Source organism: Nicotiana attenuata, unplaced genomic scaffold, assembly GCF_001879085.1.
Source record: "Nicotiana attenuata strain UT unplaced genomic scaffold, NIATTr2, whole genome shotgun sequence".
NCBI lineage: Eukaryota > Viridiplantae > Streptophyta > Magnoliopsida > Solanales > Solanaceae > Nicotiana > Nicotiana attenuata.
This window is the reverse complement of record NW_017673609.1, coordinates 37,449-108,961: the sequence shown is the minus strand read 5'-3', so window position 1 is coordinate 108,961 and position 71,513 is coordinate 37,449. Positions and strand designations below refer to the sequence as shown.

Below are 71,513 nucleotides of genomic sequence, written 5' to 3'. Positions count from 1 at the left end.
GTCCCATTGAATTTGCTCCATTCTCATTCCCTTAATAGAATGTGATAGCAGTATGTGATAAGTCTGAAAGAAGACAATATTTTCACTATGAATGTATCAATGGATGTGGACGTGGCAATAGACGAAAGTATAATCGTCATCATTGTGATAATGAGAATAATAAGAATTCTCAAAATAATCCCCCACTTTGTGAAAATATTTGTCATCGATTTGACATGAGATTTTATAAAGTACATATAGATGATTATGGTCCATTCATGATGTGAATGTGATAACATCTGATTTAAGAATACATATTCATTTTTGGAAGAATATGAGCGTGCTAGTGGTATATACCACACTCACCTCTAGAAGGAGGTTTGAGATGATATAAGAAAATATTATCATTATTATGGCATGCATGGTCATTGGTCACGCACCTATTGTACGCCAAAATATTTTGGCATTGTGATTATTAAAAGTCAAAAATAATGCAAGAAACAGATCTTGCATATAATTTTGACCATAACGATAATGGTATAACTTTCTCTTTAAAAGAGATATTCACCATATGGATGTTGATAAATATGTGGTAGTACCAAATTAATTGAGAACTCTGGAAGAGCCAATTATTACTATTTTGGAGAAACACAATTGATTACCAATAAGGTATTGTGTTGTAGTGAGTCTCAAAGAAACTTATTCAGTTTCCAAAGTATACGCGAAAGCGGTTGATTATATTGAGACTATAAATAAAGGAAAGATTTAATATCTCCTATTACTACATCTTGTAGCGGGGTAATATGTATGTGAAAAACTACCCGCTTTATTCTCCAATTTGTACTACATAAACAAAGTAATACCACAATGAAGTGGATATTTATTGATATAAAAACCCTTATCATAATAAACTTGGAGTTTATTCATAATTGCACACATCATGGTGTAAACCTGAAGTTTATCAATATTGATAATTTATCCAGTTGGCATACTTGGTTTAGCCATGTTAATTCATGTATGATGTGCAAAAATAATAGAGAATTCACATGGGTAAATATTAAAGAACTAGAAAGTTCTTTACGAATTCTCTTATATTGCTTGTTCTCATTAATTAATAGACCAATTAAAATTGGGATTGAATCCCATGAATGCTGGAAATATCAAAGGTGAATATGGGCCCATTCACTTGCCATGTATACCACATAAGATGCATCTATGAGATGGTTACATGTGCAATTATTATTAACCCGCAACATGGTGTTTTGCGAGGTAACTTGCTCAATAATTTAATTTCGAGCATAATTTCCAGATTTTTTATTCAAGAAGTTCATCTTGATAAATTGGTTTACATCACAGTTCGTTTAGCAAAATAATTTATTAAGTGCCTCTACTTAATAGCTAAACTATTGCTTATGAGAACAAAGTTTTATATATCAGTTTGATATACGTTATATACGAAAGTATATTAATTTCTTCCCTCACAAGTGGTTCATGGTCAGGAACCAAATAATTCCATCTTATTATTATTGATGTGCGGTGTATATTTTGATTAACACCATAACGCACAAAGATGGTTTCTCAAAGTTGAGGAAACAAGTTAGTTTTTCTAACATGAGGGGGAGACAAGATACAACAGTTGAGAAAAAGTTACATGGAATGAATTATCATTTATACATCTAGATCCCCGAATAAAATAATATGAACTTGAAGTTCATAAAAGGATAATTCATTTGCAATATATTGCAAAGCATGCCAGACGCATTTGCTGACCCAAAGAAAGTAACTATATTCTCATTGCAAATGCTCATATTAAGTCCTAGAAGGATAAAGTCTATAGTACGCTTAAAGCATATAGGCAAATCGGTTTCAAATAAACTTCTTGATAAAGAAGATGAGCAAATGATCAAAATGATCATAATAAGGAGGCAAATGATCTAGAAGATCACATGACATAACACTTCATAAAATCTCATGAGAGATTCAGGTACCTGAAAATATGAATGAAGAGATCTCTATGTTATGTCTTTATGAAAAAATATTGAAACTGATATAAAATGTTTGTCGACGACATTGATTATAGCACTAAATATATATGAGGCTCTTAAGTCTGGCGAAACAATTCAAGTGGAATTTGGTTTCATATGAATGACAAGTAGTTTTGGACCTGTAGTTCAAACACTTAAAAGTATAAAGACAATGGTGTGTGCTATCACCTTTATGTATCTTATATGTCTGGCATGACATGAAAATTTGATACAAATCTAAAGTTTATTTATATGGCTTATATGACTTAACTTATATGACAATCCATGAAGGATTTAAGTTGCTTGAAGCATATACAATTCTTGATCTTGAAGTACCACTTCATCAGTGCAATTTGTGCACAAATGTATCTAGCTATAACTATATGCATGATAATATGATAGCAAGAGTGTTCACCTCTATGTGAAGATATTGAACGGACGATTCCAACAAGATCATATGAAGACAATACATCTATAGGAATGATGATTTCAAGGTGAAACAAATTCGTTCAAGAGATCTTTTGAAGATGGTGCACAAGATTGGAATGCAAATGCTTAAGGATGTGAATTGATGCTCTCATCAGGGGGAGTTAATACGCGTTGTACTCTTTTTCCCTTACAAGGTTTTGTCCCACTGGGTTTTCCTTGCAAGGTTTTTAACGAGGCAACCAAAAGGCGTATTGCAGATATGTGTACTCTTTTTCCTTCTCTAGAATTTTTTTCCCACTGGGTTTTATTTTAGTCAAGGTTTTAATGAGGCACATTATCTGTTGAATAGACATTCAAGGGGGAGTGTTATAAATAGAATTCTATTTAAGGTGAATGTCTATATTTAGAGAGATTCTAGGGTTTATTACTTGGTGGCTAAGTCACCCTCTCCCTATAATCAATAAGAATTCTCTCCCTCTATTTTTCTCTGCAATACTCTTCTTCTTCTTTTATTGTTTTATAACAAAGAGAATATAAAAAAGAGAATAAAGGCTAAAAACTTAAAATAGCACAAGAAAAGAAAAAAGAAAAAGGAAATGAAAGACAAAACAACAAATACAAAAGTCTAAGGGCTAAAATACAATAGGAACCAAATTGCAACCACCATAACGCAAAAAAACCCAAAAACATTCTTGTTCGTAAATCAAGAAATCATGCTTTTACTATATTTTTGGTTTTGCTTTTTCTCATTTGCTTCTTAAATACGTCTCGATTTGCAACCCAAAATTTAGTGTCAACAGCAAAGGCAAAGGGGCCTTCATGTCCATAAGGCTCTAGGGTTCAATATATGTTCCCTTTCTTCTTTTTCCTCTTTCTGCTTCAACATGTCCAGCTAGCTCTTCATAGGTATTATATTCTTTTTCTCCTCTCTTACGTTTCATTTCTTTTTAAAAAAAATTCATTCCATTTGTTCATACGGTCTTTTTGGAGAATTTTGGAGTTTGTTGCCTAGGATCTAATTCTGGGTATTGAATTTGATCTGGGTTTGCTGTTTTTATGCATGAAATTCGATGTTCTTGAGGTTTCTGTTATTTCCCTGTCTGAATTTGAGGTGGGTTTTGGTTTTGTTTCGGAATTGTAACCGTTCAAACGGTTAAAAAGGTCCTTATTAATAGTACTTAGCTTTTTTGCTGAATTATGGTGTGTAATCTTGTTTCTGTTTTTGTGTTCTTTTTGAAATTTTGGGATTGCAATATGGGGACCTGGAAATGCTGTTTTTTATCCATTTTTTTTTGTTTTGTCAACTGATTGGTCTTTTTCCTGTTTGGTATTATGTAAATTGCAGTGGTTGAAGGTATTTTAATTCTCAGTTGAGCTGATTTTAAGATTCTGAGGAGGTTTTATTTAGCGTATAGAAATAGATTCTGAGGAGGTTTTGTATATTGGATTACAATGCCTTCTTCAGACAGTCATGGTTCTTCGATGCCGTTTGCCTCATTCCGTCGTTCAATTTTGAGTATTAGAAGTGAACAACAGGTTCATTCCCTGGAGTTGAACCATGATTCTAATGTCCAGGAGATTGAGCAGGAAGCATTTCAGAAACTAGTGTCCACTCGATTTCAGGAACTGTCGGTTGCTTCTGCTGATGAATTCCTTTCCATTGCATGGATTCGCAAGTTGCTAGATGCGTTTACCAGTTGTCAGGAAGAGTTCAGAATCCTCTTGTGCAACAATAAGGAACTCCTCTTGAAATCGCCTCAAGATAAGCTTCTGTCTGACTACTTTGATAGAACTATAAAAGCACTTGATATTTGCAATGCAGCCCGTGATGGGATTGGTAAGATTCGTCTCTGGCATAAGCATTTGGAAATTGTGGTTTCCGCATTGGATTCTCGACAAAAGATGATTGGCGAAGGTCAGCTCCGCCGGACTAGAAAGAGTCTGATGGATTTGGCTCTTGTGATGCTAGAAGAGAAAGAAGCTGGATCTGTTTTTTCTCAGAGGAACCGTTCTTTTGGACGCCATAATAAGACCAAGGATCACCAGCGTCGTCCTTCTGGGCACTCAAGATCTCTATCTTGGAGCGTGTCTCAATCTTGGTCAGCATCTAAACAGCTCCAGACAATTGCAAGCCACTTGGTTGCTCCCCGTGGAAATGAAATAGCTGCAACAAATGGGATAGCGAGCCTTATATTTACAATGAACTTTATTCTGCTGTTTGTACTGTGGGTCCTTGTTGCTGCAGTCCCTTGTCAGGATCGAAGCCTACAAATTCATTTTACTATCCCAAGGCAATTTTCATGGAGCAATCCCCTTTGGTTGCTTCATGGTAGGATAATGGATGAAGCTAAGAAGCCAGAACGCCGCAATTCAAATGGATTGTTGAAGGAAATTTATCAGCTTGAGAAATGTGTCCATCAATTGACTGACTTGATAGACTCTGCTCAGTTACCGTTGACAGACGATCAGATGGAAGAAGTTAAAGTGGGCGGTCAAGATTTATCAGCAGTCTGTGAAGTTCTAAAGACTGGTCTTGATCCACTAGAACGCCATTTAAAGGAAGTATTTAGAAAAATTATGAGTTGCCGGGCCGAGGGTCTTGAACTCCTGGGAAGTGCAAGTCAGCCTTAGCGTTTATGTTGTCCTACAACTTCTAACAAAATGGAATTTCATATACATCCCTATTTTGGTTATGCTGGTATTAAGGAAGTAAAAAAGGAAAAAAATATCTAGCAACTATGGTTTAAGCAGGTAACAGTTTGTATGTACTATACCATATGTAAAACCAGTTTCCATTTTTCATTTTTCTGCATTGTGATGGTTTATTTTTTCATTTTTTTCCTTTCTCTGGGAGGGGGTGGAGATGGTGTTTTGTCATGATTATACTTTTATTATATGAAGCTATTTATTTGTTGTATCTCCTTGGTGACATGCATATTAACTGATGAATAAGGCAGCAATCCTTGTATCTGTCAATGACATAGAAATTTGAGCTTGAGATAAGAATTAACAGTTTCAAGTTCATAATGTCTTTTCAATTGGCCTTATTCTCTTTTCATGTGATATTTATTTTAGAGCAAGGCGTATCTTTCAGGTAGTATGTTCTACCAAATCCTCATTTGTTTTGTGCCATGTACAGAAATTCATCTAACAGTCATTTTGGCCCGGCAGAGATTTCCATCTTTACATGGTGCACTCTCAACTAGAATCCATTAACGGAAAGACTGGAAGTTATGTATATAGAATTTTAGCAGTAAGAAATGCAAGATTTTAGCCTATTTTACCACCTTCTTGTTTGTGTGATTGTATCTGTGAGTTGTCTTAGCTATTTCTTTCCAGCAGTAATCAAGTGATATATACCCTTGCACTTCAGCATATCTTAAGCATGCAGCATTCAGTGTGATAGTGGAGTCTTTCTTTGTCAATTTGATTATAGTGAATCCACAGTAGTCACTCGATACGAAGGGGAGCCTTGGCGTAACTGGTAAAGTTGCTGCCATGTGGGCAGGAGGTCACAGGTTCGAGCCATGGAAACAACCTCTTATGTAGGGTAAGGTTGCATATAATAGACTCTAGTGGTCCGGCTCTTCTCCGGACCTCGCCTAGTGGGAGCTTAGTACACCGGGCTGCCCATAGTAGTCACTTGGTAAAAGGTTCTGAATTGAATTTACTCCTTTGTTACCTTTGCAGCAGTCAGTCATACTTATATTTGTTTTAGCCTCACTTGATACAGTTACTTGGTTTACTATATTTATGCATTGCAATTCCCATTCTATATTTTGGCTGAAGAAATAAGGCAACTGGTCTCTGCAATTTGGAATTCTTGTCATGTTACAATATCTGCAGGTTAAGTTACATCTTATCTGGGACATTTACTGTCAATGGATGTTGGATTGTTGCCTCTGCACTGGGCAACATAATACTCAAGAAAGCAACTCCTGAATATTTCATGTTACATCAATAATTTATATACCTTACCTCAATTTATGCTGAAGTTGACACCCTTGTTTTATTGTCTTCATTTATTTTCTTTGCTTTTTCGTTCAAACTGACGCTCATTAAATAATTAATTATCTTCTGCCAGATTCACATGTTTGCAGCATGAAGTCATCCCACATGTCAATAAGATGGGTTGCACATTAAATTTGAGCAGTAATTGTTGGTCCCTCCTAAAGTCCTAACCTTGCTACCTAGAGGGGGTTAGAATTCCATGTGACAACAGCCTGGAGCAAGGCACATAAAAATTGGCAAATTGGAGCATGACTATAATGAATTTTAATTTATGGTTTATAGAGTTAACTAATATCTTAGACAATTAATGAGTAGTTAATAAAACTTGGCGTTCTCCGTCTTTTTTTATATTTGTGAAGTACGCTGAACTAATGACTACCAAAATGAGTTTAGGTATGCATGTTTTACATTCAAAATTATTGGTGGAAAGTTAAGGATCAGAGCAGAAGGATAAGAGAGAAATTAAAATCTTCATTATGTTAACAGTCAACTCGTTCGCTTTTAAATCTTTGAATTGTTGAAATTCTCCGATTGACTTTGTCAGAAATGATGCAATTTGTTTCGGCTTACAAGTGTTGTTGAAGGTTGGTAATTCTGGATCCCGCCATATTTTTGGAAGTGTGTGACACTGATAATATTGCTGACTTAAAGCAATAATAATTTTCCCTCTATGACAAAGTAAGTTTCCAGAAACTACACTTTAACATGATATGAGAGCAAATCTTGGCTTTGAGATATTTCCACATTACTCTCCAACAAATATTTTGACATGTTTGGCATAAGAAAAAAGAACTACTACACACTGGCGATAAAACTTCTATATCTAAGACGAGTTAAGTGTATCATACCGTATTTCTAGCAATTTGAATCTTTGGAAAGTGGTTATATAATTGAACACATTAAGAACAAAAAGTATTAACTGAAATAAGTGTTACAAACCAAAGAGAGGTGGTTATATGCATGGATCAATGTGAACTTTATTATTCAAGACTCAAGAGAGAAGGGAGAGTGAATCAAATTATAACGTATGGCACTACTGTGGTCAGTGTAAACTTGCTTTGAGAAAAAAGCAGACGGTTTTTCCTTTTCGATAGAAAATGATACATAGCTAGCATTTGGCCATAGATCCCAAATTTATTTTGAAAAATCTTATTTGGGTGAAATTTGGTTTGAAGATGAAAATGTGTTTGGACATACGTTTTCAAAACATATTTTCCAACTTTATTTTGGAAAAACATGTATATAATTCCCAAGTTTTGGGATTTTGGCCCAAAATTTGGGATTTGGGATTTGGCCAAAATATGGGCAAAATTTATGGCCAAACATGAATTTTGAAAATAAATTCTAAATTTATTTTGGCAAAACTCATGGCCAAACGGGGTCATAAGCAGTCTTACTCTTCTATCCAAAATAGGCAGTAGAAAGAAGGGTAATAAATAGGAAAGAAGTCGTGCAACAGTTAAGTAGAGAGCGCAATTGAATCAGCCGTCATGCCCTAACTGCTCAAACTTTTAAATAAAATGACCACACAATTCAATAATAGGAGTTGAGTTTGATAGTTTGACACTTCCAAATCCACTACAAATATGACAATCCACGAAAAGAACCCTAAACTGCTAAAAATGCACTACTTCCAAGCTGTTCTATCACAAGTCAATTTTATTAATATTTGGAGTCAATTTGGGGAAGGGAGTGGGTATTGAGCTTTTTTCACTATATATACTCGGTAGTCGAACAAGTATATAAAATTTGTATAATTTTAGCATATAGCATACAAAATGTATCTTTTTCGACTATTATTTTGAAAGCGGTTATAATTCCGCCGGTACTAAGCCAAGAAGCCTATCACTCTAGCACTGCCTTTTCTCCAGAAGTCTACCAACAAGGTGGGTTTTGTTGGGACTAAAAAGGGCAGGTTGGAGGAGTGATCATTTCCCTCATTTGTGATTACTGATTACCCCTCTGTTAATTTTCAACCCCTCTCAGTTGGGGTAAGAAAAGAGGGCATAATGCACTTCTTTCCACCAACAAATTCTCAATCTACTTAAATCAACTGCAAGACACAGAGAAAAAGGGCTTTTGATTCAATGACTAAATCCATCGTCGCTAATCCAGTTAAAGTACAACAGAACTTAAAAACTTGGAACATAATACTCACAAGACAAATTCTTATTCCAAAAAACACATCAGTTAGTATAAACAAAGTCCACGTTCATCAACCTTCCCTGCAACCAGCATGATATGCCTGCGGAAGCTAAAGTACAGTATATTCTTTTACTACGTCAGCAAACTATAAAAAGCTAGCCAAGCATAAGCCTAATGCTTACATAAATCTCATTCATGCACATGATATTCATGAAAGAACTTTGCAGCCTTCGTCATCTTCAGTTTGGAGATGGGCTCTTAGCAGTTCCGTCACCTAAAAAGTTGACTGCAGACTATGTACGGCCTAAACTCTTCTGGTAATCAGAAAAACCTCTTCCTCCAACTTTCCTGCAGCTCCAGTAGCAGTACAACCATTGATTCTGACATCAATTGGTTCAGGATCATTTAAGACAGACCTACCAGCTCATAGATCGAACTCTCCGCAGAACTCTTGGTGGTCTTCGTTTCTCTACGACTGGTATGAGGTTCTCCATAATCTGCACGGAAATAACATGAAAAGTGATCAAAGGTGGACCCACGTTCACTTGTTCAGAAAGTATATGTTACCAAGAGATTACAAGGATACAATCCATCAACTGAAAGCACCTCCTACCACATCTTTTTCAGACTACAAACATAAAGTTAAATGTACAAAAATTCATTTTCAAAACTAGGGCTTAAAAAGGAATTTATGAATCTCTAGAATTTGATATAGACGTCCATACAAGATAATGGACAGCAGGGCACAATTTGGTGTAATTCTTTAAGACCCTGCGCTTTCTTTTCCCCATAAAACCCCGTAACTGCCTCCACAAAAATAAACGAAAAGATTAAGATAGTCGAACCTAAATTGAAATGATTTATCCTCAGTTGGGTCAACCCTCCAGCTCTTCCACTTTTCACCCTAATCCTATTTCGTTTCTTCTTAATATCTCTCCTTTTCTCTTACATATCTTTTCTGATTAAAAAGATATCTAACTTCAAAGTTTAACATCTTAAGATGTCTCCAGTAACAAGTTCTGCTGAAATAACAAAAGAACAATGCAACGCCAGTGATGAACACTAGGACTATCTTTTCTTATCTTCTCTTTTAAAAGGTAAGCAACACTAGCAATCAACATGAGGACTATCAGAATCAGATTCAGGATTTCACGCAGGAAGAATTAGATAAAAACAGATTCAGATTGCATGTGGGATCACCAGAGCACCCGATAGATTGTTAAAGTACATCAGCTTCTCTATTATTAGTCCTATAGACCATATTCCATCTCCCCATTCAGAACACAAGGATTCTTTTAAAAGAGAAGAAGATGAAGAAAAAGAAAGAAAAGAGCCTCAATCTTAGTTTAACAAGAAAAGAGCCACGATCTTACTTTAAGACATTACAAAGGACTGCTTCAAAAAGGAGAAGAAAAAGCAAAGAGCCTTGATCTTAGTTTAAGGAATCACAACGACTGCTTTAAAAAGGAGAAGAGAGAAAAAAAAACAAGAGCCTTGATCTTGTCCAAGTGCCAAGATCTGAAGAAAATAACCTTCTGACTGAAAAATTATCGAACAGTGAGGTTATATCTTTCATCTGATGGGCAAGTTGCATAGCAACCCCTAAATGGCAAAGCTGTAGTGAATCTCTTTTTTCAACCTCCCTGACCCTTACATTTGACATTAACATAGCACATGGTGGTTTAAAGAGGCAGAACTTCTCTTTCATACAAGCAAAGTGTCAGCAAGATATCTGCAAAACTTCCAAGCTTTAACTCAATGTGTGCGGAAACCTTATATCGAGGATGCCTAAGCATGTATCAAGAAGAATACATTTATTTACATATATAGATATGACTGCGTAACCTTATAAAAAAGGAAGAAAGAATAAAAAAAAGGTCAGGAAAAATCAAATTTGGAGGAGTTCCATACGTGGTGGAAAAAAGTTCTAAAGACAATTATTGACGAATTGATTACATGTATCTGGTCGTCAATTTGGGTACTCTCATACTGGAATGGTTTTACTCTAAGTCTCAAATCAATCATTACAAAAGAACTTCTTTGAATTGCTACTAGTTATTGCATTTGGCTCCAGAAGCAACTCAAATTCAAAAGTTTCCTAGGAAAAAGGATGCAGAAAGGTTATGAAATTGAGTACACGCAAAACAAAGTGTCAGGACCTTATAGATGAAGTTGATCACGACTAAAACGCAGATCATTGCAGAAATATATACCAACATACGTATCTAATCACGATGTGCTTGATTTTCTGTTTCATAAATCTATATCCCTGATGGATAATCTACAGTCGAAGAACTGAAGCTCTACAAGGAAACATGCGAATCATTTCTCAATGTTGCATAAAGGACTCCCACATGAAGAGCTAGTCCTTCATGACTGCTTGACTGTTACCTGAATCCTCAACCTTAAATATTACGGTACAGATAACTTTTGTGTTCAATTTGCTCAGGTAATTAAAACTCCTCAATGCGAGCACAAGAGAATGACTAGCAACAAGCAATAATGCCACAAGAAATAGTCCGCACAAGAAATGAACAGATTCAATGTTACAAAAGAGGCGGAGAAATACAGAGCTCAGCTCATCCAGAGAAAATAGAAAGTAGTACCAAGGGTGCTGCAAGCAACAAGACACAGTAAGACTAGAAGCATGCCTGAATTTATTGGATAAAAGAACACATAAATGAATTCGGAATTGACCGAGACACACCAAGAATTTCACTCCTAATGCATGCTAAAGTTTCATTACCAAAGTGGTATATTAAAGAGCAAAAGAGTGAAAGTCATACCTGCTTAAGTCTCTCCTTATTCTTCTCCGCCTGCATTCCAAAGAATGGGCTCGGTTAGAAATTTCAATCATCCTAAACAACCTTAATTTTTACATGCTCCAAGTACACAGAGATCGAACAGCATTTATTGGGCATGCTGAAAGTAAGTGAGGCTACAGAGCACTGAACCTGGAACTCATAAAGCTAAACGCTTTAACGAAAAAATGAGGTGAACAGAGTGCTGGCTTAACGAGTCATTACAAAACGTTAATTTTTGGTACTGGTGAGTGGTGACTGACGATAAGCAAAGTTCAAAAGAACTAATTTTCGGGTAAATCCTAAAAAAGCTAATTCAATTTTTGGAAATCTAAATTATACGACTAGCCAACATCAGTTCTAAGAACAGATTCAAATGAAAAAGAATAAAACTTTCGGTTATGTAGTATGTGAAAAAACAAGATAATTATCCCATTCTAGAAGATCTTAATAAACTAACCTCTTCTTTCAAAAGCCTTGCATTTTCCTCCTCCAATTGAGTAACCAAAGACTCCAATTCCACAGTATAAGCCTGTAATTTCAGTAAAAACATACATGCATGTCTCAATTCTTGCCCCAAAGTGGCCAAAAACAAATATAATAGGGAATTAAATGCAAAAAAGGGACCTGCTTTCGCTCTCTAGACCTAGCAGCAGACTCTCTGTTCTTGATCATGCGTCTCTGCTTCTGCTGTGTAGCTTTATCCAGCGGCAACTCCTCAACGGTTGACCTCCTCTTCCCTCTCCCACTACCACTACCACTCCCACTCCCAGCAATAGCTACAACCCCATTTCCAAATCCCATGTGGGGTCCATTCTGCATGGCCATCGGAAACTGACAATTCCCCATGTTATCCACCACAAACCCTCCTGCAGCTGGCGCCGCCGTGGCTGGTGGCGGAGCGATCACCGGGACTCTAACGTCCTCCTCCGTAACCGCTCCAGCTTTGGTCAGAAAATCCTCTAAAGTCATCTCTGGCTCCCTACCACTCCCTCCTCCACCTCCACCCCCACCCCCTGATACAATTTCCCTCCACACCTCATCCACAGTCTTACTGGGTCCCACATCACGGCCATCACCGGCGGCAGCGGGGGTAGGCGCGGTGGTTTCAGAGGCAGAGCAAAAAGGGTCGGGGGAATCGGAGTAAATGTTGTTGAGAAGTTCGTCCATGTTCATAGAGCCGAAGTTTCTAGAAGGATCAGAGTGAAGTAGAGAAGAAGAGGAAGAAGAAGGAGTTGGGTTTTGGGGTAGGCAAGAACGAGAACGAGAACGAGAACGATCCGAATTGGGCGTTGTTGACGCTGAAGGCATCACCTTTGACGCCATACTTGCCGGCTTTCTAGGGATCTCGTTTCTTTTCCCCCTTTTTTTTTTTTCTTCTTCTTCTTCTTCCTGAACTCTTGTTTTATACAAGAAAATAAATACCCAATAACTGATTTTTGAGGATTATAATTTCAGAAACGACGCTTGTAGGAAATTTTGGATTTTTTTTTCTGTATAAACTTTTCTTCTTCTTCTTCTTCTTTGTGTGTTATAGAGAGAGAAAGAGAGACTGATAGTTTGAAACTAAGCCCAAGAGAAGAGAAGAGTAAACTGGTTTTGTGAACTTTTGGACTATAGCGGGGAGACCGTCCAACCAACAACAATTGTTTTATCTACATTTTCCTCCAATTTTATTAAATCGCAGTTTCCCATTTATAGAAAAAAAAAAACTTAATTCGAGAATCCGACAACGTACTTCTTTTACCTCTAACTCGAGTATTTACCTTTTGTTCTTACTGTGCCGTCCTCCTAGGGATCAAACTGCGGTATCTCGTTTACTGGCTTAACTTATGTCGCAACTACCGAATAGAGATCAAGGTAACTTAAATAAGCAAATCTTTCTTTATATGTATATTCATTGTTTAAGAAAACAATATCTTGTGTGCGAGTGTCAAATATTTCATTTTTGGGATAAATTTACAAGTTAAACTTTTTGAAATAATAAGTTTAATATTTAAAGTTCGGATAAGGGTCAAATATACCCCTCTACTATGAGAAAAGGATCAAGTTTACCTCCGTTATACTTTCTGTCTAAAAATACCCTTGCTGTTATACAACTAGGCCAAATATACCCCTCATCCGTTAAAGTTGTCCAAGGTGGCTGCCCAATCCCACGTGGCATGCCACCTCACTGCCCTAAACCCATCTTACTCATCTTTTTACTTCTTCTTCCAGAACTAGCAACTCCTACTCCTCCACAAGACCACAACTAGTGTCACCATCAACATCACCATGCTCACCATAATTTTTATCATCTTCACCTTCACTTAGCCGTAGTAAAAAAATCTAATGACCATAAAAGAATGCTGAAAAAATTAAAAGAATATTAAAAAAATAACGGATTGAAAAGGAATAAGATTGAGTTGATGATAAGTAAAGAACTCTTTTTCTTAACGCTATTCAGATAATGACCCATTTGTACTATATGAAATTGATCCACCATATGCCTAGACTTGAAAGCCACTATTTGATAATGGACATGTATCTTCTTGTTTTTCATACAAATGGAAATTGAATTGAAACCGATACTGTTTTCCAGTGATGTCTTTTCCTCTAACCAAAATTCAGTTTCCAATCGTGTGGCCACATGCTATATGATTAGTCATGAATATAGGGGATAATGCATAAAATCCTCCTCGACCTATGAGTATCAAAGTAAAATTTGGATTTTTTATTTCACTTGATCGTTGGCTATGCAGCTATCTGTTCTTATCAATTTTGTTTTTCTTTTTTACGTTATTTTTCTTTGATGATGAGTAAAATCACTGCTAGGAGTGGTCATGGTGGTGTTAATGGTAGCAGTGGTGATCGAGGGGTAGGATGGTATTATTGGCGGAAGAAGAAGTAAAAGAGAGGGGTAAGATGGGTTTACGGCAGTGAGGTGGCATGCCACGTGGCTAAAATATCAGTGCCACGTGAGATTGGGCAGCCACCTTGAACAACTTTAACGGATGAGGGGTATATTTGACCTAATTGTATAACATCAAGGATATTTTTAGACGGAAAGTATAACGGAGGATAAACTTGATCCTTTTCTCATAGTAGAGGGCTATATTTGACCCTTATCCATTTAAAGTTTCATATGTTTCCTAAACATAGAGATATCATAGGTAGATGCAATCTTGTAACATTTGAATCCAGTACTTTCGATAAGCTGATAAAATTCATATACAAAAAATTGTTAAATTATAATAAATAATGTCTGAACTGTTTGACCCAAAAATACAACTCTTGGTCCAAATAATTAAATTTATGTGATTATGGGTTAAATATAGTTAACAATAATATTTTTAGATGTAGCTTCCGAGAAAGTGATAAACGTCAGATAGATCTGGTCGAATAGTGATATTGATATACAATAACTATTCCAAAAAGCATGAGTAATAATGTAGCATTTAATAGCAATGAATAACAATAAATAACACTTAAGTAAATAGGAGGAACGATTTCCCCAATAAAGGATGAACTAGATGATTGTCCCTTCTGACAATGATGAGTGACAGACAAATCCTTCAATGTTCGAATTATTCTCGGATCTGGTAGAAAAGTATGGAATAATATCGACAAGAATCTTAGTGAAAATGTGATGTTTGTATCCTAGTAAGAGAAAGAGAATCTTTTTGTCAAAGTGTGTTCTTACAAATGAATATCACATACCCCACATCATTGTCTGTATTTCTATTTATATGAGATATATTCCTAATAAACCCTAATAGTACAAGTGTAGAGAATATCCACTAGAATATTCTCTTTAATATCCTATTTCAAAAGCTAGCCATTACAGCTTCATCAACAGTGCTCGACCTCGACCATTATTGACATCTCAACCACGACTCACATCGACTCTTCGGCTACGAGTCTTGCTGCTTCCTGGTCCACCTTGACTAACGACGACTCAAAAATTCTTTCTTTAGTGTTATCTTATTTTAAATATTCTAGGGCAGATTATGACCTATACATTTAGTCCCTCCGCTTATTGAGGCCGGCCTCAAGCGGGATTGATGAGCGGATTCTGTTCATTGCGGTAGAAATGATTGGATGAGCTAATCGGGTCGTGATGATTGAGGCGAGCTAGCAACGTGGCCCTTCATGAGCCGCAAATTTTGGAGTTGTGCTGTCCATGAATCAAAATGTCATCACGACCTCATGCGTCATCATGACGTGTATTCCCGATGCATCGCTTCGTTTTTCGTGGGACTCCTGATTGGTCATGCGTCTTCTATTCCAATGCCAGGTAATGATGAGGCAATTTCTCGTTTCTGACGTTTGAATTCCTATAAATAGGGATGTGAGGGTGCAATCCCAAACTTTACAGACTTCCTACATCGAAACCCTATATCTTCTTCTTCTTTTTCCATTGTTGTGTATCTCTTCCCGTTGTTCCAGCGATCTTTATCGTTTCCAATCCTCTGTTGTTTGATACCTTCCTCTCTTTCGTTGAAAACATGTCTAATGTACCTTTTGAGTTTAGCGAGGGAAGCGACACGGTCCCACTAGCGATGGTGTTTCCCCCTCACGCGGAGAATGTTTCTGCGGCTGCCGAGGACGGAAGCTTCCTAACGGTGGAGGAGATAGTTCGCCGTAACCCTGATATCAGGTTCGATTTCTCAAAATTTCCTGAAGCCGACCCCGAAAACTTTAAATCAGCGACGACGGAGGCCGATTTGATGGAGCTTAAGGCAAAATATGGCCTCCCCAACCATATTGAGTTGATCCCTGCTGGGTGGGATGCGGTGCAGGTTCACCGCCCTGGGTATTGCGCCTTCTACGCCTACCCCTTCCACTTCAGCAACACTCTTCCTCTTCTTCCACTGGCAAAGGAGTTTGTCATTATTACGACGTTTTCCCGGCTCAGCTCGCGCCGTACGTTTACAAACTCATGAGTATGCTCACCAAATTTGTAGAGCTCGCCGTGGTCGAACTCACACTTCCACATTTGACGCACATGTTTGCCCCCAACTTTTATAGGGGGACGCTGTTGAATCTCCGCCACCGAGGAGGTAAGTGTTTGGTGGTGAAGATGGATGATAAGGCCAACCGCAAATTCTGGCTCAACTTTTTCTTTGTCAGAACTGAGGACGTGGTGGCCAACGCCGATGGTTTTCGTGAGGCTTGGAATTGTACTCGTAAGTACACGACTTCCTCATTTGTAAGTATCTAATTTCTTGTCGTGCTTGGTTGTGATTCTAACCTTCTACCTTTTTTGTGCAGCTACACGTTCACCTCCTCCCTTGGTTGACGATATTTCCGACTGGGTGGGATGGCTTCTTCCTTACATTGTGGGGATACTCGAGTGGCCGGGCTTCTTCAAAAGATTTGGCCCCCATCTTCCCTTGACCGGTAAGTCATTTTTATCGTTGGCTTCTTAGTTGCTTTCCTTTTTGTGTTCGTTTTGGCTGACTTTCTTTTTTCTTTGTATTCTGCTTAATTTCAGCCAGGGGGTCCTAGAAGAAGTCGAAAGATCCTGCCCCCGCGTTGCGAAAGAGGAAGAATACAAAGGCCTCGGCTTTCGCCCCCTCCTCGACTATGTCCTCTTTGCTCGTGCCCCGGTTCCTCCTTCGACCGTTGTTGCCATCGCTCGTGCCTCAGTCCCTCCTGTTGGTGCGTCTTATCCCGTTCCTTTAGCGTCTTCACTATATCGTCTTATAGACGAAGCCGAGGAGGAGCCAATGGCGAGGAAGATTTGATGCCTCGCAAGAGCAGGTTTGTAGATACAAGTAACGGGGTCGGTTGGGCTGTCAACGTAACGGAAGGTGATTTTACGTTAAGAGAGACGATGACCATTATCATCGGAGACAAGGCCGAACCGTTGTCTGAAATTCTGAGGTTGGCGGAGGCCGATGTAGGTACGCCTCTTCCTTCTGTGATATAGGAGGCTGAAGGGCCAGCTACTGGAGTCTTTGATGCTTCGCGGCAAGAGGAGCCGTCGACTTTGCGTCCAGATGATGCTACTTCCTTACCGGTCGATAAGGGAGAAAAAGGCGTTGCTGAAGAAGGCTATGAGACGGGTTCAGAAATTGACGTTGGCGACCTGAAGATGATGGAGGAAGGGTTTACCCAACTTGAGGTAATGTTGGAGGGGTCAACAAGGACCATTGCGATCCCTATGGATCGTGATTTGCTGAAAAATACGAAGAACGTAGTCCCTAGACACGGCCTCCGTTGTTCCGAGATAGAGGGTAAAACCCTTAAAGAGTTGGATGACGATACTCTGTCGAGGAGCATCGCTAGTCTTTCCCTTAGATTAAGTGTTCAAGGTTTTACTCTTTTCTTCTTTTTACCTTTATTTTTCGGGGCGTCTTCGCTTCTAACTCACTCCTTTTATTTTTCTTATCGCAGACGGTGATCTTGGAGATCGAGAGTGCCCGAAGGGAGGAGAGTCGTAGGGAATTTTTCATAAGGCTGAAAAGTAAGTACCTTCAGTATCGCCGCAAGTACCGGGTATTTCGTCGACGGCTCGAGGAGGGTAGATACATGCAGACCTTTCGGGACGAGTTGAAGGAGATAGATGATGAGCTGGTGAAGTCCATTGAGAAATGCGGCGTCCTCGAGGGGACGTTGAGGAGCAAGGAAGAGGATCTTGAAGTCAGCAAGGGCGTGGAGGCCTAGTGTAGTGATCTTTAAGTGCAAGTGGTCGAGCTGTATAGGCAGTTGGAAGAATGTCGGCTTCAGCTGGTAGGCCTTAGTGGTGAAGTTGGTGAGAAGAAGAGCGAGCTTGAGAAGGAGGAGTCTTTTCGCTTGAACGTTCAGAGAAAATTGGAGATGCTTGAGCCAGCGAACAGTGCCCTTCAGCTCGAGCGGGAGAACGACCAGTCCATGGCGAAAGCTAAGGAGGACCGACTAGAGGGGAGAGGAGGAGAGCTGGAGAAGGATAATGCCCTCCTTCATGGTCGGGTGGTCGCACTGGAAGCTGAGAAGGCTCAACTGCTTGCACAACCCTCTTCTTCTTGTACTTCGATATTTCCCAACGTTCCTCGGGCATTGTATGAGGAATGGATTTACGCTAAATATCAATTGGACGTATATCAAGATTTACATATGGTGGGATCCGTTTCCGAGGTCTCCCTCGAGGATGTTTATATTAAAGCCCGTGAAGCTCGAGTCATTTGTGGGTACGATCCTGCCACAACTAAGGGTGATGAGGGCGATAATGAAGATGTGAATCGGCTTGAAGAGGATGCTTGGTATGACATTGCTTATCCTGAGGATGAAGGCGGCGAAGGTAGGGGTGGTCAAGGTGACGATAATATTGGTGGTCAAGGCGGCGAAGGTGCAGAAGATCACGATGGTGGTGATCAATAGTATTTCTTCTCTTTTTGTAAAATTTTGTGTATTTTTTGGCGGCATCACCATGAGCTTTTGTAAAAAATGTTTTAAGTATGAAACGCCAAAGTTGTTCTCTACGTTTGTTTCTTTTCCTGTGGTTTATTTTCTGTACTTGTATGTTTTTTGTTTTTGTTGTTTGGCTGCCTTGGCTCTTTCTTTGTGCGTTGAAACATGGCCGAGGCCGTCGACCTATTTGGTTGTGCTCTTTCGTTAAATTACGGTCAAGGATTGTTAGGTATTTGTTCGATAAGGTTGAATATAGCCTGAGTTTAATTATGGCCGAGGGCCGGTGAGTGTTCGTTTGAACAAGGTCGAACATGTCCTGAGTTTAATTATAGTCGAGGACCGGTGGGTATTCATTCGAACAAGGTCGAATGCAATTTAGATTTATGGCCAAGGGCCAGTAGGTGCTAGTTCGAACAAGGTCGAGCGTAACCTAAATTTAATTATGGCCGAGGACCAGTAGGTGTTAGTTCGAACAAGGTTGAATGTAAACTAAAATTATGGTCGAGGGCCAATAGGTGTTAATTCGAACAAGGTCGAGCGTAACCTAAATTTAATTATGGCCGAGGGCCAGTAGGTGTTAGTTCGAACAAGGTCGAACGTAACCTAAAATTATGGCCGAGGACCAGTAGGTGTTAGTTCGAACAAGGTCGAACGTAACCTAAATTTTATTATGGCCGAGGGCCAATAGGTGTTAATTCGAACAAGGTCGAACGTGACCTAAACGTAAGAAAGATATGCTGATAACTATAAAGTTTATTGTCTTGGCATTGCTGTTTTGGTTACATGCTTGGAGAAATTTTATAGATTTTTCGGGCATTGGCTAGCGTTCCAGTCCCAGTCCCAGTCTATCTAGTCCCTTCATTAGTTGACCTGGAGAGTGTTTAAGAGGTCGAGCAATGAATTAACAGTCATGGCCCCGTCTTCGCGTACTACGACTTAAAGTGTTCCCTTGGCCGCCTCGTTGAAAACCTCCCTGAGAAAACCCAACTGGGACAAAACTCAAGTGAGGGAAAAAAGAGTACGACTTGGGTGACGCTTTATCTCTTAAAAGTTGAAGTATTTGAGGTGGCTAATATTCCAGTCGTTTGGTAGTAGTTTTCCTTTCATTGTTTCTAATTTGAATGACCCTTTATTTGCTTTTGCTGTGATTTTCTATGGATCGTCCCAATTTGTTCCCAGCTTGCCTTCTCTGGGGTCCTTGCTCGCTTGTGTTTTAGCTTTAAGTACGTAGTCCTCAACTTTGAGTGGCCTGACCTTTTCTTTCTTGTTATAATAGCGTTCTGCTTGTTGTTTTTGGGCGATTATTCTTATATGGGCCATATCTCTTCGTTCATCGACTGCGTCAAGCTCTTTCCTTCTGCTCTCGTTGTTGCTTGTATCGCTCTCATGGGAGTATCTTAGGTTGGGTTCTGTAACCTTGATTGGTATTACTGCCTCGACCCCGTAGACCAAAGAGTAGGGCGTCTCTCCTGTGCTCGTCTTCGGAGTTGTTCGGTAAGCTCATAGTACTTTTGGTAGTATTTTCGGCCATAGTCCCTTGCCGTCTTCAAGCTTTTTCTTCATGATATTTAGTATTGACTTGTTGGAGGACTCTGGTTGCCTGTTCCCTGCGGGGTGGTATGGTGTCGAGAGTATCCTTTTAATATGCTATTTCTCCAAGAATTCAACGGTTTTCTTTCCTGTGAACTAGGGTCCGTTATCGCAGCTGATCTATTTGGGAAGGCCAAACCGGCATATGACGTTTCTCCATATAAAGGTGATTACTTAATGTTCCCGTATTTGGGCGAATTCTCCTACTTCCACACATTTAGAGAGATAGTCAGTTAAAACCAAAAGGAATCGCACGTTACCTCGCCCTGCCGGGAGGGGGACCGCGATGTCCATTCCCCATTTAATGAACGGCCAAGGTGAGGTGACCAAATGGAGGTGTTCGCGCGCTTGGTAAATCATTGAGGCATAGTTTTGGCATTGCTCGCATCTCTTCACGAAGTATGCGACCTCTTTTTTCATGGTGGGCCAGTAATATCCCGCCCGTATGAGGCATCTGACTAGTGCCCGATTGCCGGAGTGAGCCCCGCAATGGCCTTCGTGGACTTCTTCAAGGACGCGTCGAGTTTGATTTGGGCCCAGGCATTTTGCTAAAGGGCTGCCGTAAGTTCTCTTATACAGGTCATTGTGGAGGATACTGTATCTTGCCGCTTGCATTCTCAGTTTCTTGGCCTCCTTTTTATCATCTGCGAGTGTGCCGTCCTGCAAGTATGTAATAATACGATTGCGCCAGTCCCAAGTTAATTTTATGGTTCTTACCTCGACTTAGTCTAGCGATGAGTTGAGGAGGTGGACCACGTTTTTGTCTCCGATTGTAATGTTTTTGGTGGCTGCGGCTAGTTTAGCGAAGCTATCCGCCTCAGCATTTTGTGCTCATAGAAATTGGTCAAGATGGCACTCGTCGAACTCGGGTAGCAACTTGCAGATTTCGGTCTGATATTTTTGCAATCTTTGTTCCTTGATTTGGGAAGTCCTTGTGACATGGTTGACCACGAGTTGGGAATCACAGCGTAGTTTTAACCGTTTTGCCCCATACTTGACTGCTAGTCTCAAACCTTCAATTACGACCTCATACTCGGCCTCGTTCTTAGTTATATCCGGGCACCTTATGGATTGGCGAATTAGTTTTAGGACTTCGAGTACGAGTCCCAGTCAGGATCCCAAAGCGTTGGAGGCGCCATCGGTGTATAGGACCCAAAGGTTTTGTGCTTCGACGGAAGTTGGGTCGGCTTCCCTTTCGATTTCGGCCATTATTTTTGCGCTGAAGTCGGCGATGATGTTAGCGAGCACTTGCGACTTTATCATTGTTCGCAGCTGGTGCGTGATATCGTGCTCGCTCATCTCGATGACCCATTTGGCCAGCCTTCCCGATAGATCAGGTTTATGCAAAATGCTTCTTAGGGGGAAGGTCGTGACGACCAAGATGGGATGGCATTGGAAATACGGTCTAAGCTTTCGTGAAGCTACTACCAAGGCAAAGGCCAGTTTCTCGAGGTGAGGGTACCTCATCTTGGCATCGACTAATGTTTTCTAATGTAATATATGTGGGATGGCGTACCATTGTTTTCTCGAACCAGGACTGCGCTTACAACTAGTTTGGATACAACTAAGTAAACAAGGATGTGCTCCCTGGCTTCGATTTTGAAAGCAAGAGTGGCGACGACAAGTATGCCTTTAGGTCCTTTAGGGGCTGGACGCACTCAGAAGTCCATTGGAGGCCGTTATCTTTCTTAAGTATGCCAATGAATTTGTGGCACTTGTCTGACGAAGGTGAGATGAACCTTGATAGGGCGTCAATACGGCCAGTCAACTTTTGAACCTATTTTTTGGTAGTTAAGAGTTCTGGTATCCCCTCGATGGCTTAGATTTGGTCAGGATTGACCTCGATCCCTCATCGAGACACCAGGAAACCTAGAAACGTTCCTGAGGCCACGCTGAATGTACACTTTTCTGGGTTCGGCTTCATTCCGTACCGTCTGAGTATGTCGAAAGTTTCTTTTAGATGGTCGATGTGGTCTTCTTTCCTTTTGGACTTGACCAACATGTTGTCTATATAGACTTCATTGTTTTGTCGAGCTATTCCTTGAACATCCTTGTCACAAACCTTTTGATAAGTTGCCCCCGAGTTCTTTAGCCCAAAGGGCATGACCCTGTAGTAGTACGTCCCTTGATAGGTGATGAATGTGGTTTTCTCTTGATCCTCTTCTTTCATGAGGATTTGATTATAACCTGAGTAAGCGTCTAAAAAGCTTAGTAGTTCATACCCGGCCGTTGTATCGATGAGTTGGTCGATATGAGGTAACGGGAATGAATCCTTGGGGCATGCTTTGTTCAAATCTGTGAAATCCACGCACATCCGCCATTTCTCATTCTTTTTTTTCACCATGACCACGTTGACGGCCCACTCGGGATACTTCGACTCCTTGATAGAACCGTTTTCTAACAGTTTTTCCACTTCTTCGTGTACTGCATCGTCAATTGTGGCGTTGAACTTATACCTGACCTGTCTCATTGGGGGGTGGAATGGTTCGACGTTCAGTTTGTGCATGGCGATTTCCTTTAGGATACTTGGCATATCTGTATGGATAAAGGCAAACAAATCTGCGTTAACTATTAAGAATTGATGGAATTCTTGAAGTTTGCAGCCGATGTAAGCCTTCTTGCTGCAGTCGTTGCGGTCTAATTGAACGGGGTCGAGGTCTTCTATGGTCGATCCCGTAGCTTCGACCATATCGAGGTCTTTGATGTTGTCCCCATTATTGTCATATTCCGACCTCAGCCATGCTGATTGCTACGCTTATTTTTCCTTGTCCCCTTTTTGCTGGGTGACCGTTCTATCTGGACCGATGTGGTAGCATTCCCGGGATGTGCGTTGTTCCTCTTGTATACTGAATATTCCTCATGGAGTTGGAAATTTGACGACTTGGTATAAGCTGGAGGGGACGACCTTCATGGGGTGTATCCACGATCGTCCCACTGTGGTGGTATACTGGTACATGATATGGAATGTCGTCTCTAGAGTCACGCCGTCGGCCAAAATGGGGAGTGTGATTTCTCGGGATGTCTGCTCAACTGCATTGTTAAAACAAGTTAGCGTGATGCGGTGCGACACTATCTTGTCTTCGAGTCTCATTTGGGCGAGCACTCGGGGATGGATTATGCACACGCCGCTCCCGTCATCTATCATAATGCGATTAACATCAGTATCCAAAATATGCAAAGTAATAATGAGGGCATCGTTATGAGGAAATGTCAATCCATCGGCTCCGACTTACCGAAGATGATACTTTCTTCGAGTTCGTCGTATCGCTCGTGCGTGATTGATCGTTTGAGTGTGTGGGTAGTGGTGAACTTCACGTTGTTGATGGAGGCATCATCGCTGCCGCCGATGATCATGTTGATGGTTCGAGCTGGTGAGGGTGGTTTTGGCGGTCCTTGGTGTTCGCGTCCTCTAGCGAAGTTTGTTCGTCCCTTGTCGCTCAATAACTCTTTGAGGTGACCTTGTCGTAACATGTTTACGACTTCTTGCCTTAGGGCGATGCAATCCTCAGTTTTGCGTCCTCGTTCCTGGTGGAACTTATAGAGGGCGTCGAACTTTCTGGTATTCGGGTCCGATCTCATCTTCGGCAACCACTTGACTTTCGGTCCGAGTTTTTCTAAAGCGTAGACTATCTCTGTAGGTGATACACAAAACTTGTGAGCAGATAATAAATGAGGCATACCTCGGTTGTTCCGATGAGTTCCCATCCTTGGTTTGGGTGGACCCTCTTCGTAGCAGGGAGAGGGCGCAGCGGCCGCCCTGACATATGGTTGATGCCGTTCCCTGTTAGGTCGTAGGATTAGATAATCTCTTCTGGCGTTGTCTCTTCGAACCTTTCTTGTTTCGACTTGTACCAAGGTTAGTCTTTGGGTTGGCCCGTTGAGGTCGTCCTCATCTGTATGGACCTCGGCATAATAAGCATTATGGATTTCGTCCCAAGCAGTTGGGGGGGGGGGGTACTTCATCAACCGACTCAATAGTTTCCTAGTTGCTCTCGAACCATCCCTACTCAGCCCATTCTGAAAAGCTGTGACCGACATCCCTTCGAATACGTTTGGCAAATTCATCCTTACTCGATTGAACCGGGCAAGGAAGTCCCTCAGTCCCTCTCTTAGAGATTGTTTAATAGCAAATATGTCGTTCACTCTCGCCTCGACCTTCTTGGCTCCGGCGTGGGCCATTACGAACTTATCGGCCATTTCTTCAAAGGTTTCTATGGATCATGCTGGTAGCTATGAATACCAGGTTAATGCCCCTCCCGTGAGGGTCTCGTCGAACTTCTTCAACAGGATGGAAGACACCTGTTCTTTGGCGAGGTCGTTGCCTTTTACGGCAGTGATAGAATGAGTCACATGATCTTCAGGGTCGGTTGTGCCGTCATATATCCTGAGGTAAGGCGACATTTTAAAGGTTTTTAGTATAGCTTGTGGGATAACATCATCACTGTATGGCTGTTCGACGAACCGACCGGTATCCCTCTTCGGCAATAGCTTAGGGGCACCCTGTATTTTATCGATCCTTTCTTGGTGTTCTTTCATTTGGTCTCGAAGTGTCTTGTTTTCATTCTCCATTTCTTCCATCTTTTTTCAGAATGGCTGCAAGGGCGTTGTCACCTGCACCATCAATGGCATTGTGAGTAATTCCTATCGTTGGAGGAAAAGGCTGGTTGCACTGCTCGTCCGCCTGCTGTATCATGCAAGTCCTTGCATTTTCTGTAGTCGTGTCTCGAGTGGGCCTGTTGAGGACGCTGACTAGCGTGTTAGTTAGCCACGCTTCGAGGAGCTTTTTTACAGCTGGGGGCGTCTCTTCCCCCACAGATGTGGAGGTTCCCTTACCACGAGACTTTGTGATGCTACGGTGAGGGGGCGGTGAACTATCTCGCCTAGGGGAGGCACTACGCATCGCGCCTTCGTCTGCCGTTTCACAGCTTTTGTTGATGACGTTCACGAGGTCGGTCGGGAGGTCATTTATTATGCTCGTCCTTTCTTCTTGGTTACTTGCCATGTTGGGATTTGTGTACACATAGAAAGGAGATCTTTGTTTTTTGTGACGTTAGTGACCCGTGTTAGTTGTAGAGCTAGAGGAAGCTAAAAATTTAACTAAGAAATTACCACAAAAGGCGCCAAATTGTTTGACCCAAAAATATGACTCTTGGTTAAAATAATTAAATTTATGTGATTATGGGTTAAACTTAGTTAACAATAATCTTTCTAGATGTAGCTTCCGAGAAAGTGATAAACGTCAGATAGATCTGGTCGAGTAGTGATATTGATATACAATAACTATTCCAAAAAGCATGAGTAATAATGTACCATTTAATAGCAATGAATAACAATAAATGACACTTAAGTAAATAGGAGGAATGATTCATCCAATAAAGGATGAACTAGATAATTGTCCCTCCTGACAATGATGAGTGACAGACAAATCCTTGAATGTTCGAATTATTCTCGGATCCGATGAAAAAGTATGGAATAATATCGACAATAATCTTAGTAAAAAGGTGTTGTAAGAGAGAGAATCTTTTTGTCAAAGTGTATTCTTACAAATGAATATCACATACCCTACATCATTGTCTCTTTTTTCTATTTATATGAGACATATTTCTAGTAAACCCTAATAGTACAAGTGCAGATAATATCCACTAGAATATTCTTTTTAATATCCTATTTCGAAAACTAGCCGTTACAGCTTCATCAACGGTGCTCGACCTCGACCATTATTGACATCTCGACTACGGCTCACGTCGACTCTTCAGCTACGAGTCTTGCTGCTTCCTGGTCACCTTGACTAACAAGGGCTCGAGAATTCTTTCTTTAGTGTTATCTTACTTTAAATATTTTAGGGCAGATTTTGACCCATACATGATCCTATTTTAAAAATATACTAATAGATTCAATAGCAAAAGCTTTAAAGATTAAAATAACAAAATTCAAATTCTAAATCCAAGATCATAGGATACTCACACCTATAAGACTAGACACAAACCAATACCACTAATTGTGAGTTCTTAGTTTGGTGTGATTTTACATATATGTATGTACTCTAGCCATTTATTACTGTCATTTCATATTTAGATTACAGTATTTTATTGATTTACTTCTGTTAGGATACGTGTTAGGCAAAAGTTTTACGAGTTTTTTTGGATATTAAATTTAGACTTTCCTTCTCTATTTTGATGTTTTCTCAAAAGAAAAGATGTATTACATTGGGGTAAAAAGCAAAAGATAGTGAAGATTGAACTTGCATCTATTTTAGTGAGAGATTTTACGCTCCAGCTATATTAAAGTAATTTCACATCTAAAACGCATAACTTCTTGATAAAGAAGTATTTTAATGCCTTGTTGGATTTACTCGAAAACTTCAATTATATGGAGGAGAAAAGTAAAAATGAACTTTATTTTTTTAAATGCAGACGTTTAGGCAATATTTAATAGAAATCGGAAAACAGATTATATGTGAAGTTGAAGTTAAAAAGTGTGTATAGAAGTCGACTTGTGCTTTTAGGTTAATTTTACTTTGAAATTTTTTAAAAATTTGTGTGTAAAATTATTAAATTATTTTATTGTTTTCTGTATCTATAAATTATTTTATAAACTTATTACAATTGGTTGACTTGTTGATAAATAAATAAAGAAATTTACTGCCTGCACGAAAGTAGGCGGCTGTCATAGTCGTTAATTAATTGCAGTTTGCAGACAATGTATCAACTTTCAAAAAATAAAAAAATAAAAAATTAAAAACGAGGAAAAGAGAAAAAGGCAAAAGGAAGAGAAAAAAATATACTATTCCTCGAAACCATTTTCTACTGTTTTAAGAGATTCGTTCGTGTCTTTTGCGAAAGTAACATTCTTCCCTGTATCCGACAATTATAAACTTCTTAGAACTAGAGTATGAAGCACGAGATTACTTGATTAAGTTCAAACTTCAAAATTGTACATTTATGTTAAGTTGTTTTCATTATCACTAAAAATAAGCTGTTTAGTGATAATCTTTAAAATTTTGAAGCATGCACAGTAAAGGGGAAGGAAACTTATTTGCATTTGACAAAATATTTAATTTAGCTCTTAGGAAGAATGATAGTCATAAGCTAGGGTGACTTAATTCTGTAATTCATATCATAGGTTGAACATCTGATAGTCCTGGTCAAGTTAGTAAAAGTTTAAACACAAAAATTTGTACTAATTCGTTTGTTGTATTTTATGACGAAATTTCTAATTTAATTTTAAATATGATATAATATTCGTATATGGTTATAACAATTAATAACATGGCATTACGGATAAACTTAAGGTTTTAAAAATATAAGTAATACTAATTTTAGGACAATTAAAAGTAAAACAGATAGTATAATTCAAAATAGAATAGAGGAATTAGTATTTATTTGATGTATAAAGAGTGAATTATCTAAAAACTGAGAAAGTGATGACAGTGGGGTTCGGACTTTACGTTTCAAACTTGGCTTCTTCTATCTGAATCTGAGTTCCAACTTTCATGTAAATATGCAATGTACTGGCATCTCTTTTTAGGAGTAGCTTTCTTCTTCTCTTTTCACTATTTTAGTATTTATCCACTTTTGTCGTTATCTCTGTTTTGTTTTATTTGAAAAATAGAAACAAGAAAATTAAAGTTTGCTCCCTCAATTTCAAAATCGCATCATATGTCCCCCAAAGTTTTTATGGTAGAATTCCATCACTTCCATGGTAGTATATATTCATGTAATTTTTTATACCAATGACATTCATGTTTTGAACTTTCTTCATTAAAATAAGTTGTGAGACATTGGTTGTTAGATAACGCACACTTGTAAGAGTCAAATGGCATATACCGACTTAACGTCAAGGCTATTATGGCCAAAAGAGTTACTTCTAAAAGGATAAATTGTTTTTGTGCGACCAATCTCGCGACTAAAAGTCAAAACGTCTCCACTAAAAGTCAGCACAGTAATCGCCAAAAGAAGGGGCGGCACAGTGCCGACTTTTAGTGGCGACATTTTGACCTTTATTGGAAACCGTGTCGCCACAAAATTTGTGTATCCTTTCAAAAGGCAACTCTCTTGGCGACAATAGCCTTAACTTTATGCGGACTTTGTTAGACATACTCCCTCCGGTCCAAAATAAGTGATTTTTTGGATGTTTTCACACGGATTAAGAAATCCACCTTTTAGCATTAATTAGCAATGGAATTGACCATATTAACCTTTACTATCTCACATAAACACTCCTAACACATATTCCAACACTATTTACTCCAAGGACAATGTAGGAAAAAAATAATTAATTCATTCTTGAAATCTGAAAAAATCACTTATTTTGAACCACAAAAAAAGGCCAAAAAATCACTTATTTTGGACCGGAGGGAGTAGTTTGTATATGTGGGGTTTCCCACATCAGTGACTTTAAGCCACTTTTGAGGCCTTAAAAGGCTAAGTTTACTAAGTCATATAGAATGAGTATTTGACATACTTCTAAAAGTATATATATATATATATATATATATATATATATATATATATATATATATATATATATATAAAAACATGGTTGCTGCTGCTAGTCAGAGTCAAGACTGGTGGTTGATTCTGGTGCCACAGTTCATGTCTGTTACGAAAAGAATATGTTCAAGACCTATGCAGAAGCTAACATTGCTAAATGTATATCATGTTTCCGACATGAAGAAGAACTTGATGTTCGCTGATTTGTTGTCTAAGAGATGCTTCAAGATAGTCATAGAATCTGATCATGTAATAGTAACTAAGAATGGTGTCTTTGTTGGAAAATGATACAATTGTAATGGCATGTTTAAATTGAGTATCAATGAAATAAATTATGTTTCTGCTTATGTTGTTGAGTCTGATTCTATATTATGGCATGCTAGATGAGGACATTTAAATTTTGGTTCCTTAAAATATATGTCTAGAAATGGTTATATATCATGTAAAACTGAACATGTAGGAAAATGCGAAATTTGCATACAAGCAAAAATGACAAAGAAACTATTTCGTAAAGTTGAAAGATTTTCAGAATTATTAGACTTAGTACACTCTGATATATGTGAATTAAATGGTAAATTAACTAGAGGAGGCAAAAGATACTTCATTACTTTTATAGATGACTTCTCTAGATTTACATGTTTATTTACTTAGAACAAAAGATGAGGCTTTTCAAAAGTTTAAGGAATATAAGTCAGTAGTAGAAAATAAAAAAGGTAGGAAAATTAAAATAATTAGGAGTGATAGGGGCAGAGAATATTTTCATGCTGAATTTAATAAGTTCTATGAAGAACATGGATTAATACATCAAACAAGTGCTCCCTATACACCACAACAAATTGGATTGACTAGATAAAAAATAAAACTTTAGTGAATATGGTTAATGTTATGATTTTAAATGCACGCTTACCATATAATTTATGGGGTGAAGCTTTACTAACAATATGTTATATTTTAAATAGAGTGCCTTCAAAAAGTATGCGTATTTCACCTTATGAGATTTGGAATAGTAGAAAATCAAATTTAAATTATTTCAAAGTGTGGGGGTGTATATCTTATTATAAGGTGTCTAATCATCATAGAATAAAATTGGGGCCTAGAGGAATTAAAAGTATTTTTGTAAGGATATGCACAACATTCAAAAGCATATAGAATGTTAGAATTGGAATCTAATACTATTGTTGAATCTATTCATATTAAATTTGTAGAAAATAAGTTTATAAAAGATACTACGGATGAGCATTTAGTTCAACCAAATCAAAGTAATGTTGGTGTGAGTAAGAGATCATACTCAGAAATTATTAACAATGAGAAAAGTGACAATACTCAATTAGAACCTAGAAGAAGCCAAAGAATTAGAAAAGAAAAACACCTCAATTCTGATTTTATTTCTTCAGATTTTATAGTTTTTCTTGTGGAAGGAGATAGAACATCTGTAAGTTATAAAATGCCCATCTTCTGTAATGTTAAGATGACCCAACAACACTCCAAAGAGCTATGACTTCGAGGGATGCTGCTTTTTGGAAAGAGGTCATCAATGATGAAATGGACTTAATAATGTCCAATAACACATGAATTTTAGTTGATTTGCCTCCTGGGTCTAAACCTATAGGTTGTAAATGGGTTTAGGAGAAAATATAAGACGGATGGTTCTATACAAACATTTAAAGCAAAACTAGTTGCAAAAGGCTTCACGCAAAAGGAAAGCATTGACTACTTTGATACATATGCTCTTGTAGCTAGAATAACATCTATTAGAGTACTTTTATCTTTGGCATCTATATCTGGTCTGTACGTACATCAAATGGATATTAAAATTGCATTCTTAAATGGAAACTTGAGTGAAGAGATTTATATGAAACAACCTGAAGGATTTGTTCTTTCTGGAAATGGACATAAAGTTTGTAAGTTGATAAAGTCTTTCTATGGGTTGAAACAAGTACCAAAGCAGTGGCATGAAAGTTTTGATAGTATAATACTATCTAATGGATTCGTACATAATCATGTTGACAAGTGTATTTACTCCAAATTTGTGAAAGAATATGGAGTTATCATTTGTCTCTATGTTGATGACATGTTGATATTTGGTACGGATATGCTTGGAATTTATGTAACCAAGAAGTATTTAACTTCTGTTTTTAAGATGAAAGATTTAAATGAAGTTGATACTATCTTAGGTATTAAGATTAAAAGAACCGCAGATAATAAAATGATTTTATCACATGCCCATTACATTGATAAGATACTTTGCAAGGGCACTCAAGTGTCAAATTAACTGAAAATTTGGAAAGAACAGTGGCTCAAATAGAGTATGCAAGTGTGATAGGCAGTATGATGTATGCAATGCATTGCACTAGACCTGATATAGCAGTTGCAGTTTGTAAACTTTCAAGATTTACTAGTAATCCAAGTAATGATCATTGGAAAGCGATAATAAGAGTACTTGGGTATTTAAAAAGAACAAAACACATGGGTATATACTATAGTGGTTTTCCTACCGTATTGAAAGAATATTCTGATGCGAGTTGGATTATGAATGTTAATGAAAGTAAAGCTACTTTAGGTTGGATATTCACTTTAGGAGGTGGTGCCATTAGTTGGGCATCCAAGAAACAAACTTGTATTTTTTATTCTACAATGGAATCTGAATTTAATGCATTAGCAGCTGCTGGAAAAGAAGTGGAATGGCCGAAGAACATGTTACTAGACATTAAGTTGTGGCCACAACCTATGCCAGCCATTTTTATATTATGTAATAGTAAGACTACAATATTTGTAGCTCATAATAAAATGTATAATGGGAAATCAAGACATATAAGCCTCAGACATGCTTATATAAGAGAGTTAATTATCAATGGAACTATAACTATAATATATGTGAGATCAAATAAAAATTTGGCTAATCCACTTACTAAGGCATTGCCAAAAGAAGCTGTACAACATACTAGTGAAGGAATGGGGCTGAAACTCTTAAATTAAAACACTAGTGATGGAAACCCAACTTTGAGTTAGTATACACTCTAATAATATAAGTCAAAGGGTAATAACAAGTTATTTGTGTTTGTTTAAGCACTTATCTTCTCTTAGGAGCCTTAATTCTAATGTACAGCTTACTGTTATATGAGGAGCTACAGAGTTAGAGTTGTTAAGTGCCTGTAATAACAGGGGTACAATGACAAACTCGAAAGTGCAAACTGTTACTTTGAAGAGGTTGAATTAATTTTTAACAGAATTAGCAAATGTCTGAGTAACAGGGACATAAAGTCTAAATTCCACCTATATGAATATGAAGTGGTGCCGCTTCGAATAAGATTTAAAGGGTTGGTCTTATAAATATTCTTGAAATCAGGAGTAACACATGGCCATAAAAGTGCTAAAGCTCTATATTGGATTGTTTCGCTTCTTAATAATATTATGTGTGTGATGCTTTCGGTTTGACAAAAGGAGTTATGGTTCAAATCTTAGGATACCAATAACTTCGTCAAACTTTAAGGTATTTACACTAGTGGAAAGTTCAAATCTACACAAGATACTTCCATTATACACGATATTCTGATACATATACAAACTAGTAGGGGATTGTTAGACATAGTTTGCATATGTGGGGTTTCCCACATCGGTGGCTTTAAGCCACTTTTGAGGCCTTAAAAGGCTAAGCCCACTAAGTCATATAGAATGAGTATTTGATATACTTCTAAAAGTATGTGTAATATATATTTAATTATATATCTAAATGAATTGGACTTGGACTAGGGGCTTGGGCGCGGGCCGGGTCGAACCTTTAAATAAAGGTTTTATTTTCGCATTTATTTTTGGAGCAGTTTCTGATTATTTAAAATTCGAATTTAAATTTGAATTTTAAATAGAACAGACATAACTGTTCGTATAGGAGTGTAACTTTTCTGAAAAGTCTTCTCTTGAGTCCTATAAATACAAGGAGACCTTAGGAACAGTGATATTGCAAGTATAATTCTGATTTTGTTGTATCCTGACGGAGAATTGCTTGTAATCCCCTAAAGAATATACGGGCAATATCTCTTGAAAGATAGTGATCTTTCACGCCTTAAAGCTATACTTCTCTTTTAATCTTCTGCAATTTTTCTAACAGACTTTATTTGCCATAAATTCTTTTTCACACAAGTTACCTTATTTTGTGTTAGTTCAAGTCATCTCCTATTTGCTTTAGACTTTATATTTAGTGGAGATTAAAGTTGCTACAAAATGTGTTAAAATAGCACGGGCTAGCCAATTTTCGGACTGGTCATTCAAAAATAGCCAGCGTTTGGCAAGTCATTGAAAAATAGCCACTATTTTGCTGCAACAGAGACCAGTCCAGCATAATATACTGGAGTTCGGTGCACTTGTGTATGAACTTCAAGCATATTATGCTGGACCGGTATACTTTGCTGGATTCAGTATATTATGCTGGAGTTCCAGTATATTATGCTGGAGTATTTTCTGGATTTTGAACAACGTTTTCGTTCAGATTTATCTTTACATGAAAAATGGCTAAATTTTGATTTTTAAAACTGTGGCTATTTTTGAATGACCACTTGTAAATCTGGCTATTTTTGAATTTCTTCCACTAAAGGTAAACAATTATGCGGGGAAAAAAATTCAAAAAAGAAATAGATTTTAGGTAGGTAGCCAATGAATAGTTATAGCGACTATAGTCTAAACAAATCGAGTTGGGTCTGTACTTCTGCAATCTGTGAGTGATGTACAAGTAACTGATACTTTGTCTGGAAGTTAGCATCGGGAGTGTAATGGGCGTCTGATTGATATTAAAAAGAGCTGAAAAAGATATAAACAAAACGAAACAATTATAGAAGATCTTGAAATATTACTTTTAGACAAGAAATATTATAAATTTGTAATTTTATGTCTACAAATCTTCCACTGTTTATACGAAGGTATTAAAGCTGCTCCGTACAGTCCAGGAGACGGAAAAGAAAAGAAAAAAACATTAAACATAAGAGAAATGCTGATGATTTGATTTTACCGTAATGCCAAAAATCATGGACAAAAGAATCTTACAGTTTATGTCAAATTGTTCCAAGCTCCTAACAATCAATTGAATTCAGTCTCTACACTATAATGAGTTATGATTCGTAAAAATATGTTTAGTATAAATACAGATTAAGAGCCATTGGGAACAATCTTGTGGAATTCACATTGGTCAAAGAATGATAACAGAAACAATTGCAGACGAACCCCCTAGTCCTCATCGTAGCCCCCTTCTTCTCCAGCATCACCCCAGTCATTTTCTTCCGGTTGCACTGGATCAGCTTCAACAGCAGTACCATCAACGGGCACTTCAACGTCCATATCTTCTGGAGGAGCTTCAGGTTTGTCATGCATAGCTTCCACTTCCATTAATTTGAGATTTTCCTGACTGAAGAATTCATCGTAGGGTTTGGAGACCTAAAACAGAAGCCAAGTAAGCAAAATATGTGTTGATTGAACTGTAGAAATCAAGGATGTAGCTGAGGTGGCACAACTGGAAAATGTATAATTGTCTAAAGGTTAGAGACCAGGAAGTTCAGTAAAGGGAAAGAAACTTAAAATGTGCATCATTAATGTTTGAAGTGAAAACGAGGAAGCGAAAGAAAATTAGACAGCATAAGGATAAGACAATTATTTTCTTAGTTCACACCACAAGGCTAACAAGTTTACCAGACTCCTTAAAGTTTGGTTATATTTCCTGTTTTTGCTCCCAAGGAACTGGGTGTCCTTCCCCTACCTCATTTTTTGGGACAATGTCTCAATATTTCTCAACATGGAATACTAAGATAATTATGTCAAGAGTTTATACCTTGTAGAGCGCATTTCTCTGCTCCGCGCTGTCAACTAAATTTTGCCAATGTTTGTCTCCTCTTCTTAACGTGGATGCAGAACCAACAACCTAAACACAAAATGTAGAACATTGTTTACAGAACATTAACTGACTTCTGAAAAGTAGGTTGAATATTAGAAAACTTTTGCTTGCTAAGTGAATACCAGGACAGAAGACCGTGCTCTGGTTATGCCAACATTCATTCGCCGAAAATCAGCAACAAAACCAATGCCTTTATCTTTGCTCGCTCGAACACATGAAAATATTGCAACATCCTTTTCACGTCCCTGTAGTAAAGTGAATTATTTTCTCTCTACCAAATACAGAGGAGACGAGAAGATGCCTGAATCTTATTTAGCACTAATCAAGTGCCAAATGATGCAGGAAATCTGTCAGCAAAGTCAAAGGATTACCTGGAAACCATCAACAGTGTTGATATCAACTACTTTGTCAGACTCCACACCAAATGTTTCTCGGAATTTTTGACGCAAAAGTTTGACTTGATGCCTATATGGTGATATAATAGCTAACCGGGAACTTGATTTAAGCTCTGGATATCTGGAGACTAGTTTGTGATACATTGCAAGCACAAACTCAACCTCATCAACATTTTGCCAAGAACCACTTCCAGATGGCTGAGACTCCTTTCCCTCGTGAATGTCAAAAAAGCAAAAAGGTCCAAAGCAACGGTATTCGTGCCAGGAGCGCTTTGTCTGCTCTTCAACATCAGGTCCATCTTCTAGAGCCTCCTTGTAAAATTCTCTGGAAGGGAAGTTCCTTATCTGCAATTTGTAATTTGATACTAGTATATTAATATATTTCAAAAATAGAGATCATTTTAAACTTCCTGCCATGGGCCTATTAAACCCAACATCGCATTCGAAGTTACAGTAATATTTTGTTTTTTTAGCGATCTGTTCCACATTGTGTGAGACTCGCATCTACCATCTATCTATGAATTCTCAAGCCTCACTTTCTGTCATTTTCAAATCTTATTATCTAAAGATAAGCAATGAGGACGCATGATTCATAGGTTAAACACAGATGATATTAAATGCAGACATTGCTGATCACCAAATTTAGATTGAAAGACGAACTTCAAGTTATTCCTTTCAGATCTATTTACCAACTACACAGTCAACCCCTAGTTGCTAGAAGCCTACCTCTGATTTTGATTTCTTTTCTCCTTACTATCTTCTGTTCTTTAGTTCTCTTTATCAGCCAAATTCTTTCTTTTTAAGCTTTTCTTTTGATGCTTTAGCATTTGATCTTTCTTTGAGTTATCAGTCGAAGCTCAGCATATTTCTCATGCTTTTTAAATATGATGCAATGCAGCAGTAAACAAAATCACTTTCTCTGCTGAATGTTACTTAAGGGACCAAGTCTCTAAAACTATTTTCTAGTCAAATGGGCTTAGGTCAGTGACAATAGTATATTATTTGCTGTTAGTAATAGGAACAAAGACCTAAAAGTGTCGAGAGCGTCCAGAGACATGTCTGCACATTGAACATATGGGATTGATGTCTCAGCAGTTGCATAAAAATGTGACAGTTTATAATGCCATATAAGAGAATGATAACAAACCTCTGGATGCATGCGATATTGAGTCTTCAGCATCTGCACTGGATATCCACCCCTCTGAAGTCTCTCAAATAAGCTGACGCAATATCTATCAATACCACGCCCAAGGAGGAAAGATGAAATTAGAGAAACAAGAATTAGGGTTTCTAAGGACTTTATTGGTAACTTGGAACAGTCAGATCTTTTCTCGAAAAAGGGAAAAAAAGGTTGTCTCGATTTTCATTTCTATAAGGCTGAAATTTGCACACTTTAGATATTTTATTTTTCATACAGAGACTGTAGACCCAAAAAACACAAACAAGTTCCATAGTAAAGAATAAATTTATCTTTTTCAAGAAAGTCTGTAATGGAAAAAGAGAAGGCAGTTAGAAATAGGAAACCAAGTAGGAAAATCTAAAGCAGAGTTAGAGGAGGGTGAGATGTGGACTGGAGGAGATTGGCAGGTCAGAGGATACGTAGGGATCCCTGGTGAAGGCCTGGAGGTAAAAGCCTGGAGAGTCGAGGGATGGTTTTCATAGTGGCTGAATGAATTCTTCCTGGTCCTCGAAAACAGCTCTAGTTTTGACATGATGGCAGCAGAAAGTTACAAGAACTTGTTTACTTGTTTCTCAAAAGTGTTGGAAACATAAATACTTCTGTTTCATGCTCTTTTATTTATAGAATGTAGACGTAGTTGCTTTACCCAAAATTTCCAGCAATAGGTGAGATCACAGTGGCAGGCAGTTGAACTGGATCACCAACCTGTTAAAATGGGAAGGAAGAAAAAAAGTTTTAAATGTTTCCCAACAAGATTAAATTTCATATCAAAGGGAAATGAAAGAATGCTGCTTTCAAAATTCTCTTCAGCACATAGCACATCAAACACAGATATTTCATTGTATCAACATTGCATTTAAAGAGCTTACCTACATAATCAGAATTCAGAATTGTCATATGTAGCAAGGAAACTTTGGCCCGCAAATAGTTCATGTTTCTTTTAAAGAAAAATGGTTACTAATGTATAATAGAAGAATTTAACAGTTCTAATACACATAATAAGTAGTTCTTATGTCTATGGCAACAGTTAAAATATTTTATGTCCTATAGACTGACATTTTTCGGGGACTTATACCATAGTTTTACTTCCCAACACATGAACTGGTTCAAGTACTGTTGAAATACTTTTCAGTAGTATGGAGAGACAAGGTTCACTCTTAATATAAATGAAGGACGATATAGGAAATATGAATTCTTAGCTATCATGACACAGAAAGTACATAATATGTTGGGACATCCCACAAGAGAGAAGTGGATAAAACGGTTGAGAGACTAATATCATTCATGTCAAATCAATGGAGTTGATTTAATACCAGAAGAAAAGAACAGACATCACCCTGGGAAGTATGCCCAAATCTTCCAGCTCAAGGAATTATATTATAAGAAAATTGAGGGAAAAAATTACATATTTGCATCAATATCCGTACCAGGAATACTTGTTTGCACCCATTGGACAACGGGACAAGTGTTGATGGTTCCACCTGTTTAACAATGACGTTCAGGGTTAGCGGCTAGATATTACAAGAAAATTCTAGAAGCTCAGTAAATTTGGTGAGGGAATCCAGTTATTTCACATACAACAGTACAAGGCGACTCAACAAATAGTATTACTAATAAAGATAATTCATAAATCACACTTCATGTCAGGAACATGATTGTCAAGGAGTTTGAAGAGTTGGTTTGACTTATATAGTACATTAGGAGATATTTTTTCAGTAGGCGGAACACTAGAATATATTTTTTGATAAGTGGTATCTTACTACACATTAATTATTGAAGTTCCATGTAAAGTCTTTTACATTAAGGAAAAAAAACACTGATAGTTTAAAATTGACTTACTGAATTTGCACTCTTGAAACTTATTAGTGGTATATGGATTATCAATACTCGTCTGTCTCCATTTGGGTACATTCCAGAAAGGGAATTTTGTAATGGTCACTGTCTTCTCTATTTGATTGGCATTATTCCTAACTGAAAAATAAGTCTTTTAACCCCATATGGAGGCACTTCGCAACTTACCTCCCTGTAGTATGATAATAAGTGTACCACCTTCCTACTTCTCCTAAACTGGCATTCTACTGACTGCAGTACCTCCCTCTAAAAGTGCCTCGGAGTCAAAGCAAGTAACAATGCTTCATACCACATATTCCCCCTAAAGCAGGACTGTACTGTAAATCCCTATTTTTCCCTTAACAAGTGCAATATTTCCACACTATAAGGTATGGACCACTTGAGCAACTTCCGTTAAATTCAACTTAGATTCCTAAGGTAAAAACTGTCAATGCATTTCTCCATAAGATTAGGACCAGAAAAGCAAAATTCCCATTTAAAGTGAACTGCGCCTTTTTCATTTCATAAGATTAGACCATTTAAGCATATTTGTTTGAAGTTAAGTATGATCCAATGAACTCCTCCATAAGATTAGGACCAAATGCATACAAACGCACTGTTGGATTATTTTTCAATAATTTACAATTTGGTACTAGCACTTTGCTTGTGAAGACTATGATACTTCTAATGGGTTTTATTTTGTTTTTAAAGCTTTTAATTCCAAAAAGGGTCATATCTGATGTGTTAAAAGATATGTGCAACTTTATTCTGTAGTTTTTTCATATCACAGATGCCTACTAATTATTTTGTCGGATTGTTTTACAAGGAAAAAAAATTTAAGATGGGACTTTTACGGACTGGCAAAAAAAACACTGCATGGAATGGGTTGAAATGAGGATTTTGGGTTTGTTATTTCGAAGGGTGAACCTGGACATGACCATCCCTTTTCATGTGCAGTTCTGATTATTTTTTATGGAACAATTACATGAATTTTCTCATGAAGGATTGGCAGTGAGATTCAAGGGCCTCCACCTGATTTGGTACTATATCAAATTGTATAACAATTGACCACCTCATCTAACAGCATAATCTGTTAGAAAGAGAACATCGTTAAAATTATGTTAAATATCACGTGAAGTTGCATATTGAGTACTACTACTGCCATTTGAATTTGGCAGCATGATGATTCTGTCACCCACCCAACCCAACCCAAAGCTGCAAAAAGTCAATTTCATCATTTCCATTAAGGTTATAAAAAGAGAAAGTATATTTCCAAACTGAAACTTTTTCAGGGAGGGAGGAGTGGGCTTGGAAGATAACACGGGTGTGACGAACAATGTTACAAATGCAAAAAGGTAAAGTACATGAATATTCAAAGCATTACTAGCTAACTAAACCAAATGAAGAAGAACAACAAATGACAATGACAGGTAGCATTAAATTCTATTCAAGGTCATAGAGGACAAAGTAACTTACAGCTTGAGCAGCTTCATCTATTATAACAACATCAAAACCACGATTCAATTTACTGAAAACAGGGGAAGCGCTGAAGCTAAGAGTAGAGAACACCTGCACATCATAGGTTAGTCATTGACTGGCTTGAGGTAGTTATAGAAAGAGGGTCCAACTGACATTGAGTGGACTTTTGTTAGCTATAGAAAGAGGGTCCAACTGGCATACAATTACAGCCTCATCCAGAATAGAACCACGAATGCTGTCTTTATCTTTCAGCGGCCCTCCTTGCTTCTGCCTATCACCAGTTTGTGAGTCCATGCCGGACAGTCTTTGTTCCACCTACATATACATAAACCTACCAGGTAAACATCCATAGTTGGCACTGAGATCTCCAGAATAATGAGAAACAAGTACAAGGTACAGACGAGGTAATCCATGGAGACCGCCTGCACAGAATGATGCGCTTTAAGACCAATTCGTACTATTTTAGGACTGTATGCACGGTCGTTTTCATCCCGGATACCTGAAATTGATAATAAATTTTATAAGGACCTGAAAGTGATAAACATAAATGCAATTTTTGCAGCAAAAGAAATTCCATATCTGCAAGTACAAGGTTGTCCATGATTTCCTTTCGTAAGACCATAAAATGTGGACATAGAGCTTTAGCGCTGATTACATAGGTTAAAGAAACATATACATCATAAGTAGAAATCTTTTTTTTTTTTGGGGGTGATAAATACATACAGAAGTAAAATCTATTGAGAAGAGACAGAGCATTTCATATTTTTTTAAAAGCTCATAGCATATCTCATCAACTATAACCTCATGTTATCTGTTCGAAGTCACTTTTTAAGTTGGAATAAAAATCATCATACGTATAGAATTACTTTTTGTGAGTCTTCCAATCCTACAAGATCATAGGCAATGAAGCTTGTTGATACTACAGAGGGTTTTGTTTGTGTCGCTGATCTCTTCCCAGCCCTTGCAAAGATTCTCTAATGCTCAAGGGTTTACTTTGACAGGCTGCAACTTCTTCACCTTATTGCAACTCTGAGCCTGAGAAACGAAGTAGATTCCCTTTCAGGTTTTCCCACGTTTACGCTATTACCTTAAAGTGCAAGCTTCTTCTACCTATATACTGATGGTTTTGAAACAACCTCCAAGAACACAAACTACTGCAGAATACTATGGGAAGTCTGCCCTGCACTTGGCTCAAAACTTCTGTTTAAAATCCTATGCTTCGGCCGCCAATACTCGCATGCTGGTAGGATAACAGTTCTATTACTCCTTACACATCATAATTTATGAAGAGAAATCAGAAGATAAACTTGACATCTATTCATTACCTTAAAAGTTATTGCTGGTGATATCGCCAGCACAGGGTAGAAAGTTGCCACATTTTGCTCTGAGTTATAATTTGCTTATGAGAAGATGAGTAAAAGGTAAATTTAACATCTAAATTCATTACCTTGAACAACAATGTGTTTGGGTGATACAGCTCAAGGTAGAGAGTTCCTTCAAGTTTACTGATGACTGCATTCCCTAGGGTAATCTACGGCTGGTTAAGCAAATTTAAGAATACCAATATTTCCCATAGCACTCACCGAATTTATTATCAGTGTTGTACGTAATATCTATTTCATTTCACAAGTGAAACAGATACCAAAAGTATAAATGTAACTGATATAACATCAAAGAACTGCTTACCTTCTTCGCGTAATTTTCAGAACAGTGTAAATTTCACATTGTAAAAGTTCAAAAGGAGCAGAAAAGTGTCCTATATTTTTGTATATTCAGACATGTATTCATACACAACATAGCAAACAACACCACAACTTGTGGCAAAGAAGATATCTAGGCATAACAAAGAGCATACCTGTGTTTAGAATGCGCAAAACAATCTCGTCGAGAGCAGAATTTGACGGAGCACAAACAAGAACACGAACACGATACTTTCGACTGGAATTAACTACTTCCGGTTTCTAGAAAGGCAGATTAGTGTAAGAGGCATAAAATTAAAGTTTGTCAGAACTTAGCAATACCATGGACAACATCAAAACATACCAACTCATTGCCAGATGTAGGGAAAAATCCATCATCCCCATCTATAGGCATTTCTTGATCTAGAGGATTAATCCCAGCTAACCATGGAGATGCTTTTCCCCAGTGATTGTATCTGCAAAGTTCAAACATTTTACCCCATGAGATATTCAAAAGAAACAAGGTCTAAAAGAGATTTAAAAAAAGAATCTTTCACACAATTATAAACGTCGAATTTATAAAAATTATGCATGTATCTAGAAGAAGCATTGGCAAAATAGGGGAGATAAAGTGGTCAACAGCCAAAAACCATACACATAATAATTGTATAGATCACTCTGCAAATAAAATCCAAAAAGAATACACCACCTTCCACCCCGCTTCTCCATCCATCCAGAAAGAAAGGAGATGCTGGATCTTCACAATAATCAGTTAACAAGTGCATATATATTTAACTTCATCTCCACTGTCAAAGATCTTGCTTCCTAAATATGGTGGCACAACATGGAAAACAAAATATGTACACATAGTTTCTACACTCTCATTTTATGATCCTTAAGGTTTATAAAGTGAATGAAGATTTTATCTTCAGATCTTCAACTTGAACCTTTCATCATGTAGTCAGCTTAAAAGGCAGCATATACATGTATGTATGTCTGGTAAAAGAATATGTAGATACATCAATGCATGCTCCTTTTTTTTTTTTAAATAAGTACATCATACCCACATTCATAAATATTAACAGGATTTCACATGATTTGTAGACATACTTGTCTGCCATGGATAATTCTGGTCCGCGTTTTACAACACTCAAATTCCCCCTGCATAAATTCAGTATATGAAAGAAAATGTGTTACCCTTTTGATTAGGAAAAAACTTTTGCATTATATACAGATAACAGAATAAAGGAATGCTTTCTGTTGAATGCAATATGCCATAGCAACCACCCGAAATTTTTACTAATATGATTCACCTAAAGTAACTAAGAAAATTTAGCAGGATACCTGTTGGAGTGTACTCTGGCAGGAGTTGCATGCAAAATGGCACTGAGAAGTCCAAGGATAGTTTGTGTTTTTCCAGTCCCTGGTGGACCCTAGAGTAATGAACTTTGTTAAATACATAACTCTATTAAAGTTCCAGCTTCATGGTTAGAAGCAGGGGCGGATCTATGTAGAGAGAAGGGGGTGGTACGCCACCCGGTCGCTCCGGTAGAGTTTCATATTAGTATTGGTATTCCACTGATATTTCATGTAAAAAGGTATAAAATAAAAGTGTGGCACCCAGAGTAACAAAGTTATGGTAGGTGCCACCGTCTACCACCGTCCAAGAGCTTCCTGCCAGGCCCATGACCCAGGGTCGAATCTCCTCTCATATTTTTTTTTAACAAAGCCTATTTTGCTTTTCCTTGTTCCTCTCTTTCTAGATTTTTCTTCTCTTTCTCTTAGTTTCTTAATTTCTTATTTTCATCTTTGTATTCTCTCTTTATACAGTTCCATTTTTATTAGTTATTTAAATTATAAAAGTATATTTATTTCTATTTTTCTTGGGCTTATGTAAGTGCAAAAGTGCAAAGTTACATTAGCTTTAAATATGCTCTAAATGAGTAAAACGATCTTCCCAAAATCCAAAACAAAAGAACGGATTTAATTCAGCCATATTCTTATTCTTATTCAGCATTACTCATTACGACTTTTAATCTTACTCATTTTTTAACAAAGCCTATTTTGCTTTTCCTTGTTCCCTCTTTTTCCAGATTTTTCTTCTCTTTCTCTTAGTTTCTTAATTTCTTATTTTTCATCTTTGAATTCCCTCTTTATACAGTTCCATTTTTATTAGTTATTTAAATTATAAAATTATATTTAATTTTATTTTTCTTTTCTAAAGCTCGAATTTTAAAATTTCAATATGTTTTATTCATTTTTCTTTTGATCTGGTTAATGTTATTTTTTCCTTTGAAGGACCAAACATTTAGTTTGGTTATCACGTGTGTATTTATGCACCAAAAATCTTATGAAGTGAAGCGAATTAATTGAAAAATGGACCGAACCGAACCAAATCGAGTTAATTCAAACTGAGCTAACTAGCCAAATGTACACCCTAATTCGACCTCCTTGACTAGAGGTAAGTTTACATTAAAGACAGTGGCACCCGTAACCATCAAATTCTGGATCCGCCTCTTGTTAGAAGCATCAATGATACAAGATTAACTTGAATCTGAAGCATTGCCTTACTAATATTTATACACTAATCTCTTCTGTAGGAATTTCGATACATTAAAGGTATCAGACTGTATTTTTCATGGAATAAAGTAAGATACACAACTGAACACTGATCAGCTTCACTTGTCATGGCATTCCAAGATACATTCATTCATAAATCCAAAAGATAGTACACTTGAAAGAGCATAAGAGATGGCATGTTTAATTTACACAACCTAGAGAATAAATGGATAAGTCAAACCTGTATTAACACAAAAGTTTTCCGTGAAAGCCCTGCCTGCAGCAAAAGAGAAATGTTGAATGAGAAAAGGATATGCTAAGTTTTACATGACATAAAAACTATTCATAGGTCGCGGCGGGGGGGCAGAAGCACCGATTTGGTATAGACGGCATATATATATATATATATATATATATAACGTGTGTGCGTGCGCGTGCTATTGCAAAATCAAAATATTAGAAAGGTGCTTACTGCATATACTTGAGATGAGATAAGAATAATTAGAAAGTTGTTTTAGAAACTCACATTAATAGCATCAAGCTGAGACTTGTTGTGATTGCTTTCAAGAAATTCCTTCAAGGGTCTGGATATTTTCCAGGCATGATCCTCTGTAGTATGATTGCTTTCAGTTGCTGATAGTATCAAATCCTTGAATGGGAGGGAGCTAACTGATCGCAGAGCAACATATTCGCGGGCTATAGTTGATAAACTGCATATCTGCAAATTGAAGCACAGATAGTGAAAAGGAATACAGTTTCACAAGAGTATATGATACTTTAATTTCATCTTTAAATTCAAATAACTAGACCAATATTAATGTGAGTTGCAACTGGTATTTTTTTTTTCACTCGGCAATATTAACATTGAAGCAGACCAATAAAATAGACCCTCAAAAAGCTTCGCTGCAAATCATCTGAATTCTGCTGATTGCCTGGAAATTGCAGGAGAATTGGTATATCTCTACCATGACTAACTTACCAAGGTCTTGCTAACATAAATAATTATCAGTTTGCTGAATATCACCTTAAGAAACATAGAGCATATCTACTGCAACTTAACGAGGTTTCGTACATAAAGAACCAAAATCATGCATAAATTTCCACCAGTGAACTTTTGAGTTTGGTTAGCTCAATTTACAAGTTTGATCTGTCATACACAAACTGAACAACTCGTTTCTTCATAATGGAGCTTTATCCAGAAAGTATAATAAACTGAGCCCCCACATTACATATTTTCCACATGTATGAACACGTAAGTTAGAATCACAAAGAAATCAAATATATTGGAACACCTGAAGTTCGATAAGAATTTAGAAGTTAGGTTGGGATACCTTAAGAACATGCAAAAGCTTCGCATTTTCTGTAACAAGAGGACGCATATTCAAAAGCCTTGGGCAAGCTTCTGTCTCCTCTGTACTCAATTGTTTGACCTCTCCGCTCAGGTACATTCTAAGTCTTATTTTGTCCGGTCGACGATCCTCAACCAATGCAAATGCATACGCAGTTGGAAGTCTCTTACCCTTCCCAAACTGTAAATATTTCACCACAAGCGCCCAAATTTCTAAGAAATTTTTTAACTTCGGACTATCAAGAAACTTCAGAAAGAAAACGATGACATATGGAGACCGCATTATGATGCTTGTATTCACAATTTAAGTGGGATAGCATTGAGGAACACGAATTTTTTTAACACGTATGTTCAGACTCCTTACAAAGTAACAAGTGAAAAGCATACACAAAGTTTACAGAAACCGGGTACCTCTTTATTTGAAAGTAACAGCAGATCATTTTGTGATATTGATTCAGCATCACTGGATGAAATCATTGGAAAGTGAAATCCATCAATCTCACTACACCCAACAGTTACTGCTTTCATCCATTGCGTCTCTACAATACCCAAGGAACAAATATGCTAAGTACATGAAAACAGAGGCAACCAAATAAAGATAAAAATGGAACTTGAAGACATACCAATGTAAGCTTCGAAGACTCATAAAACATGTATACATGCATAAATGTGCAATCTGAATTATGTATATGAAAATGCACTTAGGTGATATATTGTCAAAATTGTAGTTCGCCCTCAAGTTTTAAAGACAAAAGACAAATAGTACTAGTTGTCTCTTGAGTCCTTGTCGCTGTAGTAATTGCAAAAATAAAAATCCAATAACATCTGCATAAGTTCTTGGATCAACAAGTGCAGAGGGTCTTCCTTTCTTTCATCTAGTAACACCTGTACAAGGCTGCCCAAGAATGAAGAATAAGAAGAAAATCTACAAGTGTGCCTCAATCCCTGGTTAGTTGGGGTCACCTATATGAAATTCGGACCCTTTCATTACAATGCTCAATAACCTGAACATGGCAAATTACTCAGAATGTTCATAATTTCCGAGATATAGTTCTTGTCCATCCCAAATTAGTATGAGATTGAAGTTTTATTTTATGGTGCTGACACAGCAACTTGTGTTAATATGACTAATAGCTAACCAAAAATTAGCTCGACAACACAAATAAAGATAGAATATTTAACTGAATACGAAGGGGGGATTCAAAGAAGAAAACCGAAGGGCAGCCCGGTGCACTAAGCTCCCGCTATGAGCGAGGTCCGGGGAAGGGCCGGACCACAAGGGTCTATTGTACGCAGCCTTACCCTGCATTTCTGCAAGAGGCTGTTTCCACGGTTTGAACCCGTGACCTTCTGGTCACATGGCAGCAACTTTACCAGTTACGCCAAGGCTCCGCATCAAAGAAGAAAACCATAATGCAATTATCACTTACTATACGCTCAATACTATTTTTTTCTTTTGATAAAATCTCAAACATCCTATATTACCTTTCTCAAAGAAAAAATCTCAAATATATTAACAATGTGGGGAAGATGGATAAATAACAAGAACAATGCTACCTTCTTCATCATCTTTTTTCCCTTGGACGATTTGAGCTTTGACCTCTTCAAAAAGAAGAGGCTCGAATGTTGCAATATAATCTTCAACATCTTTGTACGAATTCTTAGCTTTTTTCAGTCCAGTAGTAGTGTCATCATCCCCTTTATCCTTTTTGTGATTCTTCCTCTAAATAAAGTGAAATACATAATGAAATATATATTAACACCCAGTTATACAAAGAGGGGTATAAGTAAGGGAATTAAAGGAAAAGTGTGAAAAGATCGTGAAATTACATCGGATTCTTTGAGGAGACGAAGGTAATCCCAGCTTAGAATGATTTTGTAGAAGCGGAGACTGCAAGCTTCTTCATCCAGCTTGTTCTTGTCCACCGCCATTTGTGAATAGGAAAGATAATTGCTCTTCTAATGGGTTTAAGGGAAGCCACACCAGTTAGGCATAGCAGGGTTTTAGGGGAAAGGTGGAGCTTAACATAGTTTGCTATTTTCCAAGGTAATTTAAAGTCCAAATATTTTACTTTCTTGATAATAATGTACTTTGGAGTTGAGACAGCCTTTTGAAAAAGTCTTTTAGAGAAAGATGTTTAAGGAAAATCTAAAGAAAATAAATACGTAATTTCAAAGATTATAGTAGTAGTTTTTATAAGTTGTTAGAAGTACTTTGTGTTAAAAAAATTGATAAGTGCTTTCACAAAAAATAACTCTACTATTGCTCAAAAGTTCCCTTGCTATTGAATCGACCTATTATTAAAAAATGTTATTATAAAGGGGCATTAATGTACAAATAACGCGGTATAAAAGCAAATACTCCCAATTTATCATGATACACATATTAATTGATGCATATTTTATTGAATTTGAGAAAATAAGTGGGCTCAAACACAGCTCACTATAGTTTTTTATCAGGGTTAGTCGAAGCCAAAGTTCAGCATAACTACTACATCATTGATTCGAGCTCGAGTTGAATTTAATTGAGTTTTCTTATCGTATATTCGAGCTTGAGTATAATAGAAATTAGGTCAATTCTTTAATATTCTTTCCTTTCATTTTTACTTGGCATGTATACTAAAAATAAATTTTTATTTTTATTTATCAGTTTACGCATATAAAGAGAACACAATTTTTTTTTCATGTTATACCCACAGTATTTATTATTCATTTCAAAATTTTATTAAAAATAACTTTATTCTTAAAAATTAAATTTAAAAAGTCATAAATAAGAATGAAGGGACACTTGTCATTACACCACAATATCTAATAGTCATTAGACTAATAGACCCAATACCCAGATTGGATGGAAAGAGTAACAAACAAAATTTCCAAGTAAATGAAAAAAAGAAAAAGATGAGGTTGTAATAGGAAAAAATAACACGAGGGATTGTTGTATACGTGCGTTTTAACCTTAGCCTGCAGTATTGACGCCACCAAAACAAGCTGAGAGGTGACCATCTTTCCAGGCGCCTCCTCTATGCCTTCAACCCTAGAACAACCCTTTCACTGACATCTATACTACAGCCAATCCATCAGTTATCTTCACAATCGTAAACCCTGAGAAAAATTTTCACCTTCACTATACTGTAATAGTGAAATGGTATGACTAAAAACCGGCTTTTAATCCTAAGATCGATTCGAACACTACGATCGGCGACCGGAGATAATGCCCTTGTGGGTTCAACGGGCGTCCAATATTTCCCTCATTGCTCGTTTTCATACTTCAAAATCTCTCCCTTTATACGGTCCCGAAGCGATTTGGTTCACTAAAGTTGTATGTCTCCTCTGTTTTCACCATTCTCAATCTCTTGATGTATTCACTTCTGATTATTTTCGTCAGAATTTGGACCCCCATATTGCTTTCAACGTTATTCACCATATTAATACCAATTTGCATAACCCCAGATTGGCATTTAATTTTTTTAAACACACTAGGGTTAATTTGAATCTTATTCATTGTATTGGCACTTTTAATTTGCTTTTAAGGTCACTTTGTCAAACGGGGTTTCACGATTCGGCTACATTAGTGTTTAAGTATATGAAAGCTGATGGGGTTTTACTAGATAGTTCGATTTTGGAAATTGTAGTATTAGCACTTGCAAATGCGGGCAAGTTTGGTATTGCCAAAGAAGTTTTGATTTCTCAAACTGAGTTAGGTAGTGAGGAAGGTAGTAGTGTTGTTCGGCCTTTTGTACATAATAGTCTTCTCAGTTTGTTAATGAAGCGAAATCAGGTAGATGAGGCTGTTGATTTTTTTCAAAATCACATTTTGAGGTCGGAGAGATTGTTTCCAGACACCTGCACTTTTAACATTGTGATTCGTGGGCTTTGTCGAGTTGGAGGAGTTGATAAGGCATTTGAGTTTTTCAATGACATGGGAAGTTTTGATTGTTTCCCTGATCTTGTTACGTATAACACTCTTATAAATGGGTTATGCGGTGTTGGTCAAGTGGACAGGGCGCGAGGTTTGTTAAGAAGTCTTGAGTTACATGATGGATATTCACCTGATGTTGTGACATATACGTCTGTTATCTCTGGTTACTGCAAGTTGGGCAGGATGGATGACGCTGTAAATCTGATGGATGAAATGATTACTTATGGTATTTTTCCGAATATGGTTACTTTTAACATTCTCATTAATGGTTTTGGGAAGATAGGCGACATGTTTTCAGCTCAAAATATGTACCAGAGGATGTGTGCTTTTGGTTGCCCTCTTGATGTTGTTACCTTCACTTCTCTCATTGACGGCTATTGTCGGACAGGGGAGCTAGACCAGGGCTTAAGGCTCTGGGATGAAATGAACACCAGAAATTTGTGGCCGAACTTATATACTTTCTCTGTTCTTATAGGTGCTTTGAGCAGGGAGAATAGGCTAAATGAAGCTCGGGAATTATTGAGGCAATTGATATTGAGGGATGATATTGTCCCCCAACCATTTGTATACAACCCTGTGCTTGATGGGTTTTGCAAGGCTGGTAATTTGGACGAAGCAAATGTGATTGCAGCAGAAATGGAGAGCAAAGGGTGTTGCCACGATAAATTCACCTTTACCATTCTGATTCTCGGGCATTGCATGAAAGGAAGAATGCTTGAAGCTATGGCAATTTATGATAAGATGATGTCATTGGGTTGTGTGCCCGATGATATCACAGTAAGTTGTTTGACTTCATGCCTTCTAAAAGCTGGCATGGCTAAGGAAGCTTATAAAATAAGGCTCATTTCACCAAAGGACTTAAATTCGGATTTATCATCTTCAAAGCAATCTGTACCATTCAGGACAAGATTGGATATCCCAGTGGCTGTTTAATTTAAAATTTTATCTGGTTCCTTTAGCATCGCTGAAGGAACATGTGGGTCTTTGTTCCTTTGAAGTGCTTCAGTACTCAAGGAAGATTGCTTCAGCAGTTTGTATCAAGAACTCAAGCAACATGATCATTATCCTTTCCTTAAGGTGAGCTGCTCCTCCATTTTGTTTTCCTCTGGTAGATTTTTTTCTTTTTTAGTAAGTTCAGGTGTGTCCTTTATGGAAATAATAGGAAGGAACCCTTTAGCTTACAAATTTATAAGAGCTGCATTTCTAAAAGTTGTAGTTCCTTAAGCCTTTAATGTAAAAAAAAATGTTCATTGCATAAGCTTCCTATTCACCATATCTAATCTGAATTCATAATTAGCGTGAGAAGCATTACGTTTCCCTCTAACTTTTTTCTGGTTATATGATCCTTCAAGCTTCCTTTGTTTGAGAAAAGAAAGCAGACCAAAGAAATAAATAAAAAAAATAATAATAAAGAAGGCGCCTCCTGGCTACCTTTCGTCTCATAAGTTTACTTGGTCAATCTTGTGACAAATGTCAGTATGTGATGACTGCCACTATGTCATAAAATAGTCTGATACGGTTCCATCACTAGGACGAGATTTTTGAAGGATATATCTGTAACTATCAGAAACTTGAGGATTGTACATGAAACTCGTAGCTCGTTTTTCAAATAACGGGAAACTGCCTATGGAAATCAGCTAGAATGCTGTGGAATAGTGTAATAATTGGAGGGAAAGATTGTAGAGACTAGAGTTCCCTGAGTTAGCACTTAGAAGAAATTGAATTGGGGAATTGTGGGAAGAGTAAGCTTTGGGCTATCTGCTAGGACGTCTAGGAAAAAGTAATTTTCATTAAAAACAATGCTTTATTTATTTTAAGTATTCTAAGCAATATCTGTACACCTTTGTCAACCTTTATGCATTATTATTTTCAGTGATGTGAAAGGATGTGAGGACCAGTATATGTCTAAATATTCTTATCTCACTTTCTTCAAATAAAAGGGCTTCCTTTAGTAGACTCTTAAAGCCGCTGAGAAAGCGTGTCTTTTTGTTCATCTTCAAGTTCTTTAGAAAAGTTCAACTAGAGTATGAGTTGGACTGTTGGAGAGCCTTGAATTTGTTCTTTTATTTCTGAATTCGACTGTGTTCACTCTTTTTGGTTACAGCTGCTAGGAGTTGCCCTGCACGTTGAACCCATGTTGGATCTTTGATAATTCTGGTCGGCATCCTTGATGCTAGGTAAGCTTAAGCTTCTGCCGAATATTTGAGTACTTCGTAACCTGGTGAACCAATTGACATTGCTGACGAAAATTCATAAATAATTGGAAGTACTGCAACTCTATCATCATCTTGATTTACTCCAACCCTGTAAGCATTCAGCTGACTTTCCAAAATCTGTAAAACTGCTCTCTAAAATCGCTTGTATTTTAAGTTCAAATCTGCTGATTTTATAGAGTTCAAATGTACTTAAGTTCTTTATTCATCATTTACCATTTTACCATTAAAATGAGATGCTAATTTTGGGCGTACTTACATATGGCTGCAGTTGGACATAGAACTTATTTTGTTACCAAACTTTTAAACTGTAATACAAGAGAAATTGATAATGAAGTCTCTCTTTCATCTCCGGGTTAAAGCTCAAGCAGATTATATTTGATCTGATCCAAGAATATATTGAGTAATTGTAGAATTGTAATATTATAGCAACCTCAGGCTTATGACTGGTCGAATCTTACCTTTCACATGCCTCTTTCATATGTCACTCCCAGTACCTTTTTAAGGCCCATCTCCTTCTCTTTTTTACTAAAGTACCAACAGCAATAGGGGAACCATAATCTAAGGTTGATAGAGGGAATATAAGTCCACCTTCTCTTTGATAATACATCTATCCTGTTTGGTGATGGATCAACTAAAAGATGGCTTCTGTTTTATGTTTATTTTTCAGCTCAACACCTTTATAAAAAAATTATGCTTAGTTTTCAGCTAATAAATTACCTTTATCAACAAAAAATTGTATGTTTTGTTACAGCTTTTTTGTGAGTTACCACCTCTCAGATATCCTGTATTTCAATTCAAGCATGTAAATCTAGAGCACACGAATACTGTAAACTGTGATTATTTTCATCTTTCTTTGCTTTTCTGTTGTTTATAGAAATAGTTGATGTCCTCATATCACTGTTGGACTCTTGTCATTATCCTTCTTCTGGAATATGCACTATTGGCATATTTGTGTCTGTATTACTCAACTTTGCCAATTTTCTTTCTATCTGTTCTTTGGGTACTAGAGTTCGCTTGCTTCATTACTACACTGTTTGCAGTTGAAAATTTTGTTGTGAAATATAGTTGGCCTTTTTTTTTTTTTTTTTCTGAATCTCAATGTTGTTGCTGTCTGCGTTTCATGCTGTTCTCCATTTATTTGGAGAACCTCAGGGTGCAGTACTTGCCATCTTGACTTCATTCATGTTCAATATCTGTTTCTTTCAGGTTGCCTTTACTGGGTTGAGACAAGATCTTCAAAAGTTGACCTGTTTTCGGAATACTTTCTTCACAAGCTGTGCGGCTATGTAAGTACATTTCTAGAGCCACTTTTTGTTTTTTCCCCACAAATATTTCATAGGAACTTCCTTTACATGTGAAAATGCAATTCAAATGTTCTTGCTGGTGAAAAATGTGAAATTACTACTGGAACTAGTCCTTTCAGAAGATCTAAGTTGGAATATTTGCCTACAACTTTTATGTTCGACTAATAGTGTGAGATGTAGGCAAAAAAAATTTCCTGATAAAAGATATTTGTCTACATCTCACACAACTAGTTCCAACTGGTATAACATGAAAACTTTTTGTCTGGTTATCCCAAGTGCTAATGTTGCTGATAGTTTATCATTCTCAATGCGTGCATAGTTCTCAATCAATACTGTTTCCATGAAGTTTACGAAAAAAAATTGAACGAGTCTCACACAACCTTTAGTGCTGTTTACTGGTTTAATTGAATCTTACTATAATGTTACCCACTTATTATTGAATGCAGTGTCTTCAGGTGTTGGACTTAATTAGTTGCCATACAAAAGTTTGCGTGGTTGTAAAACTATAGTGGGGTTTTGGATACTTGAATACATTGCAGAATTTCTTTTGTTCTTTGGTCCTCTTTAAAAAAAGAAAAATTCTTTGTTCTTTGGTCTCATGGAGCATGTTTCTTATGCCTTACAATTTAGTTTATTTATTTTATTATTTTCTTCCGTTGAAGGTACGTGCCTTCTTGTTCTAGGTCTCCTTTAATGTCGATACAGTACGGTACTTGTATCGATGCCTAACAGACACTATATTCAAACCCTTCAGGTGGAGACACGAAGGTTGGGTCGAGGAAGGAAGATTGGGTGGTGGAAGAAAGTGTACTATCCTCAGCCCTGAAGCCATGGGATTCCATTGTTTAATAGACATCAAGGTTCAAGGGACAGACATCTCATTAATGCATAACAAAGACAAACTACATTCAAGCCGTTCAGGTGGTAGGCACGAATTGACTGGGTTGCGGAGGAAATTGTGCGATGCTCTTCCGTGAAGCAATGTGAATTCATTTGCAGAGGGTTAATTCACTATCGAGTCAAGGGAGCATAATGCGTATGCACTGCAGGCTAAGATTAAAAAAAGGTTTATCTGTCTTCAAGTGCACATTGATGTGATGACAAAGTTTACTGTACAATTTGTGGATCTTGTTACCACTGTATATTGAAGTCAGTCCCTATACATGTTACATCTGAGACGCAATGCACGAGTCTCAGAATGCATCCTTGTCTTTGATGTATGTTGTACCATAATGGCATATTTTGCTGTGATATGTATCAATATTATTTTCAGCCAGCGTTGCTCTTTAGTTTAGTAACTTTTATTACCACTTAGCTACCCACAAAAACTACGACCAGCAGGGGGAAAACAATGATGGAACTTGTTACTTTATATTTTATCCTTGTGAAGAAAGTATCGAGCATCAGGAAAAACACATAATTATCACATGAGTCTTAATTGGAGGTTGATGCGATTGAACGTTTATTATTTAGGTTTTTAAGAGTTAAGTTTTGAAGTAGTAAGGATACGCTTGTGTTAGTGATGGACTGAGCTGGGAGTGGGAGTTCACTGAGGAGGCATTAAAAGGATTGGGTTTCCAGAGTGCTTTATTCAACTGGCGATGACCTGCATTATATCCACCAAATTTACAATCAAGGTGGATGGAGAAGGACAAGGGTTTTACTACGACGGGGGATCCAATGTCCCCTTTATTTTAGTGGAAAGAATTATAAGAAAATACACATGACTTCACACCATAACAAAAAATAGCCCATGTTTTAAGTTTTACCTTACCTAGCCCATATCGTACATATTTTGAAAGCACAAATTTAAAATCTGTGTTCTTACAATCATTTCTTCTAAAAGCTATGGAGTTAAATATGTATTCTCACAACCATTGCTTTCACTCTCTTCTTCTCACATCTTCTACGTATGCTTCAAGGGGCTGAGTATTTTCTGCTTCTCCCCCTGTGTCACCTGGTTGCAATGTAAGAAAATTAAAAAGTAGAGGTCCACCATTGAAGGCCATTCAAAGCTTTCTTTCGAAAATATGATTTTTTGAGTTTGTTAGTTGTTTGGATTGGGTGTTGTTCCAATTTATTGCAAATATCAAAAGGAGTTCAAGATTTAAATTTGAAGTGATTTGGAGTAGATTTGAGTTAAATTTCAGAAAAGACGCAAGGAAGAAGACGAAGTCAGTTTTTTGTATAATTTTATATAATAGTGCATATAAGTGTATAAATACATCTTATACACTGTTATACACTTTTATACACCTTTATACAAACGTCTGTAGACGAACTTCTTCCACGATTTTCAGTTGCAATTCTTGTTCAAAACCAGTCCAAATCTCCATTAAATGACTTCAAATTTTATATACAACCTCCTTATACTATTTCTAACAAGTTTAAATAATACTCACTCCAAAATTCTCACGAAATAAAATTTGGAATTTAAACCCACATATTTAAGCTTGTTAAAATTCTAATTTTCACTACCCAAATGGATTTGGTTTGTTGAACTAATATTTGAGTCACAGTTACACTGATTCGAAAGTTAACTTAAAAGCTTGAACAATCTTTTTTAAAAATTAAATAGTAATTTCGAGAACATATTAGAGTTGAATATTAGCCTATTATTTTTGGGCTAGTTGGTTGTAAATTGAAATATGAGCTATAAAATTGAAAAGTAGGGAGTCCAATTATTGTTACGTGAAATTTTCCCGATGGAGTACTTATCCAGAACACTGAAAAAGATAGTGAGCTACCAAATTTCATATTTCATCCTGTGTGTAAAGCTACCAAACCGACACACCTAATCTTTGCCGATGATTTGATGAAATTATGTAAAGGGGACACAAGTTCTATTTATAGAGTTAAAGAAGCACTAGATCATTTTGGTAAGGTCACCGCACTGGTAGCTAATCAAGATAAATCCATCATGTTTGTGGCAGGAGTTGAAGAAGACACAAAGGTATAACTGTTGAACACAACAAGTTTTTCATTGGGGACGTTACCAATAAGATACTTAGGGTTGCCACTCTCATCTAAGAAGTGGAGCAAGATGGAGTGCCATCAATTTGTAGAGAAAATCACCACCAGAATCAACCATGCATACTCCCAGAATCTATCCTATGCAGGACGGTTACAAATTATAAATGCAGTGTATAATTTCTAGGGGGAAGTACTTATATTGCCTCAAAGTATATTGAAGGAGGTGGATAGAAAATGCAGGGATTATCAATAGGGGGATTCAGAGGTATAAAGGAAAGTGGCACTAGTCTCCTGAGAAAAGTTGTGTACACCTAAGAAATATGGTGGTTTAAATATCAATTGTTGTAGAAAATGGAAATGTGGCTTCAGTTGGTAAGTTGATCTGACAGCTGAAAAAAGGGAGGACATACTATGGATCAGATGGGTTCGTGCCTTTACATGAGAGGTGAACAAAGCATTTGGATTCACAATCCATCACTTAATTGCATGTGGTACCGGAAGGATCTGAATTCAATCAATACATATATGTTAGCTAGGTATAACAATGGCCTTGACTCCTAATGAAAGATATTCTGTTACTAGTAGCTACAATGCAATGCTGGGAGGACTGCAGAAGCTTCGGCTAGCAGATTTAATATGGCTGACAAAGGAAAGATTAGCAAGATTGCAGATACCAACTGATAGCAATCTATGTTGTCTATGTGATGAGGCAAAGGAAGAAACTCAACTCCATCTATTCTCACAATGCAAATGGATAACTGACTTAAGGGAGGAGCTGGAATACTGGTCTGGAATTAATATGCAGAAGACATGGATCTCTCAAAGCTTGTTATGGTTTAAAAGAAGACACTGGAGTCAAGTCAAGAAGGAAGTTATAACTGCCATTTGGGGAGCTATGATTTATCACACTTGGAGAGCAAGGAATCTTAAACAATTCAAGGATGCAATTGTACATATAGGGATAGTAGTAACACAGATTAAACAGGAAATAAAAGAGAGGATAGACCACATGAAATGTTCAAAGAGAGCCCATAGAAGTAGATTTTTGATTCAAAAGTTTTTGTAACTAGCATGTTCTGTCAAAGGCTTGGAATATGTTAACACTCTTCCTAGAAGGTGGTTAAATATTTCAAGAGCTCTTAGGTGTATTAGTTTTGTTGGTTTATGATAATATATTCACAGTTATTACCAAAAAAAAAAGGGATACACTTGTGTTGGGAACAATTTGATGCTTAAATTATCATCATAAATTAAAACCACCTAAGTTTGAAATTTCACTTCCACATAAAATTCTCCCCTTTCCCCTTCTCGGTATTTATGGACCAGCCCATTACCTACTCATAACGAAAAGAAAAAGAACATACCGTTTCTCATTTTTAATTGGTAGAAGTCTAACTTGGATTCCGAGACTTCTAAAGTTATCAAGTTATTCAAGTAAAAACTTAATATTTCTGTTCAAGGATATGACTTAATGGTCAATGAAATAAATGAATCTAATAAGAGACTATATATAAAAAGATATTCAATAGTATGTGATTCCTTCTGGATAGATAAAGTTACAATTGATTTCTGTAAAGATAAAAGGTAGCACACATCATTGGAATAGTTAGTCGAATTGCGGCCTGCGGGCAAGTTAACCTATAGTCATCCTAGGTGATCTGGACTCATGAGTTGCGTGAACATAGAGTTGTGACGTTTAGTTCAAATAGCTTACGGTATAAACTTAAATGGGTTTACGTAGAGCAAAAGGTATGACGGGATGACCAAAGGAATTGCGTAAATTACAACCTTGTCCCTCAAAAAATGTCTGAAACTATCGATTACTTGAGGCAGAGTACTTAAAAACCTCCCTAAACTTGACACAGATTATTAATTACAGCCTGAAACTATTCGTGGTCTTAATTACCCCCTCAACTTGGCCTTTTGAGAGCCATTACCCCCTGGACGCTGATGTGGCAAAGAGTGTGGGTGCACTCTCTTTTAAGTGCGTGGGAATGAAGAAAAATTGAAAAATCAACTTCCAAATAGGTTATTTTTTAACTTTGAACTGTCATGTAGTTATATATAAAGATTTATTTGTTACAACTATGTTTTTCTTCTTGCTTCGTCTTAACATACAATGTGGACTTTACTCTAACTTTTATTATTTTTAATTTCTTCTAAGATATAATGTCTATTTGGTCCAACTGCATCTTTTTTTGGCCGAATTTGTAAAATATTTGGTAGGAACTCCATCATTTTAGCAAAATAAAAAACTTTTAACAAAAATAATGGATTACCAGCGGCGTATGTTTCCTGTCTTTTTTCTTTATATATAATGTCTCTTTATTTTAATGTATTTTTATTTTCGAGTCAAACCAATAAAAAATATTGGCCAGCTCCATTATTTTTTACCAAATAAAAAAAGTATAGCCAAAAGAATGAACTTGCAATTGTATACTCTTTTTATTTCTTCTTTTAATTCAATGACTGTTTATTTTAACTGTGTATCTTTTCTTTTTCAGGTAAAATCTGTTAAAAAAAATATATTTTTAGAGCACCATAATTTAGAGTTACATAAAAAATTACAGCCAAAATAATAAATTTCAAACTATGTATGTATTATAACTTTTTTGATGCCTTGACTATTTATTTCAATTGTATAAATCTTTATTTTGAGGTCAAATTCAAAAAAAGAATAACCAAAACTTTATTATTTTTAGCCAAATAAAAAAAATTAGCCTAAATAATATAGTTCTACCCAAATTTTATTATAAATTTTATTCGAAAAAAACAATCTAAAAAAGTAACATACTTAATAAAGGTAAAAGTATATTTTATTTTTCAAATAAATGCCACATAGACAGAAAAATCCATGTGGCAGGCGAGTGCTTGCCACTTCCTGGGATGAGATCGTCCAACGGGATAACCGCTATCGAATAATCAAGTATATGAGGTTAATTAAGATCATAGGTAGTTCAAGAATGTAACCAATAATGCGTGCCGAGTTTGGTTTTGGGGTTGGTGGGGGGGGGGGGGTGGTTGTGTGTGCTAAGGTATTTTGCCATTACTCAATCAGTTAAACAATAATTTTATTAAAATTAAAAAGAGAAATTCAAAGATATTTTCGTCATTCCATCTAGATTACCCACCTGAGGAATACAAATACCCCCAAAACAAAATTCTTTCCCCTTTCCCGCAAACCAAACACCGACTATAACAATCTCTCCATCTCCATAAATAAATGAAGAAATCAGCAATATCAACGATGAAAAATAGAGGAATCCAAACGGAACCGGAGAAGCTGACGGAGCCGGAGATGAACGCGGCCTTGCAGCTTATTCAGCTCAGCGGCGATTCCGATAGCAGCGCCCGTGACATTGGTCATACCGCCGGCGACAATTCGAGAGTAGTGATCGTAGAAAAGGAGCACGGCGAAGAAGAAAGCGTTGGAGACACGGCGGAGGTATCATCAACAGCCGTCAATATGGAAGAGACTTTCGATGAAGCTTTCCCCCCTAAGAAAAGGAAGCTTCGATCCATCTCCGCTCTTTATCAGGTTACAAAACCATTGATCCTTAAGAATAAGCACCGTAAGTTTAAATCCAGGAACTAAATACATATATTTGCCCCCCAAAACAATTAAGGAAAAAGAGATGTAAAATATTTTGTGTATACTCTTAACAATATCAATAAATGTTGACAAGTACTTGTCTTGTAGATATTTTTGGTGTAGTAGATAGGGTTATTATCCTTTAGGCTTTAACTAACTGAATGTTCATCTGTGCTTTTGTTTCTTTGGTTAGATCGGGGCTTGGGGGGAGGGGTGGGGGTAGTCAGTGGAGGAGATTCTAGTATATTCTTAAGCTTGCAGTTTGAACAAACGTTCTGGTAAATAAAATCAAAATACTGGAAGGTTAATTTGAATTGCATATGTTATAAATTAGTTCAGTGATGATTATTATAGTACGCTACATGAATTAAAAGCCAATCTAGAACGCATATGTAAATTTGGACGACGTAAAGTTGGTTAAAGAAATTGATCAGACAACAATTGTATCAAGTTAGTTTATTCTTTTATTCTTCTTTGGTCTTTTTTCTTTCTTTTAATTTGTGGTTGGAGTTCGAGTTTAATCAACAATATAATGATCCGTTTCATAGCTCACTGTTTTCTCAATTCATGTCTGCCCGCGGCGCACCTCCTAGAACTTTTAAAAGCTAAGGCTTACATTACTATCGTTTAATATGATTCAATTTCTCGTTTTGCGATGCGACTTGATCATTCTTGGTTTTCATTCACTACTAGTTAGCCAAACATGCATAATACATTCTAAAGTTCGGAGCATCTAACAAGTTCTTGCCACTACACGAGGCACTGCTAGAATTACGGAAAAAAGCGACCAAATTTTAGCGACCAAAGTTGGTCTGTGGCAAGAAGCGACCAACGTTGGTCGCCAAACAAGCGAAAATAATAAAATAAATAGTTGAAACACATTAGCGACCATGGTTGGTTGCTAAATTAGTCAAACTGTTGACTGGACTGGTCAGACTTGCTTGGTCAAACGTTTATTGAGATTAGCGACCAAAGTTGGTCGCTAAAGTGGGACCCATCTACAAAATTTATAATAATTATATTATTATTTTAAAAAAATTATAAAATATAAATATATATAATTTAAAATTTGCGACCAATATTGGTCGCTAATTAAAGGGAAGGCAGATAGCGACCAACATTTGTCGCTAAGGTGGGACCCAGTTATAAAATTTTAATAATTATATAATTAATTTAAATATTACATAAAATATAAATAAATCTGATTTAAATTTAGCGACCAACTTTGGTGGCCAACTAAATTCATGTATAATGAGCGACCAAAGTTGGTCTCTATTCAGGTCAACAATGGTCAAAATTAAAAATCACTTTTGTATTTACTATCTAAATAATATAAATATAAGTCGTTACTACTTTTGTAATACAATGGATAATATTATATCGAATATAGCTTATATATATAACATATATATACTTACGCTATACTATGCACTACGTATAAGTGTATTAGGTAATGTTATATCAAATATAGCTTATATATATANGGTAGGCGATGTCGGTCTCCGATTGGGTGGTTTGAGCCGGGAGAGGCTCGGTTATTGGGTACAGATTTAGTTCAGGAGGCCTTAGATAAGGTCAAGATCATTCAGGAGAGGCTTCGTTCAGCTCAGTCTAGGCAGAAGAGTTATGCAGACCGTAAGGTTCGAGATGTAGCTTTCATGGTTGGTGAGCGGGTATTGCTCCGAGTGTCGCCTATAAAGGGCGTGATGAGATTCGGGAAGAAGGTCAAGCTTAGCCCTAGGTACATCAGCCCGTTTGAGATTCTTGATCGAGTGGGTGAGGTGGCTTATAGACTTGCGTTGCCGCCTAGCTTATCAGCCGTGCATCCAGTTTTCCATGTATCTATGCTTCGTAGGTATCACGGCGATCCTACCCATGTGTTAGACTTCAGTACTGTCCAGTTGGACAAGGACCTATCATATGAGGAGGAGCCGGTAGCTATTCTATACCGGCAGGTTCGTCAGTTGAGGTCCAAGAGTTTTCCTTCTGTTCGTGTTCAGTGGAGAGGTCAGCCTCCTGAGGCATCGACCTGGGAGTCCGAGTCTGATATGCGGAGCCGTTATCCCCATCTTTTTCCCGACTCAGGTACTTCTTTCTCTTGTCCGTTCGAGGACGAACGGTTGTTTTAGAGGTGGAGAATGTGACGACCCAAAGGGTCATCACCTGTATTCCTACTCACTCTGTATTTCCGAGGCCGTGAAAACCTCACTTGGGGGTTGCCTCGAATTTGTGTGCGCAGTCCGGGCGCGTAGCCGGAACGTTTAAATATGAATTTGTGAGAAAGATAATAATTTTTTTTTGATGTTTTAATTGATTAAGTTTGACTTCGGTCAACATTTTGGGGCAAACGGACCCGGACTCGTGATTCGACAGTCCCGGAGGGTCCGTAGGAAAATATGAGACTTGGGGGTGTGCCCGGAATCTAATCCCGAGGTCCCGAGTCCGAGGAATGAATTTTTACGTGAAATTGTTTTTTGAAAATAATTAAAGAAATTGGAAAGTGATATTTGTTTAGAAGACTGTGGTATTGGGCTCGTATTTTGGTTCCGACGCCCGGTACAAGTGTTATATGTGGTCTACACAATTCCTGTAAAGTTTGGTTAAATTTGGACGTCATTTTACGTGTTTTGAGCTAGAAGCAGTAAAATTTGATGTTTCATGGAAATTGGAAGGAAATCATGGGTCTTGAGGCCTAATTCGATGTTGTTTTGGCGATTTGATCGCACGAATGAGCCCGTAGGATGTTTTTGGAGTTATGTGTATGTTTGGTTTGGAGCTCCGAGGGCTCGGGTGAGTTTTAAGTGGGTCCCGGGAGGGTCTTAGACTTAAAAGTATCAGAAATTGCAGGTCCAGGTGTTGCAGGCCCCCAGCGCGGCCGCGGTCATTTCCGCGCGGTCCGCGCTGGAAGCCGCGCGGCCGCGGTGCATTTCTGCGCGGTCCGTGTGGCTAGGTTCAGAGGGCCAGTGAATTCCAGTTCGACCAGCGCGACCGCGTGCCATATCAGCGCAGTCCGCGCTGGAAGATTCAGAGAGGGGTCTTGGGTCCATTCAATCAGCGCGTTCGCGCATCAAATCAGTGCGATCCGCGCTGGGTAGGTTCAGAGAGTCGTTTTCCCTCCCTTCCTCAGCGCGGCCGCGGGGCATTTTTGTGCGGTCCGCGCCGGGTCTTCAGTAAAGTATATAAAGTCGGGATTTTCAGTCATTTCTCACTTTTTTTTCAAAACCCAAACACAAGAGGCGATTTTCCAAACGATTCTTCTTCTCCAAAACGATTGGTGAGTGATTTCTAACTCATTTTCTTTACTCCTTAACATCTCTAAACATAATTTCAAACTTCAAAACAAAGATTTTAATGGGAAAATTGGGAATTTAGGGTAGAACCTAGGTTTTTCTAAAGTTGGGGGTTTTGGACCTCAATTCGAGATCCGATTCCAAAATAACTTACATATTTGAGTTCATGGGGGAACGGGTAATCGGGTTTTGGTTCGAACCTCGGATTTTCACCACGTGGGCCCGGGGGCGTTTTAGGAAATTTTGAGTAAAACTTTGGGAAATTCACTTTTCATGCATTTAAATCTATTAGATTAGCATTTGTTGATACACTCAAGTATTTGTGACTAGATTCGAGCGGTTTGGTGGTGAATCCGAAGGGTAAAGCGATACTAGAGGCTTGAGTTGAGTTTGGAGCATTTGAGGTAAGTGTTTGATCTAACTTTGGTTTGAGGGAATAGGATTAGAGTATTATTTGCTAATTGATAAATGTTGAGTACGGTGTATAGGCATGGTGACGAGTATCTATACACCAGTGTCTAGCATGACCGTGAGTCCTTACTTGTGCTTATTTGGGATTCTGTAGTGACTCTTCCTTGTTTAATTGATGGATTCGATATAATGTGAACAATATGAGGAGAACATACGATTTGTAAACTCCTTGGAGCGTTGGCTCGAAATATGACACGATTAAGACGTAAGAAATGAACAAAGGAGGAAGAGATGTAATTACTCCCTTGCCGGGACGTGTAAGTTATTGTTGTTTCTCCCTTGCCGGGATGGTTGAATTGATACTTGTTCCCTTGCCGGGAAATCCTTATATATTATGAAATGGGATCGTGTGGCACGCCGACCACTTATATATTACAAAATGGGATCGTGTGGTACGCCGACCACTTATATATTATGAAATGGGATCGTGTGGCACGCCGACCACTTATATATTATGAAATGGGATCGTGTGGCACGCCGACCACTTATATATTATGAAATGGGATCGTGTGGCACGCCGACCACTTATATATATATATTATGAAATGGGATCGTGTGGCACGCCGACCACCTAGTTATACTATGAAATGGGATCGTGTGGTACGCCGACCACTTATATATTATGAAATGGGATCGTGTGGCACGCCGACCACTTATATATTATGAAATGGGATCGTGTGGCATGCCGACCACTTATGTAGATTATGAGATCTGATGTAGTTTCGTGTTTACTTCTGATAAGTTGTTTTCATCTGTATCTCCCCTATGCCTGTCCCCTCCCTGCCTTATCTGGTATTTTCTGCTGTTATTTCGTTGTACTTGTATATAAATATATATCTGCACAGGTTGTTTTTGGTAGGTCCTGTCTAACCTCGTCACTACTTCGCCGGGGTTAGGCCAGGCACTTACCAGCACATGGGGTCGGTTGTGCTGATGCTACACTCTGTGCATCTTTTTGCACAGATCCAAGAGGACCTTTTGGGCCTCAGCAGTAGGATTTGATCGGGAGCTGACTTCAGTCCAGGGACTTTCGAGGTAGCCTAGCTGACGTCCGCAGGCCGGAGTCCTTTCTATGTTATTAGTTTGTTTTCCTCGTATCGAGACAAACATTGATGTATTTCTATTCAGACTTGTTTTTAGCACTCTTTAGTAGTTCGTGAGTTAGTGACACCGGATCCGGGTAGAGTTGTATTTAAACTTCCGCGTTTGGTTTTCAGTTAACTATGTTTTTATGACTTCCGTTTTATGTCATTATGTTTGAGTTTATTAAATGGTTGGTAACTATTGCGAAAAGGTAGATTAAATTGGCTTGCCTAGCTCTCATTAGTAGGCGCCATCACGACTCCCGAAGGTGGGAAATTCGGGTCGTGACAAGTTGGTATCAGAGCACTAGGTTACATAGGTCTCACAACTCACGGACAAACTCGGTAGAGTCTGAGGGATCGGTACAGAGATGTCTGTATTTATCCCCCAGAGGCTACAGAGTTAGGAAAACTTCACTTCTGTTCTTTCTTGTCGTGCGGATCTGTTTCTCAAATACTGATTGTCTTTCTACTCTGTTCTTTCGCAGATGGCGAGAACACGTGCTTCCTCTTCTACCGCGCAGCAGCCCGAGCCCCCAGCAGCAGCTCCTACGAGGGGCAGAGGGCGAGGCCGAGGCCGAGGCCGTGCCAGGGGCCGAGGCCGGAGCAGAGCTCAGCCCCGAGCAGCAGTCCCAGAGGTGGAGCCTCATGTTGATTATGATGAGGAGGTTCCAGCCCCAGCAGCTCCGGTGGGCCCAGCTCAGGTCCCAGGAGGGTTCATAGTCACCCCAGATCTTCAGGACGCTTTGGTCAGACTGGCAGGCTTTAATGGAGAGCGTCACTAGAGCGGGTTTTAGCTCCCAGCAGCACCAGCCACTTCTCAGGCTAGGGGAGAGATCAGGCTCCTACTACACGTACTCCGGAGCAAGGTGGCTCCGCCAGGCTCCGGTTCCAGCGGTTTCAGCCCAGTCTGTGGCAGTTAAGCCGGGTATTGGTGATCTCAGGACCGGCGATGGAGCGGCTTGTGTCCGCAGATGCTTTGTGGAGGCTGGATAAAGTTCACCAATGCCGTCTCCACCATACATTCAAGCGGTTGCTTCTTCAGAGGACGCCCTAGGATTTCTTATATAGCTGCCATTGGGTATCTTTTGGACTTGGGTATCTGTGGAGACCAATGGGATCCGATTCGCCACCTTTCGACTAGCAGGATCCGCCAAGACTTGGTGGAGGGACTATGTTTATCAGACCAGCAGGGTCGCTATAATTGACTTGGGACCAAGTTTGCAGAGTTGTTGTTTTGGAGAAGTTTCTCCCAGTTACTCAGCGAGAGGCTCTTCGCAGGCAGTTCCGAGCTCCTCCAGCAGGGCTCTATGACAGTCACGTAGTAATGAGACTCGGTTCATTGATCTAGGCATGCCATGCTATTATTATCTCCCCATAGAGAGAGAGAGGGTGCGGAGGTTTATTGATGGTTGAATTCAGCCGATCCGGTCTCCAGCGATGGCTATGGAGCCGGGAGTTGAGATTCTTTTTCAGGAGGCGGCCAATGCGGCTCCGAAGAGTTGAGGTTGGCACTTGCACGGGAAAGGGTGGTCTGGGTCGAGATAAGAGGCCCCGTCATGCAAGTAGGGTTTCAGTGGTACCTCGTCTGGAGGTGGGGATTCTTATGTATGAGGCCATCCTCCGCGGCCCTCTTCAGTCCACCCTACACGGTCTCCACATGTACAGGGTGGTACGTGGCTCTTCAGCCGCAGTCTTACCTGATTCCAGCAACTTTCAGTTCGCCATCGCACCCATCAGCGCACCACCACTCGCCTCATTTCTTTCTCACAGCCGACGGGCTTCGTTACACGTGTGGCGAACAGAGGCACATTGCCTAGGTTTTGCCTCGAGGCTTCGGCAGCTCTCAGCCAGTCAGGGTCTCGCCCTAATGTCTCCAGGATCAGGTTGATCCGCAGTGCCCGCCTTAGCCAGTTATCGAGGCGGGGTGTAGAGGCCATAGACGGTGGAGGCTAGAGAAATCACTGAGGTGGACCGCTCGGACCGCCCAAAGGTAGAGGCCAGCCAGCAGACCGATTGTCCCCAGAGATAGTGGTTCAGGGAGGTGGGGCCCAGCCCGCTGTTATCGCTCCTCTCCTGCCAGCGTCCAGAAGACCGTGAGTCCCTTGCAACAGATGAGTCATTACAAGTATATTCCTGGTGCCCCTCCTCGCTGATAGATGCGTTCAGTGTATTTGACCAACGGCGCACTACGTATTCTAATCCTATGTCGCTCGTCCTATTTCCTTGCACCCTACTTGGTTACTGCCCTAAACGTGATGCCTTCGGGTCGTCTCCTTCAATCACTATTCTACACCAGCTGCGCGCTGATCCCTCCTCATAGTGGTCGACCGAGACCGTTTCAATGTTCCTGTCGCTGCGCCTCACTCGTTCCTCTGCACGGGTCTTCGACGACCCGTGACTTCGCACTCTATTTACTCATTAGACCATCGGCTCCGGACCTCTTCGCATGTCTACTCACCTCTAGGGCATGGATTGCCGTTGCTCACCCGCTACTACCATCGCCTATCTCTTGGATTGTCTACGCGCAAGACCGTGAACCTTGGCTTTGCTAGATTTGCCCCGATTGGAGTGGAGAAGGGACCCCAAGGTATAATGCACTCGCAGTGGTTATCTAATATGTGAAGGCTCGACGCAATGCGTCTGAGGAGAGGGGTGTTTAGCTTATCTGGCGTATGTTCGCGATTCCAGCACAGAGGTTCCATTCTATTGACTCTGTTCCTATTGTTCGAGGGGAGTTTCCTGAGGTTTTTCCCTTACGACCTTCAGGGTATGCCGTCCGATTGCAGGGATAGATTTCTGATTTTTTATTGATCTAGCTCCGGCCACGCAGCCAATTTCTACCCGGACCGTATCGCATGCCCCGCCAGAGTTAAAAAAGAATTAAAAGATCAGCTGCAGGAATTGCTGGGGAAACGGTTTCATTAGACCTATGTGTTTCTCCTTGGGGCGCGCCGGTGTTTATTTGTGAAGAAAAAAGGATGGTTTCGATGAAGGATGTTCAATTGACTTACCGGCAATTGAACAGTAAATTAAGAACATTATCTTTTTTTTTTTTTTTTCTATCTTGTTTCGTTTTTTTTTTTTTTTTTTTTTTTTTTTTGTTATTGAGTTTGTTTTTTTTTTGACCTTCTAGTTTTTTTTTTGTGCAAATTTATTTTTCATTTTTTTTTTGATAGGTTTGGTCTTTGGCTACTCAGCCAGGGTGCAAGGATTAGGCATCTTCAGATAGACACGCTACAACCAGCAAGGTTTCAGGCCTCTAGCGTCCCCTAAGGTAGTAAACGGAGCAGAGCATTCACCTTGTAGATGTACTCACGCGCATTTAGAGAGTCTGTAGGGCATGTTACAAGCCCCGTGACTTATTGGCGGGAATGTAACCCAGTGGCCCCCATAGCACGCGAGATTACGCATATCGAATTGATGAATGTTTAATCGACCGAGGTAGTTCAGGGTACCCCATAATTGGACATGATGTCTGGTAGATAGTCTTTATTGATGATCATATTTGGGTGTACTCCGACCAGACCGAGGAAGAGCATGAGCAACACCTTAGGGTGGTTCTTTCCAGACTCTGAGGGATAGTCAGCTATACTTGCCAGTTTCCTCCAGTGGTGAAGTTCTGGCTAAGTTCAGTAGCATTGTCTGGGTCACTGTGTATCAGCAGAGGGTATTCTAGGTGGATCCCGACAGAAGATAGAAGGCGGTCCAAGAAAACTGGCCCTCAGACCAGCCATCACTACGAGATTCGGAGTTTCTTTGGGGTTAGCCGGTACTATACGTCGGGTCGTGGAGGGGTTTCATCTATTGCAACCCCGGCCGATGACCAGATTGACCCCCAGAAGGGTGCCCAGTTCAGATGGTCGATGAGTGGTGAGGCAGCTTTCAGAAGCTCAAAGGCAGCTCTTGACTACGGCACCCGGTATTTGGTTTTGCACAGGTTCGGGGCCTTAATACAGTCTATTCTGATGCTTCCCGTAATTGGACTTGGTTGCAATATGATTGCAGATGGTAGAGTCATAGCCTATGCTTCGAGGGCAGTTGAAGATTCACGGAAAGATTATCCCGGTTCATTGATCTAGAGTTGGCAGCACATAGTTCACGTGCTTTGAAGAATTTGGGAGGGCTTATCTATTGGGGTGACGTGTGAGGTGTACATCCCGATTCACAAGAGTCTTACAGTCTTTGTTCAAGGCAAAAAAGGAGTTGAACTCTGAAGGCATGAGGAAGTGTGGTTGGAGTTGCACTGTAACGGATTATTGATTGTTCACTATCCTTATAGACACCTCGGCGAAAGAGGCCACTGTGGTGGCCCGACGCATGAGTAAGGAAAGTTCCGCCAGTTATGGGTAGTCTCTGCTTATATTCCCGGTCAGCTCAGAGACACGCTTGGCTTTGGATTATTCAGGCCTTGCCATATCGATTTGTGAGTTGGAGTTTTCTGAAGCCTCAGCAGAGTATTAGGCTGGCAACGGGTCGCTCGCTCTTTATTTTGGTGCGTATCGCTGAATCGGCGTTTGATGATCCCCCATTAGTGTGTCTGAGAGACACGGTGCAGCGTCGGAGGTGCACGAACGGTGGCCTTAGAATGATGATGTGTTTGAGAATTGCAGGGGCGAGTTTGTGTGCCCAATGTCGATGAGATTGAGAGTTTGATTCTTAGCGAGCCCTAGTTTCTCATCACGAGGTATTCAATTCATCCGGCGCCGTGAAGATGTATCGCGACTTGTGGTAGCATTATTGGTGCGTAGGAATGAGGAAGGATATTGTTTGATATGTGGCTCGATTTTTGAAACTGTCAGCAGTTAAAGTATGAGCAAATCAGAGGCCTGGTGGAAGTATGTTTCCAGAGGATGAGCTTCGAGTGAGTGGAGACGGGTTATCCATGGATTTGGTTTACCTGGATGGCTCCCGTTGACGCCGAAGAAGTTTGATGCGATTTTGGTGTCAATGTTGGTATAATAGGGTCTGCACCAAGACAGCGCATTTGGTTCCCCGTTGCAACTACGTATTCATCCGAGAGGTTGGCTGAGAAATTTATTATCCGGGAGTTGTTTCGCAGCTTCATGGGGTGCCCGGTATCTATCATTTCGGACCGGGTTACGCAGTTTTACCTCGCGCTTCTGGAGAGCAGTTCAGGCCGAGGTTGGGCACACGGGTTTGATGTAGCACAGCGTTCCATTCCTCAGACGGACGACAGTCCGAAACGGACTATTCAGATATTGGAGGGGATATGCTCTGGAGCTTGTGTTTATAGACTTTGGAGGTTCGTGGGAGTAGTTCTGCCTTAGCGGAAGTTTGGCCTACAAACAAACAGCTTACCTGACCCAGCATTGCAGATGGATCCTTATGAGGCCGTTTGTATGGTAGGCGAGTCGGTCTCCGGTTGGGTGGTTTGAGCCGGGAGAAGGCTCGGTTAGGGTACAGATTTAGTTCAGGAGGCCTTAGATAAGGTCAAGATCATGTCAGGAGAGGCTTCGGTTCAGGCTCAGTCTATGGCAGAGAGTATGATTGCCAGACTCGTGAAGGTTCGAGGATGTACTTTTCATGGTTGGTGTGAGCGGGTATTTGCTGCTCCGAGTGTCGCCTATAAAGGGCGTGATGAGATTCGGGAGAAGAAGGTCAAGCTTAGGCCTAGGTACATCAGCCCGTTTGAGATTTCTTGATCGAGGTTGGGAGGATGGCTTATAGCTTGCGTTGCCGCCTAGCGTTATCAGCCGTGCATCCAGTTTTCATTATCTGTATGCTTCGTAGGATCACGGCGAATCCTACCCATCGTGTAGACTTCCATACTGTCCAGTTGGACAAGGACCTATCATATGAGAGGAGCCGGTAGCTAATTCTAATACAGGCAGGTCGTCAATTTGAGGTCCAGAGTTTTCCTTCTGTTTCGTGGTTCAGTGGATGAGGTCAGCCTCCTGAGGCATCGACCTTGGGAGTCCGAGTCTGATTATCCGGAGCCGTTATCCCCATCTTTTTCCCCCAGACTCAGGTACTTCTTTCTCTTGCCGTTCGATTACGAACGGTTGTTTTAGAGGTGAGAAATGTGAACGACCCAAAGGGTCATCACCTGTATTCCTACTCATCTGTATTTCCGAAGGCCGTGAAAACCATCACTTGGGGGTTTGCCTCGAATTGTTGTGCGCAGTCCGGGCGCGTTAGCCGAACGTTTAATATGAAATTTGTGAGAAAGATAATAATTTTTTTTGATGTAATTATTGATTAAGTTGACTTCGGTCAACAATTTTGGGGCAAACGGACCCGGACTCGTGATTCGGATGTCCGGAGGGTCCGTAGGAAAATATGAGACTTGGGGTGTGCCCGGAATCAATCCAAGGGTCCCGGAGTCCGAAGGAATGAATTTTTAACGTGAAATTGTTTTTTGAAAATAATTAAAGAATTGGAAAGTGATATTTGTTTAGAAAGACTGTGGTAATTGGGCTCGTATTTTGGTTCCGACGCCCGGTACAAGTGTTATAATGTGGTCCTACACAATTCCTGTAAAGTTGGGTTAAATTTGGACAGTCATTTGACGTGTTTTGAGCTAGAAGCAGTAAAATTTGATGTTTCATGGAAATGGAAGAAATATGGGTCTGAGGCCTAATTCGATGTTTGTTTTTGGCGAATTTGCATCGATGGATGAGCCCGTTAGGATGTTTTTGAGTTATGTGTATGTTTGGTTTGGAGCCCCGAGGGTCTGGGTGAGTTTTGAGTGGGGTCCCGGGAGGGTCTTAGAACTTAAAAGTATCAGAAAATTGCAGTCCAGGTGTTTGGCAAGGCCCAGCGCGGCGCGGTCATGTTCCGCGCGGTCCGCCTGGGAAGCCGGCCGGTCCAGCGGTGATTTCTGCGCGTCCCGCAGTGGCTAGGTTTCAGAGGGCCAGTGAAATTTCTAGTTCGACCCAGCGCGGCCGCGTGCCATATCAGCGCGGGTCGCGCTGGAAACGATTCAGAGAGGGGTCCTTGGGTCGCATTCAACCAACGCGGCCGCGAGCGGCATAAATCAGTGCGAAGTCCGTCCGCTGGGTAGGTTCAGAGAGTCGTTTTTCCGTCCCTTCCTCAGCGCGGCCGCGGGGGCATTTTTGTGCGGTCCGCGCCGGGTCTTCAGTAAAGTTAATATAAAGTGGGATTTTCAGTCATTTCTTAGCTTTTTTTGTCAACCCAAAAGCCACAAGGAGGCGATTTTCCAAAACGATTCTTCTTGCTGCCAAAACGATTTGGTGAGTGATTTCTAACTCATTTTCTATTACTCCTTAACAATCTCTAAAACATAAATTTGCAAAAACTTCAAAAACAAAGATTTTAAATGGGAAATGTGGGAATTTAGGTAGAACCTAGGTTTTTCTATAAGTTTGGGGGGTTTTGAACCTCAATTCGAGATCCGAATTCCAAGATACTTACATATTTGAGTCATGGGGGAACGGGTTAATCGGGTTTTGGTTCGAACCTCGGTTTTGACCACGTGGGCTCGGGGCATTT

At 38.7% G+C, this 71,513-nt stretch overlaps 4 protein-coding genes across 6 annotated transcripts; 2 read left to right on the top strand and 2 right to left on the bottom strand.

The window, feature by feature from the left end:
* Positions 1-3,155: 3,155 nt before the first annotated feature.
* LOC109216858 lies at positions 3,156-5,438 on the top strand. Its single transcript, XM_019381073.1, has 2 exons — positions 3,156-3,338; positions 3,778-5,438. Exon 2 carries the CDS (start codon positions 3,885-3,887, stop codon positions 5,061-5,063), a length of 1,179 nt encoding a protein of 392 aa, XP_019236618.1. The 5' UTR covers positions 3,156-3,338; positions 3,778-3,884; the 3' UTR covers positions 5,064-5,438.
* Positions 5,439-8,575: 3,137 nt separating this feature from the next.
* On the bottom strand, positions 8,576-13,071 carry LOC109216856 (ABSCISIC ACID-INSENSITIVE 5-like protein 7). 2 transcript variants are annotated; one of them, XM_019381069.1, is made up of 4 exons: positions 12,017-13,069; positions 11,850-11,921; positions 11,375-11,404; positions 8,576-9,085 (listed from the first exon to the last, which is right to left on the bottom strand). In XM_019381069.1, exons 1-4 carry the CDS (start codon positions 12,713-12,715, stop codon positions 9,005-9,007), a joined length of 882 nt encoding a protein of 293 aa, XP_019236614.1. In that variant the 5' UTR covers positions 12,716-13,069; the 3' UTR covers positions 8,576-9,004. The 2 variants fall into 2 exon arrangements, with proteins under 2 accessions (XP_019236614.1, XP_019236615.1); XM_019381070.1 differs by lacking the exon at positions 8,576-9,085 and adding an exon at positions 9,909-10,320 and having other exon boundaries at positions 12,017-13,071.
* Positions 13,072-33,815: 20,744 nt separating this feature from the next.
* On the bottom strand, positions 33,816-47,268 carry LOC109216854 (probable helicase MAGATAMA 3). The gene is made up of 20 exons (XM_019381066.1): positions 47,021-47,268; positions 46,748-46,913; positions 45,602-45,729; positions 45,174-45,371; positions 44,369-44,560; positions 44,084-44,119; positions 42,628-42,716; positions 42,394-42,444; positions 41,648-41,759; positions 41,460-41,565; positions 40,006-40,103; positions 39,806-39,919; positions 39,602-39,694; positions 37,723-37,776; positions 36,942-37,000; positions 36,263-36,347; positions 35,092-35,460; positions 34,843-34,965; positions 34,658-34,747; positions 33,816-34,266 (listed from the first exon to the last, which is right to left on the bottom strand). Exons 1-20 carry the CDS (start codon positions 47,120-47,122, stop codon positions 34,060-34,062), a joined length of 2,472 nt encoding a protein of 823 aa, XP_019236611.1. The 5' UTR covers positions 47,123-47,268; the 3' UTR covers positions 33,816-34,059.
* Positions 47,269-48,086: 818 nt separating this feature from the next.
* On the top strand, positions 48,087-53,905 carry LOC109216857 (pentatricopeptide repeat-containing protein At2g06000). 2 transcript variants are annotated; one of them, XM_019381071.1, is made up of 4 exons: positions 48,087-50,186; positions 51,214-51,286; positions 52,532-52,611; positions 53,384-53,905. In XM_019381071.1, the coding sequence occupies exon 1, from the start codon at positions 48,402-48,404 to the stop codon at positions 50,040-50,042; it is 1,641 nt and encodes a 546-aa protein (XP_019236616.1). In that variant the 5' UTR covers positions 48,087-48,401; the 3' UTR covers positions 50,043-50,186; positions 51,214-51,286; positions 52,532-52,611; positions 53,384-53,905. The 2 variants fall into 2 exon arrangements, with proteins under 2 accessions (XP_019236616.1, XP_019236617.1); XM_019381072.1 differs by lacking the exon at positions 53,384-53,905 and adding an exon at positions 53,292-53,375.
* Positions 53,906-71,513: the final 17,608 nt, after the last annotated feature.

What these genes read in the sequence shown, in the direction of transcription:
- LOC109216856 (XM_019381069.1), bottom strand. Translation starts at nt 12,715, where the DNA reads ATGGCGTCAAAGGTGATGCCTTCAGCGTCAACAACGCCCAATTCGGAT. An exon ending in CAAGGCTTTTGAAAGAAGAG is followed by an intron (nt 11,405 to 11,849) that starts GTTAGTTTATTA and finishes TTTGGAATGCAG; the next exon opens with GCGGAGAAGAATAAGGAGAG. An exon ending in ATAAGGAGAGACTTAAGCAG is followed by an intron (nt 9,086 to 11,374) that starts GTATGACTTTCA and finishes ATTTCCGTGCAG; the next exon opens with ATTATGGAGAACCTCATACC.
- LOC109216854 (XM_019381066.1), bottom strand. Translation starts at nt 47,122, where the DNA reads ATGGCGGTGGACAAGAACAAGCTGGATGAAGAAGCTTGCAGTCTCCGC. An exon ending in CCTATTGCTGGAAATTTTGG is followed by an intron (nt 36,348 to 36,941) that starts GTAAAGCAACTA and finishes TGGTATTGATAG; the next exon opens with ATATTGCGTCAGCTTATTTG. An exon ending in GAGCACGGTCTTCTGTCCTG is followed by an intron (nt 34,748 to 34,842) that starts GTATTCACTTAG and finishes TTTTGTGTTTAG; the next exon opens with GTTGTTGGTTCTGCATCCAC.
- LOC109216857 (XM_019381071.1), top strand. Translation starts at nt 48,402, where the DNA reads ATGCCCTTGTGGGTTCAACGGGCGTCCAATATTTCCCTCATTGCTCGT.
- LOC109216858 (XM_019381073.1), top strand. Translation starts at nt 3,885, where the DNA reads ATGCCTTCTTCAGACAGTCATGGTTCTTCGATGCCGTTTGCCTCATTC.